Source organism: Hevea brasiliensis, chromosome 14 (genome assembly GCF_030052815.1).
Source record: "Hevea brasiliensis isolate MT/VB/25A 57/8 chromosome 14, ASM3005281v1, whole genome shotgun sequence".
Lineage (NCBI taxonomy): Eukaryota > Viridiplantae > Streptophyta > Magnoliopsida > Malpighiales > Euphorbiaceae > Hevea > Hevea brasiliensis.
Genome location: NC_079506.1, coordinates 14,375,016 through 14,435,963, shown reverse-complemented (window position 1 = coordinate 14,435,963; position 60,948 = coordinate 14,375,016). Strand labels below are relative to the sequence as shown.

The following is a 60,948-nucleotide window of genomic DNA, read 5'->3' as shown; positions in this document are numbered from 1 at the left end:
CTGCTACCATTCACATGCCATCTTTCTAATGTCAAGGGCATTGAAAGATGAATCTGATGTTGGTGTTTGGAACATTGCGATTGGAACACTAAGCACACTGGAAAAAACTAATGAATTCTGTAATTGAGCAAGAAAAGCTGCTTTTGTATTGATTATGTATATTGTTTATATACAGCTTGAAAGAATGATCTAGAAACAAATTAATTTCCTACACTACCCAACCATATTTACAGGTGTATTTACAGGATCTCTAACTGAATTACAACATGCATTTGGAGCTAAAAAATGAGCTGGAGTATCTAAAGTGCATGATTCCCTTCTCCTTCATTTTTTTGTGAACAAACATGGGCTTGGAGAGAAAAATTGTTGGGCCAATCTTTGATTACATCTCCCAGCCCATTTAATTAAGCTCTGAACCAGTTAGCAATTTTTCCTCACTTATCTCACAGCAATCTGTCTGGCCCCTCCTCAAGATGGAGGCACATGGGCATCATGAAGTCCCATCTTGAAAAGATGCTCGTTGAATAAAGAAGAGACCAAGGAGTTGGTAAAGAGATCCGCTAGCTGATGTCTTGATAGTACATGCACGATGGTGATGAAGCCTGCATTAAGTTGATCTCGAACCACGTGACAGTCGATTTCAAGATGCTTAGTACGTTCATGGAAGATCGGATTTGAAGCTATGTGCTCTGCTGCTTTTATTGTCACAGTGCAAAGCAATCAGAAGAGACAGTCTCAAACCAGAATCACCAATGAGGTAACTAATCCATTTGAGTTCACATACCGTCATCACCATGCTTCTCTACTCAGCTTTGGCTGATGACCTGCTTATTGTACTTTGTTTCTTTCCTTTCCAGGAGATTAGAGAAGGTCCCAAGAAGACACAAAAACCAGTTATTGATTTTTTGGTCATGGGGCAGGATGGCTAGTCTACGTCACAGAAAGCGCAAAGCTTCAAATCGTTTGTTGATGGGTAGAAGAGACTCTTGGAAGGACATCCTTTCAAGTATTTGAGAACGTGTATAGCAGCATCCCAGTGTGGCTGGCGAGGAACTTGCATGAATTGGCTTAGCTTCTGGGTTGCCTAGGAAATATCCGGCTTGGTAAGTCCCAAGTATAACAATTTCCCTATAAGTCTTCTATATCTTTCTAGTTCTTGTAGTAAATTCCCAATTTCGTTGTCTAATCTAAGACCTTTGGGCAGCAGATAGGCTGCTGATTTTGCATTTTACAGGCCTATATCGTGGAGAATATCCAGGATATATTTTCACTGATTTAGAAATATGCCCTTCTTTGACCTGGCAATTTCAATTCCTAGAAAGTATCTAGCGTAGCCCAGGTCTTTGATTGTAAATTGCTTGTCTAGGAACTTTTTCACTAATTTGATGTGGTTTTCATTTTCCCCTGTGATCAACAAGTCATCTACATGCACAATTAGTGAAATAAAATCATGTCTAGTCCCTTTAGTGAATAGGCAATGGTCAAATGCAGACTGGACAAATCCAAATTCTTGTAATTTTCTGGTCAATTCCTTGTTCCATTGCCTCCCTGCTTGTTTAAGGCCATAGAGGCTTCTTAGAAGCTTGCATACTTGTCCCTGTGTAGCCTTTGTATAGCCTTTTGGAGGCTGCATATAGACATCTTCATCTAGTTATCCATGTAAGTATGCATTATTGATGTCAAACTGGTGTATTGGCCAACTGAAAGTAGTAGCAATGGCAAGGAACAATCTTACTGTGACTAATTTAGCCACTGGTGAGAAATTGTCATGATAATCAATCCTTGCTAGTTGGTTATAACCTTTTGCAACCAATCTAGCTTTGTATTTGTCTACTCTGCCATCAGGTCTGTATTTAACCCTATACACACACTTTGAGGCTATGGCCTTCTTGCCCTGCTAAAGGGAAGTGAGTTCCCATGTATCGTTCTTCTCTAAGGCTTCTAATTCATTCTTCATAGCAAGAACCCAGTTACTATCCTCCCTAGCTTGATGGTAGGTTTGTGGTTCATGGATAGTTGACACATTTGCTAAAAAATTAATGTAATCATGATTGTACTATAAGGAATGGATAGAATAAGAAGGTGTAGGCAAAGAAATCATACCTTCAAGATCTTTTGAAGTAGTAGCAAGTTTAGCAGTAGTAAAATTTTCTTTCTAAACATAGGCTACAAAATCATTTAGCCAGAGTGGTCTTTTAGTAGTTCCGGTGCTTCTCCTAACTGGTATGGGAACATTAGACTCTGGTTGAGGGCTATTTGAAATGGATGAATGATAAGTGCATAATTTATTAATTTTACTCTCACTGTATTTAGTGTTTCTAGTGTATTTTTATGCATAATTCAGTTGATTAAAGCATAATTATCAATTAGGCATATTTTTAGAGAGTTGTTGGAATAATTGTATTAAATGGAGAAATTTTCAACATTTGCATTAATTTGACCTTTGCTGTATTTTTCAGGTGTTTCTAAAATTGTGGGTCTCCAAATCCAATGCTGTTTAAATTATTGAAAAGCTAAGTCAGAGCACTACAAATGATAAAGAGGGACCAAAACCCAAATCAGTCTCCAAGGTTGTTAAAATTAGCTATGGATCTATTATAAAAGCCCACACTTAATGTGTCATGTCCAGCTTTGGGATTTATTTTATATCTAGAGCTCTAGATGTCCAATTGAAGCAAAATTAGGCCCATTTGAACCTCAGAGGCCGCCTCTACAATTGTTGTGAAGGGCTGGAAGCGAGATAAGGCCATTTTAATTGTCAAAAATGGCAATGAAGTCGTTATAATGGGCTAAATACTCTGTCAGAACCAATTTCAGTTTTTAGCCCATAACTTGGGTTGTAGACCTCTGATTTGGGTAAATGAGTACCCGTTGGAAAGCTAAGAAGTAGGGCTACAACTTTCCTAAAGAAATCAGAGACAGAATCGCAAGGAAAGTGGCTGAAAATTGGCCATGATTACAAAGCAAATTTTCCAAGTTTCGTTCTAATCTTTGGGATTAGATTTTTTATTATAAAGCTCATCTTTGGCAGCAGCGAAGAGACATATTCATTAAGACATTCAACACGCCTTCAACACCTTCATTCTCCATTCACATCCATAGTTTTAGATTTCTCTATTTTATTTTTCCATGAGCGGCTAAGTTTCTAATTTTAGTTCAATGGATTCTAGTTCTTATGCATGATTTGTGAGACCGTTGGGTGAATCCGCAAGTATACGGGTCATCTCAAGTAATAGAGTGATGAGTCAAGTATCGTTCCCACGAGGATTTGCCGTTTGAGTACCAAACTACGAATGAAGCGATTATTTGGGCTAATGATTGATAAATAAATGGTAAATGTAAATGAGCAAAGTAAATTGATTAATCTAATCGGAATGGGTAAAAAGTAAACAAATAAATTCTAAATCTAGTTTGCAATTAAACTAAATTAATAACGGGTAATTTAAATCAAAGTCTAATTATGTTAAAAGTGATTCCAGAGTTGGGGGTTTATGCATAAATTAATTGAGATTTGTCTTGGGTATTCCAATTTTTAGGGAAAAATAGAGTTTGAAGGTGATTGATTCTAAATTCCCTTGATATCTTTTTCAAGCAAACCAAAGTGTGCTCTAAAATAACCAAACCTACTTTCATATGCTATTTGATAACTTTAAAACCCATTAAGTTTTGTAACCAATTATTAATTCCTCTTAAAATCCTAGTTTATTTCTAAATCTAGGTAATTTTAAGTTCCAATCCTTGATTATCTATCAATGACTTTCGCTTTTCAGTCCTCCAATCAAAGATTAACATAATACCCAATGAGTACCAATATTGGGCAAGTAAAATGAGCACACAAGGAAGGAATCAAAACTCATATTTATATAAAATATGAAAATACCCAGTCCAAATCCACAAATTAATCTAAAACATATTTCCCAACTCTGAAATCCAAAGAGTTTACTCACTCATATTGGTATTTACAAGAAAGATTGATGGAAAAGTAAAGAAAAACATGATAAGAGGACTAAAAATAGAAAAACCTAGGTAGAAGAACCCAAAACTCTGATTTCTGGAGCTCCCAAAGATGGTTGTAGCAGCTCCTCCCTCAGAACAATGGCGTCCTCCTCCTCTCTCTATTTATAATTTTTTTTCTTTGTTTCTTCTCGTTTCCTCTTGTGGCAAAAAAACTAGAAAATGATGAATTTATATGGTCTCAAAAAGTTACCCTAAAAGTGAATAAGAGCCAAGGAGTGGATAGGAAATGAGGTGTAGAAATATCCAAGTCAGCAGAATCATTCACATTTTGGGTAGTCTGCTTAGGGTACTGCTTACCCTAAGCAGCTTCTTCAGCAAGTTTCTGCCTGTGGTTGCACTGTCTGCTTAGGGTTAAGCAGACCTTCAGCAAATCTAGGCAGACTTGGAGTAAAATGAACTTTTCTGCTCATACTTGACTTTCAGCTTGACTTGTGCTGCACCTTAAGCACTGCCGCTTACCTTAAGCAGCTTCTTCAGCAATTCTCGGCAGGTTTTAGAGTGAAAGCTTGAATATGTAGGATTTAAACTGTGCTTGACTTTCAGCTTGAACAAGCTTAAGGTTAAGCTTATATGACATACCCTAAGTAACATCATAAGCAAAGTCTCAAGCAAATTTTGGCTAACTTGCTCTTTCAATGCTTGATTTCTTCAACTTTCCTTCATGCCTAAAGAACTCTAAATTTATTCAAATCACTTCCTAATGCACTCATTGATCCTCAATTTGCCACAAAAACGTATCAAAAACAACAAAATTACAAAAATCAAATATAAAATAACTAAAGTTAATAAATAAGCTAAAATAAAACTAAAAAAAATAAAATATACTAAAATATAAGGGCAAAATGGATGCAAAACTATCCTAAAATGCCTATATGAAATGAGTGTAACAGAAATCAGGTTCTTCATTTAAGTTATGCCTTTTTGAATATCTATTGTTTCTTGATTTCATTGTTTTTTATCTATTGAATGCTAAAAGGACCTATTAGTTAATTGTTTGATGAGATTAATTGCTAGTTCATTTTCATAATCCGTAATTGTTGTGTAAGATTGAATGTGAGTAGCAATTAGATTTTATTGATTATGATCTAAGTTTTCAATAATAACCTAAGGAAACAATAGGGTGAATTAAATGATTTATGCTTTATAAATTATTGTTCAGTTTAACTACTTCCTGTTCTTAAAGCAGTTATTAATTTGATGAGGATTGCTTAATACCAATTCAGTTAATAATTAGAGTCAACAAGAGTGCTGGGCTCGAATTAATGAGTATAGGGAAGTTAGGGGTTTTACCTCACTGTTTGGTAAATCTACGTTAAGTATTCAATAAGAGATAATTGTATTTCTTTTGTCTATGATCGAGTCATACATTGGAATGTGAATTACCTTGGACTGAAGTTTGTTTAAATTGAGAGTTTTATATCTAAATTTAGTTCTTTAATTTCTGAACTTGATTTCTTCTGATTTAGTGTTACAACCCCCCCCCCCCCCCCAAAACCTTTGTTCTTTTTCTGTTACACAAGTGCACGAAATTTAGTAATTCAGTCTCTAGGGTTCGACCTGGATTACCACTTATTACAGAAAATATTTCATTACTAGTAATTTCAGTTAATTTAATTTTTGGTGGAATCGATAACCATCAATGAAGGTGGAGAATTGATCTTTGTAGTGGGAATTTCTATTTGTTCAATTTGGGTTAGAGTCATTGTAGGTATAGGTTGAACAGGGGTGGATTCATTTTCTGGAATTGGCAAGGAATGATGTTGTTATCCACTTACTCAGTTGCCCTTTTGGAATATGGAAAATTATTTTCATAAAAAACTACATCTCTTAAAATTATTATTGTTTTATTTTGTAAATCATATAGCTTATAAGCTTTAAAACCATAAGCATATCCTATGAAAATGCACTTGACAACCCTTGGTTCAAACTTATGTTTTCTTGGCTTAATACTGGCTGCAAAGCATAGGCAACCAAAAACTCTAAGGTCACTGTAATCTGGTGTTTTATTGAACAAAATTTCATAAGGGGTTTTCCAATTTAAAACTATACTTGGCATCCTATTTATGAGATAGGTTGCTGTTAAAATACTTTTTCCCCAAAAGCATTCTAGTAAATTGGATGCAAACATCAAAGCTCTTGCTACTTGCAGCAAATGCTTTTGCTTCCTATCCACAATCCCATTTTGTTGTGGAGAGTAAGGGCAAGTTCTTTGACGTAGGATCCCCTTTGTTTTGAATAACATGATACACTGTTGGTTTATAAATTCAGTACCATTATATGATCTCACTGCCTTTATTTGCTTTTGAAACTATGTTTTTATCATATTGAAAAATTCAAGAAGAGTACCATAAACCTTTATTTTATCATGCAATAAGTATGTCCAAGTAACTTGAAAAATTATCAACAATAGTGAGAACATATTTTGACTGTGAAATAGAGTGTACCATGTATGGTCCCCATAAATCAATGTGAATTAAATCAAAAACTTCTTTTGTGGTGATTTTGCTCTTTTGAAAACTGAGCCTTTGTTGTTTAGCAAGTGGACATACCTCACAAACAACTTCATGATACTTTTTCTTTGGACTTGTGGCAGAAATATGTGATAATTTGGTATTTGACATATGCCCAAGTCTGTAATGCCATAACTCATAAGAATTGGAAGAGGATTGATAAACTTCATTCATTTGGAGCATAGGTTTAGTACATCTGATATGAGAAGCTTTAGAACTACATTTGTTTTCAAAAGATTTACTGCTTATTATGTATAGTCCTCCTTGCAATTCTCCACTTGTTACCACTTCCTTAATAACTGGGTCCTGCAAAAGACAGTGGTCAGCAAAGAATGAGACAACTATGTTGGTGACTTTGGTAAAGGCACTTACTGACATTAGGTTATACTTGAAATTAGGTGTATGAAGTGTATTGTGCAGGTGCAATTTTGGATTTATTTTGATGGTTCCTTTGTGCAACACTTGTTTTATGGTTCCATCAAGTAATGTAACAAAACTTGGGCTGTTTATTTTTGAAATATTTTGGAAAAGAGTAAAATCATGACACATATGTGTGGAAGCTCCTGAATCCACTATCCATATACCATTATCCCTATCATGTCTATTAGAAGACTAGTTACTTGAATTCTTACCTGCGAAGCCTGTAAAATTAACACATCTTGCCCAGTCAGGATTCTGGTTCTGTATGTACTTGGCCACTTCTTGCTTTATTAGACTTGCCCAGTCAGGCCCTTTATTCTTGTGATCTGCCCTGCTTTCTCCCTCAGATGGTTTCTCATATACATTTGCTGCTACATTGTTCTTAGTTTTCCCTTTCTTCTATTTGAGTTCTGTGAACCATTCAAGGTATCCATGTAGCTTGAAATAGGTGTCCCTGGTATGGCCATTTGCATTGCAATGGTCACAAAACTTGTTTTCTTTCTTTCCAAATTCTTTCTTCTTGCCATGAAACTTCTTCTTCTAAACTTGTCCCTTCACTGCCATTACTGAATTGAACTCATCAGCTGCATCATCATGAATTTCCCTTTGCTTTTCCACCCTTAACACCATAGAGTATGCCTTGTTAACACTGGGCAAAGGATCCATTAGTAGGATCTTATTTCTAACATTGTCATAAGCCTGATTCAGCCCCATTAAAAACTGTATAAGTTTGCCTTCACTATTTGTCTCATCTATTTGTTTTGCTGCACCATAATTACACACTGGTAATGGTTTTAAGCATGCCAATTCATCCCATAATTTTTTAAGTTTAGTGAAATACACCATAACTGATACATTTTCTTGGGTCAGATTACTTATCTCACATTTAAGCTAGTACAAAAGAGGTCCATTACTTTCTCCGAACCTCTCTTTGATCTCCTCCCACAAGTCTTTTGATGAAGGTGCATAAATGAAAGCATCCACCAACTCCTGTGATAGAGAACTCAAGATCCAAGAGGTGACCATGCTGTCCACCTTCCTCCACTTGTCAAAAGTAGCAGAACCAGCAGCAGGTGCCTCATAACTTCCATCCACAAAACCCAGCTCATCCTTAGCTCTCAAGGCCAATTCCATGGACCTACTCCAAGATAGGTAGTTCTTTCTAGTAAGTGGGGCACTCACAAGCATCATACCAGGGCAGTCAGAATTGTGCAAATGGAGAATATTATTTCCACTATCAGCAACCTGAGTCCCATCTCCACCACCAGGAGTTTGAGTTCCATCTCTGGGTGCATCTAACATTTTATGTAGCAACTAGAAAATAGCAGTTTGTGTAGTGGCTTTAGGATTATAGAGAAGAACAATATCAGCAGCACAGGTTGTGCCCTGATACCATGAAAAAAACTAATGAATTCTGTAATTGAGCAAGAAAAGCTACTTTTGTATTATGTATATTGTTTATATACAGCTTGAAAGAATGATCTAAAAACAAATTAATTTCCTATAGTACGCTACCGTATTTACAGGCGTATTTACAGGATTTCTAACTGAATGACAACATGCATTTGGAGCTAAAAAAATGAGCTAGAGTATGAGCTGGAGTATCTGAAGTGCATGATTCCCTTCTCCTTCATTTTTCTGAGAACAAACATGGGCTTGGAGAGAAAAATTGTTGGGCCAATCTTTGATTAGTCTCCCAGACCATTTAATTAAGCTCTGAACCAGTTGGCAATTTCTCCTCACTTATCTCACAGCAATCTGTCACACACAGCCTGCATCTCCTGAACAAGAATTAGAAAACATCATGGTTAATGTGTTGAAATTCAGCTATGGTCGTCTTCCTGATGATACAAGTAGAAGATGCTTGAAAAATTGTGCACTGTTTTTTTGAGAACCAGGAGATTTCGAGAGAGTCATTGATAGACAACAGGATATCTGATGACCTGACAGATATGTATCAGAAAGGCCAAAAAGTTCTTGAAACTCTTGTCACTGCTGGCCTGTTGGAGAGTTCCGAGGATGGACAATTTTTCAAGCTACATGAGATAGATCGCTGTATATGGCTAGAACATGCTTTTCCATCCATAGAAGGATTGTTTCTTATGAGAAACAATAGTACATTGACTGAGCTACGGAAGGATGTGGATTGTAAAAAGTTCCATTAGATTTATTTGATGGATAATAAGCTAACTGAGTTATTAGAGAATCTGAGCTGCCCCCAAGCCCAAGCATTGTTCCTGCAAAGAAACCTTAAATTGAGGAAAATATCTGATTCATTTTTCCATGGTATGCTTGCTTTACAAATCCTAAACTTATCTGGAATTCCCATTAAATCTTTGCCTGATTCTCTTTTCGGATTGGTCAATCTCAGAAGGTTCTTTTTGAATCACTGTGTTCTTCTGTTAACATTACCATCCAGAGTTGGAGAACTCAGTAGTGTTGAGGTACTTCATTTTGAAGGGACAGGCTTACAGCAATCTTGGCTGTACCAAGAGAAGTTGAACAACTAACGAATCTCACATCCCTGAAAGCATCATTTAGTGAACCCGTGAGTTTCGAGGAACCAGGGACGGTAATTCCTGATGGGGTTATACCAAAGCTATCTAAGTTAATTTATATATTGATGTGAGTCCAGAAGATGATCAGTGGAAAGCATCCGTGGAAGAAGTTGTTTTGGAGGTTTCCAGACTGACGACATTACATACACTTCAGTTCGACTTCCCCAAAGTGGAAATATTAAGCCATTTTAATTGGGATACATACCAACATCTCCACCATTATCACATTTCAAATTTACTGTTGGTGATCATACCAAGCGCATCATTTCTCCAATCCCTCATGATGCTGAGGTTGGGTTAGGACGATATGATAAATGCTCGAAGTATGTAAATGGTAAAGGTGCGCCTGAAGAAATCAATAAAGTGCTCAGACACGCATCTGCCTTTTTCTTGGACCGCAATATGACTATTGAGAAGTTATCAGAATTTGAGATCACAAATATGGCACAAGTAAAATGTTGTGTAGCAGGGGAATGTGACAAGCTTCAAGCAATCGTAAATGGAGATCAAATGGTAACAAATGCTTCTGGAGAAATAGAAGTTGGTCTTAAATCAATTGAATATCTGTATATATTATTCGACGAGTATAAGGAGTATATGGGAGGGGCGTCTGGATAACTGTAGCTTCAAAGTACTAAAATACTTGACCCTGCACGTGCGTCCAGAGCTTACCATCATTTTCACACCAGTATTGCTTGCAAATCTTTCCAGCCTTGAAGAGCTCACAGTTGATGATTGCTCTGAAGTCACCAGATTAGTGAGCTGCAATGATTCTGGGAATGAGATCAAGCATGTTCTCCCAGCCTTGAAGAAGGTATCTCTTCATTTCTTACCTGAATTGGATAGCATCTCTGATGTGTTATCCATTTCGCCAAGAATGGATTGGATGAGTTTTTACCATTGCCCAAATCTCAAAAGCCTCCCAATTAGCAAAGTTTTCTTCACCAAACTGAGGCAGATCAAGGGTGAGGAGAGCTGGTGGCAAGCATTGGAGTGGCAAAACACCAAGCAAGATTCTTGGGAAGGCATTTTTACTCCCGTGGATGAATGTGATTGAATCACATAGCATAGACCAGAGGTATTGTTTTTATCTAAGGTACGTAGTTAACTTCTATATGTTCTTTGGTTTTTATTCCATGCATGATATGATTGAATTTCAGGTCTTTTTGCCAACCGAAGTGCCTTGGATAGCTGCAAAATCAGATCAAGGCAAGGAAGTAATCTGGCATGCAATGGAATAATTGCCAATGATGGCAATAAAGATCCTAACTAGTTTGGGATTAAAATTTAGTTGTTTATGTTGTGATGGCAATAAAGACCCAACGTTCACCATTATAGCCTATATGGCTGTGGTTATTAATATGTTTAAAGCTATTTATGCTTCCAACTACTTGCTACTGTTTGTGGTTGTGCTCAGCTCAGAAATTTCTGAGCATATATCATTATGGACCAGTGACACTTGTTGTTTTAGTACTTGAACTCTTGAAGTGTGTTGTGTTCTAATAATGAATACTTGATGTAAAAGAAGTTTTATGATATGTTGGTGATTTTACTAGGACTACATCCATAAACTAGTACTTAATAAGATGTACACTATTCATTTTCTTTGATCTCATTTGTATTTTGTCCAATGTGACTACTTAAATATATTAAGTAGGATTAAGGCAACGCCCAGAAGTTGCTCCTTGAAGTCCAGAGACAAGCTATGACCTGAGACTATGGCTTGTAGATCCAAATTCCCATATCTTGATTTATTTTTATTTTATTCTCTTCATAACCATTTTTGATTAATTGGATCATGCAACTTGCTCTCAGTCTGCTCTAATTGAAAATGGCAACACATTTTCCCATTTTTTGTTTAGCTTATAGGGCTATCAACTTTAGTGGGTTATCCATGAAATTGTCCATGAAAGCCCTCATCCTTCATGTACTTCAATATCTAATCAACTTACTTATCAGTCCGGAGCCTTGTAGATTTTATGAGCAAAGGACTCCCTCTAACAGAATAGCCCAACGAAATCCACAACTCATGAGAAAAGAACAAAGAAACCAAGTCCAGTCCACCAACAACAAGCCTAAACATCTCACCAAACGTTTTTATGATTTCTCTAATCCAATTTGAAATCAAACTGTTGTATTTATTTTATTTATAAAGAAACTACATTATAAAATTAAAATAAAATCAAAATAAATTATTGCCCATAACTAGAAGAAAACTAAATCTTTCTTTTGCATTTTTCAGAAGGAAGGCAAAATTTTGACAATTGGCATTATGGAATATGAATGTGGGAACATTGCTGAACTACTTAAAATCTTATGTCTTGCTATACTTTGATTTTTGTTCGGCTACAATTATAAGTGAAGCCTTTGAATTAATTCATTACCTCAACTTTTTTAATAAAAGTCCCAATCTTATGAAGCCGCCTAATGTATATTTCTGCAAACATAAAAGCTATAAACTCCATATTGTCAAACCAAAAATCTCAAATTCATAACCATTATTCTCCTAAAAGAAAATAAAAGTGGTCAAGAAATGCAAGCCACTGTAATGGATGAATGAATCAATATGCATAGCCAAAAGCAAGAAAGACACTGTCACAACCAGAGCTAAAAGATCAAGAAGAAAGACATTTCAGGAAATTTATTGTGTGCGCCCAAGAAATGCATCTTTCACTCACACCAGGTCTATTTGTATTCTAGCTTGAATCAAATTTAAAATCTTTTAAAAACAAGAGCAAAGATGACTAAACATTACGGGGGAAAAAAAAAACTATTGTTTTAGCCAAGGGCGTTTGCAAAAACAAATTTTCAGGTCACAAATTATTTTGCTGGAAGATGTAGAATCTATCTCACAAAAGCAAAATGAAAATACAAACCTCTGTTTTGGAAAGTTCAAAAGAAGTACTTATAGTTTAAATACCATACATTACAAAACCAAATATTATCCAGAATGAAAATTAGAAATGCTAGCTCAAGATACAACCAGGGCAAAATCTCTGTTTGAAGGCAGCTTCTTCATTCTTGTCACAGTACTGTTCGCCAAGAAGGATGACTATCCAATAGTGGACACATGGAAATCGTTTTGTCTAGGGAGGCCCAATCCAGTGAATCATCAATCCAAATGTTTGTTAAACTTGGAAGACCAACAAGTACTATTGACTTTAGACTTGGAAGTACAGGAGCATTCATCCCATTGTTCTCTGCTTCCAGGGTAACCTCTTCAATTTGATGACAAGCTTCAATTTCCAAGTGCTGGAGATCAGAGAATTGCTGAACTAAGCTGCTAGAGAAAATCTTCTTCAGCTTTGAACATTTGAAGAAAACTAAAGTATTTAGTCGGGCAAGGCTTCCCTGAGGTACCAAACCCTCCCAAATGCTTTGCAAGTTGGGGATATTGCTTAGGTACATCTTCTCCAAGCACTCAAACACTGCATTTGTTATTCCATTGCTATCAACAACAGTCTCCATTTCATTACAACTTTCAATCAAACAGCTCTTAATCTTGGTCATATTGTCAATGCCAAAGTCCGATAACTTCAAAACTCCCTTGCATCCAATTAGTTCAAATGCATCAGCTTCAGCAAGTACCTCTGGCAATGGAAGATTGCCATCACCATTTGCATATTTTACACGCCAGCAAATCCTATGTCTGAAGCAATCAAGAATTTTGTACCTGGTTGAATGATATTCACCGATGGAGAATGAAAGGTAGGTCAATTTTTTCAAGACAGCCACATTTTGAGTTATATGTCTCACAACCTGCTTCCACCACTCATTTTCTGGATGAATGTCGATGACTAACTCTTCCAACAAAGAAAGCTCTAAAATTATATTGTGATTTGTTCTGATTTTCCTTGATTTTCCATCTATCTTTGACAATGACATCCTGAAGCGCTGCAATTGGCTTAAATATCTTATTTCAACCGGCAAAGAATTAATCCCAGTACCTCGAATATCAAGCACCTCAAGATGCTTAAGTGCCTTTATTTTGCCTGGAAGCTTCAACAATCTCCTGCAAGAATTTAAATAAAGAGCCCTGAGACATACCAAGCATGAAATCGAAGATGGTAATTCAGCAATATTAGTGCTATGTAAGTCCAAAACCCGGAGACTTTGCATAGATTCAAAGAATCGGCGAGGAATCACTGCCAAATCAATATTTCTCTGGAGTAAAAGTGTTGAGAGATTGTTGCAATCTGGCTTGTCCGGTAAACTGCTAAATTTGTTATCCATCAAAGAAATCCTTAGTTTTTGTTCCCATTCTTTACTTTCGGGGGCCTTTTGGAGCCCCTTGCCAGGTTTCACCAAACATTTTGAATCGTCACTTTCTAAGATTTTAAAGGCCATTTTCCGTAGCACTTTATTCATCCTTACATGTTTTACCTTTTCACCGTTTTCTAGCAAAGATGCATCCAAAAGATCATGCAATATCTCTTGACCTTTCTGAATTGCAGTGAACTCCTCCACATCTTGAGTGAAATCTTCAGCTCTCCAACATTCTAGCAAATAATTTATACATATTTCATATGCTTCAGCATATAAGGCACCATAAAGAAAGCAAACTTTTCCATCTTCATCTAATTCTTCATAACAGAATCTTAATAAATCAAACGCATCATCCATTCCATCACATTTGGTACCAGGCCATATTCGCAATTTATTCAGCCCAGACTCCCATAGAAGAATATCGTCTTTCCTTCTGAAGGCTCTTGCAACCTTGTCTATTAAAAGGGGCAAATTATCACACTCCTCAATGACTTGGCGGGCTAGTGATTTAAACTCAGAATACAACTTTCGACCTAATCTTTCCTGAAAAAGATTCAAAGCTTCATCATTTGAGAGCCGTGGCACCCTAATTAGATGATCAACACACATCTCACGACAATTGCCACAATGTCTAGATGCAATTACTATCTTGCTATCCTTTTCATTTTCATAGATGCCGCAATCATCGAGATCAAATGTGCCCCAGACATCGTCCAAAAGAAGTAAAAATCTCATGCTCTCCAACCTCTTGGATATTTTTGAAGCAGCGTCAGTACTGCCTTGTAGTAAATCCAATTGTAGCTCTTCTGCTATTTGATGCTGAACCCTTTCTTGCAACCTTTCTTCATTCCCTTCGTCAGCTAGAGTTACATAAAAGACTATATCAAACAATTCAGAAATTTCTTCACTTTCACGCAAATTTTGCATGATTGTTGTTTTCCCAGCACCCACCTGGCCCCAAAGTCCTATTCTTGTTACACGCTTATCTTTTAGGCATTCAAGTATCTCTTCGAAAACCATGGAAAGTGATGGCTTGTCCTCTATTTTTGGTGCCTTCGCTTTTATGATAGGTTTTGCTGATCTCTCAACCAGAAAGTCAGTTCCAAAATTGCTCCCCTCTGACCAACAACTTTGTACCTCAAAAAGTTTCTCTACCATGCGTTTGCTAAGATTTGAACGTGGGCAAAGACGAACCGATTTAAACTTGTGGCTTTTTTCTTCTTCATATTCAGCTTTCAAGGCTAGCACCTCTTTCTCAAGTTTCTTGACACTACCCATCCACACATTGCATTCTTCGGTAGCCTGCTTTGTCCTATCCCTATTTATTTTCACTAACAAATCACCTTTCCTGGCATAGAGCTTTTTAATCGCATCTTGCAACTTTTCATAATTTTTATCCAGACTTTTCTCATAATATCTCATTTCGTCAATAGAGTCAGCTGCATTCCTCGCATCTTTGTATGCCTCAACTACTACAGCAGAAGTCCCTGCAGAAGCTGCAACTATCTCAGCCATGCCTGTATTATTGATGAAATAATAGTTAAAACCATAAATACTCAAGTGAGAAAATTATTTAGAGGTACAAATATTTAATTATTCCAATCAATTCATTTTTTTTCTTTTTGATTTGAACCAAGCATTTTCATCAGTGCTTTGGTGACTCAAAAGCTCAACTCTGAAATTGAGACATCAACGTACAATCACACCATCATAATATAATCCAAATCATATAGATTGGAGAAAACTTTAAAAATAAATAAATAAATAAAAAGGAAGAAGAAGAAGAAAAGTGCCAATTGGCAACTCTTCGTTTGAGATTTTTACGATTCATTTTGCTTAGGTTTTTTTTGAAAGGAAAACCTATTTTGTATTTTGTATTTGTATTTGGTAAATCTCAATTAAAAATTATAAATATAAACATTAATAATAAATTCAATTACCCTGTCATTTCAAACCATTATTCAAACAAATAGACTCTTGAATAAATTTTGTTTAACTATATCCTTTCCCCTCAATTTTCAGTTAAAATAACTCAGCTTCTTTTTTTTTTTCTTTTTTTTTTTTAAAGGTTAAAGGAAAGGAGGTAAAATAATAAACTGATAAAGGTAACAACTCTTACTCACCTGCATATTAAAACTTAATAGAGTTCAATCCAAAAAATAAATGATACTAAAAGACCCTTTATAGCCCTTCTATTGTTGTCTTTCTCTTTCTTAAAATTCCTATCAATTATTCATGAGAAATTATGAATTACTTATATATATTTATTTTTCAATAACATGGAATTAGTGGGAGTGCTAGAAAACAAGAGAAGTGCCAATATCAGCACCTAAGGGGTAATTGGGTCACTAACTTAGTGATTTAGGGCATGTTGCAGAAAGTCAGAGATTAAAACCCTGACAGCCCATTTCCTTTAAAATTTTTTGAAATATATAATAAAAATAAACACTCATATGGAAAAAGAGAAATTTCCACTGCAACTTTTGAGCAGAAATGAAACACTAGATGGCTATTGACTGATGAATTGATGATCTTACCAAAGGGAGAGGATAGCCGTGTCAATTTTTTCACTTCAATTACCAGTCTATATGTTCCACAAATCGCGATCTTAACCCACTTGTGCAGTATATGATCTGAGTTAAGAAAGAACCAGAAAAAAAAAAATAAAAGGGAAAAGAATAAAGAGAAATCTGTAATGAAAATGAACAGTTAAATAATAAATCCAACGAATAAATACCTCCGGTGAAAGCAATATACCACTTCCAAGCAAGCTATACTCAGACTTACTGATCAGAGATTCAACTTCAGAAGAATGAACTTACACACCTTGGTCAAACATGAGTTTAATTACACTTGGAGTCCACATATTAAAAAACTGGAGAAGAACCTGAGCTGAGAAAGAACCAGAAAAAATTTTGTTAAAAGGAAAAAAGTAAGGAGAAATCTGTAATGAAAATGAACAGGTAAATAATAGATCCAACGAAGAAATACCTCCGGTGAAAGCAGTATTCCATTTCCAAGCAAGCTATACCCAGACTTACTGATCAGAGATTTAACTTCAGAACAATAGGCTCACACATTTTGGGCAAACCTGAGCTTAACTATGCTTGGATTCCATGTATTAAAAATTTTGAGAAGAAACTTCCCTGCAAGAGAAATTATATTGCATATTATATGGAATGGGAAATTAATAAAAATTAACCATAAAAGTTATTTAATTATTAAGCACTGTTTATTTATTTTGTGAAAAATAATTTATATATAACAATATATTTTTAAAAAATATTTTTTAAAAAAATTTAATTATTTAATTATAATATTAAATTAATAATATGTATTTATTTTATGTACATATAAGTGTGTTTATATTTTAATAAGACTGTTAAAATTTAGAAAATAAAAAATAATTTTCTTTTTTAAGAATAAAACTCATTTTTTTCAAAAAAATAACTTAATTTTTTCTTTGATCAGGAAAATATTTTCAAATAACTAATTTGTTTGAATGCTCCAAACATCAGAAAAATATTTTATGTGAAACAAATAGAATCTTAATTTTAAAATAAAAAAATTACTCAATAATTATTTAATAATTATAATTATATAAAACTCAATTGATTTAATGTTTAGCATTTATTTCATTTATACATTTGTCATTCTATGTATGATGTCACGATTAGAAATGATAATAGATCGAGTTTTTACGAATATTCGATCTGACCGAATTTTAATGAGACGAATTTAGATATTATATGATTAGATTTGAAATGTGTTTAAATTTAAAATTTAATACATATAATGAGTTTGAGTTTCACGTGTTAATTATCCGTCATTTAAATTTATTTATATAAATATTTAATTAAATATAAAATATATATTTTTTATAATAATATTTATAAATTTATTAAATTTTTAAAATATAAATTATTAATAAAAATTTTTTTATATAAAATTAAATAAATTTAAACATCTATTGAGTAATAATAATTAAATTTTAAATAAATTTAACTATTTATTAGATAATAATAATTAAATTTTAAATGAATTTAAATAATTTAAAATAAATTTTAATAAAATTTATAATGAATTTAATTTTTAAAAATATTAATTAGATTCATATTGGAATAGGATGCTTGAGGGATGCCATCGCTGGTCACGGTCACACCGTATGATTGCTTCCATTGCCCTCCGTACATGGGCAAAAAGCAAGGGATTCTAGCCCTCTGAAAATTTTTTATTTGCATTTTGTTAGGCTTTCTCATAAATATTTAGGCCATTTCACTTCTGCAAAAATGTGCAAAATTGAAGTAATTTGAAAAATTAAAAAAAGAAATAAAATTTTATATTTTCATGTATAAATTTTTTAAATAATATATTTTAATTTTTAAAAATTTAAGTAATTAAGATTTGGTAAATATTTTCTACTATTTTTATAATAAAGTTTTTTTTTTGTTGCTTTCCAAATGAAAATATTGATTTTTTATAACTACAGTTATATTATAATTAAAACTGAAAAGTTATTTAAGAAAATATTTACTTATTTTGATAAAACTAATCATATTATAATAAAATAACTATATAACACATACTAAAAAATTTAAAATAAAAATAAAATTTTAAATATATTTTATATTTTTTAATTATGAATTATATGAATAATTTTTAATTTTTAAATTAAAAATTATTTTTTATTATTGACGAATGAACACATCTTCCTTTTTTTTATAAAAAATGAAAAGAAAATTTTTCTTGCAAATGAAAAATTAAACAAAAAAAAAAACAGAAATTATTTTTCATAAGTAAAGAAACCCTTATTTACTCTATTTCCCTTTTGACAGAAGGTAATCAGATTTCTAAGTAATAAATATAATGTAAATTACATTCATCAATTTAAATTAATATTTTACTATTAAATTCTTAGTAATAATCATTATTTTTTTAAAAAAATAGTTTTATACTTATTATTATATTATAAAATAAATATAAAAAAAAGTGTATTTTTATTCTGAAATACCAATTGAAGTGTGGAAGTATTTGGGAGATATGGGAGTGGCATGGTTAACTAAATTATTTAATAAGATTATAAACTCAAAGAAAATGTCTGATGAATTGAGGAAGAGTATTTTAGTACCTATTTTTAAAAATAAGGGAGACATATAGAGTTGCTCAAACTATAGGGGAATTAAACTCATGAGCCATACTATGAAGTTGTGGGAGAGAGTTGTGGAGCATCGACTACGTCATGATACTTCTATCTCTCTCAATCAATTTGGTTTTATGCCCATTGCTCAACTATGGAAGCGATCTTTCTCATTAAAAGCTTGATGGAGAAATATAGAGATGTGAAGAAAGATCTACACATGGTTTTTATTGATTTGGAGAAGGCTTATGATAGTGTTCCAAGAGAGGTCTTATAAAATGTATTAGAACAAAAGAGGGAATCTATTAGGTACATACAAGTATTGAAAGATATGTATGAAGGAGCAACTACTATTGTGCGCACAGTGGGAAGGGACACAAGAGATTTTCCGATCTCAATTGGATTACACCAAGGATCAGCCACAAGCCCTTACCTTTTTACATTAGTTTTAGATGAACTGACGAAACATATACAAGAGAGTATTCCTTGGTGCATGATGTTTGCGGATGATATTGTTCTGATAGATGAGACACGAGAAAGAGTCAATAGAAAGCTAGAACTTTGGAGAAGTACTTTAGAGTCAAAGGGTTTTAAGTTAAGTAGAACAAAGACAGAATACATGCATTGCAAGTTCAGTGAAGGCCAAACTGGTGATAGGGAAGAAGTTAGTTTGAATGGAGTGATACTGTCCCAAAGTAATCACTTTAAATATCTAGGCTCAGTCCTTCAAGTAGATGGGGGATGTGAGGAGGATGTTAGTCATAGGATTAAAGCCGGATGGTTGAAGTGGAGACGTGCTATGGGAGTTTTATGTGATCGTAAGATTCCCAATAAATTGAAAGGAAAATTTTACCGTACAGTCATACGACCGGCTATGTTATATGGTAGTGAGTGTTGGGCACTGAAAGAGTCGTATGCATCTAAGATAAGAGTTGCAGAGATGAGAATGTTAAGGTGGATGAGTGGCCATACTAGACTAGATAAAGTCCGTAATGAGAGTATTAGAGAAAAGGTAGGAGTGGTGCCAATTGAAGATAAGTTGAGAGAAGGGAGATTGAGGTGGTTTGGTCATGTGAAGCGTAGACATACGGAGGCTCCAGTTAGACAAGTAGAGCACATTAGGTTAAAGGATAGAAAGAAGAAAAGGGGTAGACCTAAATTGACTTGGAGGAGAGTAGTACAACATGACCTAGAAGCATTACACATTTCTGAGGATTTAACCCAAAATCGTTCAGAGTGGAGAAAGCGAATCCATATAGCCGACCCAAATTTTTGGGATAAAGGCTTAGTTGAGTTGAGTTGAGTTGTATTTTTATTCTCATTACGTTTGATTTTTAAATTAATTATAAAACATATTAAAAAGTTAAAATATAAATTAAAACAAAAAGTTATGGTTAGGTTGAAAAATTTTTTGATGTGTCATAATAATTATATGAAAGTTTCTGAGGACTACAACCAGTAGGACAATATTAATTGAAATTCGATTAATAACCATGACAAATATATTTCCATGACCACGATTGGCAAAATAAGTTTGAGTTTATGAGTGTTATTAGTGGGAGTAATTTTTACTTATTCTCTATGCATATACCTAATCAATTAATAATTATTATTTTAATTTTTTTTAAATTTTTTTAAAAGAAAAGGAAAGAATAGAGAATAAATAGCAATTAAGAGGGAGATCTTAGCAAATGCCACACCATATGTTTTGAAAAGAAGACTAAAAATTTGAAAAAGGGGCTGCTCATAATTATTATTTTAGTTAAGATATATATATATATATATATATATTGGGTGTTTGTATACTAAGAGTGGGTGTAGAGGTGAGCAGATTTCGGTTCAAATCGAAAAACTGAATCGAACCGAGCTAATTCGGTTCAATTGGTTTGATTTTAAAATTTAATCGGTTCGGTTCGATTTTATATTATAAAAATTTTGATTCTTTAGATTCGGTTCGGTTTTGAAGAAAAAAAATCGGTTAAACCCAACCGAACTGAATAGTGATTTTATATATTCAAATCGAACCGAATTAATTTTTGAATTGATTTATTTTTATGGAGATTTTATGAATTATATTTAATTATATATATTAATTATTTAATTTCATTGATTAATGGTTATTATGTTCAAACCAAAGTTAAAATTAAACTAAATAACTTGAAAATCAAGTCTAAATTAAAAAATAATCAAAAATCAAAATCGATCGGTTTAAACTGAATCAAACCGAAATAGAGCAGTTATATAATGTGCAGTTTTGAATTTTGTGGGCTAATGCTGCTGAATTTTAGGAAAATGCGTAGAAGCAGGAGAGCTGCCACTGCACCAGAACCAGATGTGCCTAACGAGGTGTCGGCACAGGATAAGGCGCCTGCCCCGAGGAGGCGGGGTAGGAGGCCTAGAGCTGCTCAAGTAGAAGAGCAGCTTCCACCAGTACAGGATCAGTCTTTATGGCACAGGGTCCCATGGACCCCATGGCAGCTACTCTAGCTGGGTTGCAGAGAACCATCGATATGATGGCACAATATATGGTCCACCCTCCACAGCAGCAGCAGTCCACCGTACCAAGAGGGGAACCTTACAAACAGATCATCAATTTCAAGAAGTTGGTGCCTGGTACTTATGATGTGTCAGATGATGCATATCGGTTTTTGGATTCTCGCATGTGCAGAATGCAGTGCGATTGGTGATAGAAGACTAATAGAGTGTACACAGCATGTCATGGGGCCTATGCCTAGACAATGGATGAATGACTACGTGTTACCTCGGATGGAGGGTTTGTCGTGGGCTCAGTTTGTGGAACTGTTCATCAATCGGTTTGTGCCAGAAAGCTTCAGAGATCAGAAATAGTGGGCCTTTGAGGCCTTAAGACAGAATGGCAGGTCTGTAGATGAATATGCTACAGAATTTCTGGAATTGAGCAGATATGCCCCTACAGCGATAGCTACAGAAACTATGAAGGTGAAGAGGTTCCTAAAGGGGCTTGACAGGAGGTATGCAAACCTGGCCATGATGTCTGATCAGTCTTTTGATGTGGTAGTTGATCGAGCCAGACGGATAGAGATTAGCTATGCTGTGGATGACAGCGGAAGGGCAAAGAAAAACAGAGTAGAGGGTTCTTCAGGTGTTCCCCACAAGGCTACTACAGATAGTGGTGGCCAAACTAATTACAGAGGAAGAAGCAGGAATAAGAGAAGTGGTTTCAGACACAAATCCCGAGGGTTCAGACCAGGGTATGGATCCAGCAGTGGTCACGCCGGGTACAGCAGCCTGGTCCAGTTCAAGATCCTCCTTGGCACTTTGTGCACAAAGGTGGAAGAGGACATTCAGACCTTGTATGATGAGTTCAGAGTATGCTTGTGTGTGGCCAACTGTGTCACTTTGCTAGGGAATGCCCCATGTTCAGTAAGCCACAGATGGGGTCACAGGTTCTCACAAATGTTCCTCGTCATTGTATCCGGTGCTTCAAAGATGGCAGCGATTCGGGCCAACAGGCCGAGGACAAGGGGGACGTGGATTTGGAGGCGGTCGAGAGGTAGAAGTCGATCGTGGTTCTGCCACTCAGGGTAGGGGTCAAGCTCGGGTTTTCACCCTGACCCATCAGGATGCTCAGGCTTCGAATGCAGTTGTGGCAGGTATTCTTCTGGTCTGTTCCTATGAAGCTCGTGTTTTAATAGATCTGGGTGCTACGCACTCATTTGTCTCCCCTGTGTTTGCCATGAGATTGGGTAGAAACCCTACCACTTTAGAATACCCTTTGTCGGTAGCTACCCCACTTAGTGACAACATAGATGTAGATATGGTTTTTCCGGGTAGCCCAGTAGTAGTGGATGGAAAGATCGTCCCAGCAGACTTAGTTCCTCTACCAGTGATTGATTTTGATGTAATTTTGGGGATGGACTGGTTGGCAACTCATTATGCCACTTTAGACTGCAGGAACAAAAAGGTGCATTTTCACATACCTGGTGTGGAAGAGTTTAGCTTTGATGGTGACAGGAGCGTGGCTCCATATAATTTGGTGTCAGCAATTAGTGCTAGAAAAATGTTGAGGCGTGGATGCCAAGGGTATTTGGCATTGGTGAGAGATACATCTGTAGAAGATACCAACATGGAAAATGTTCCTGTTGTCAGAGAATTCATGGATGTCTTCCCTGAAGAGCTTCCAGGGTTACCACCAGAAAGGGGAATAGAGTTCTGCATTGATGTTGTTCCGGGTACCAAACCCAATATCAATGCCACCTTACAGGATGGCCCCAGCAGAATTGAAAGAGTTAAAAGAGCAACTACAGGAGCTGTTAGACAAAGGTTTCATATGTCCGAGCACTTCATCCTAGGGTGCTCCTGTTCTATTTGTGAGAAAGAAGGATGGGTTATTGAGGTTGTGCATTAATTATAGACAGCTGAACAAGGTGACTGTGAAGAACAAGTATGCACTTCCTCGGATCGACGATCTGTTTGATCAGCTTCAAGGGGCTAGATTCTTTTCCAAGATAGACCTGCGATCAGGCTACCATCAGTTGAGAATCAGGAATGAGGACGTGTCCAAAACGGCATTCAGGACAAGATATGGTCATTATGAGTTCTTGGTGATGTCTTTTGGACTCACTAATGCACCAGCAGCCTTCATGGACTTGATGAACAGGGTGTTCAAGCCATTTTTGGACCGTTTTGTCATCGTATTCATAGATGACATTTTGGTATACTCTCAGACCGAGGAAGAACACGTGTGGCACTTGAGAATGGTGTTGCAGACTTTGAGGGAGCACCAGCTATATGCCAAATTTTCAAAATGTGAATTTTGGCTAGAAAGCATCTCATTCTTGGGACACGTGGTTTCTAGTAACGGCATTCAAGTGGATCCCAAGAAAATTGAAGCTGTAACTGATTGGCTTAGGCCTATAACAGTCACTGAGGTGCGAAGTTTTCTGGGTCTAGTTGGCTACTATAGGCGTTTTGTGCAAGATTTTTCCAGGATAGCGGCTCCCCTAACTAAGTTAACTCGGAAGAATGTTCCATTCATTTGGACAGATGACTGTGAGAAGAGCTTCCAGAAGCTTAAGGAGTGTCTAACCACCGCCCCTGTGTTAACACTACCTATGAGTGGTGAAGGATACACCGTGTACTGTGACGCCTCCAGAGTTGGCTTAAGGTGTGTTTTGATGCAGAATAGAAAAGTAGTGGCTTATGCTTCAAGGCAGCTAAAGAGGCATGAGCAGAACTACCACACCCATGATTTGGAAATGGCGGCTGTAATCTTTGCACTAAAAATCTGGAGACACTACTTGTATGGTGAAGTGTGCGAGATATACACCGACCACAAGAGTCTGAAGTACATCTTCCAATAGAGGGATTTAAACTTGAGACAGAGGAGATGGATGGAGCTTCTGAAAGACTATGATTGCACCATCCAGTACCACCCTGGGAAGGCCAATGTAGTGGCAGATGCTTTGAGCAGGAAGTCTTCTGGCAGTTTGGCGCACATTTCAGTGGAGAAGAGACCGTTGATTCGGGAAGTACATGAGTTAATGGATCAAGGTTTAATCCTAGATCTTTCAGATGAGGGGGTATTGTTGGCTCATTTTTCAGTGAGGCCAGACTTGCGGGACAGAGTTAGAGTTTCCCAGCACAGAGACCAACAATTGATGAAGATCATAGAAAGAGTACAACAAGGTGAAGGTGGTGAGTTCAGGTTTGCCAATGATGGCGCCCTTATGCAAGGTTCTAGGATATGTGTGCCCGATGTGGACAATCTCAGAAATGAAATCATGCAAGAGGCACACTATACCCTATACAATGTCCACCCAGGCTCCACCAAGATGTACCATGATGTGAAGGATAGCTATTGGTGGAATGGCATGAAGAGAGACATAGCAGACTTTGTGTCCAAGTGCTTGACTTGTCAGAAGGTGAAGTTTGAACATTAGAGATCGTCAGGGAAGCTGCAAGAGCTCCCTATCCCAGAATGGAAGTGGGAAATGATTACTATGGATTTTGTGACTGGGTTGCCTCGTACCACTCGAGGATATGATTCGATATGGGTAATTGTAGACCGTCTAACCAAATCAGCTCACTTCTTGCCTGTGAAGACTACATATTCTGTGGCACAGTACGCCCGATTCTATATTCGAGAAATAGTCAGATTGCATGGAGTTCCGGCTTCCATAATATCTAACAGAGGGCCCCAGTTCACTTCTCGATTTTGGAGAAAGTTGCAGGAGGCACTTGGCACACAGTTGAACTTCAGTACGGCTTTCCACCCTCAGACAGATGGACAGTTCGAAAGGACAATCCAAACACTGGAAGACATGCTTCGCATGAGTGTTTTGGATTTTGGAGGTCAATGGGATGATCAACTAGCTTTGGTGGAGTTTGCCTACAACAACAGTTACCATTCCAGCATAGGGATGGCACCCTATGAGGCACTATATGGAAGAAAGTGTCGGTCTCCTCTGTGTTGGATAGAAATGGGGGAAGCGAAAGTGCATGATGTAGACCTAGTGCAGTATACTTCAGAGATGGTTCCCTTAATCAGGGAACGATTGAAAACAGCTTTCAGTAGGCAGAAGAGTTATGCAGACCCCAGACGGAGGGATGTGGAGTTTGCAGTAGGCGACTATGTATTCCTGAGGGTTTCTCCGATGAAGGGAGTGATGAGATTTGGAAAGAAGGGCAAGTTGGCACCTCGGTATATTGGACCTTTTGAGGTTACTGATAAAGTTGGAGCAGTTGCCCACCGATTGGAGCTACCACCCAACCTTTCTCATGTTCATCCCGTATTTCACATCTCCATGCTCAGGAAATACATTCCAGATCCTCTCATGTACTACAACCAGATGTAATAGAGCTAAAAGAGAACTTGACATTTGAGGAGCAACCTGTAGCCATAGTGGACTACCAAGTGAGACAGCTAAGATCCAAACAGATCCCTATTGTTAAGGTTTTGTGGAGGAGTCAGTCGGTGGAAGAGTGCACCTGGGAGTCAGAACGGGACATGCGTAGCAAGTACCCTTATTTGTTCAATGTATAATCATGTGCTTTATTCTGCCTTGTGTAAAAATTCGAGGACGAATTTTCTGTAAGGGGGAAAGAATGTAACACCCAAAAATTTTAAATTTTATTATTTTATGAGCATTATTGGTATTTTAATTTTATTTAAATTTTAGAAAATTTTTTTGAGATTTTTTTGATTTTAAAAATCGGGTTCGATTTTCCGAAAATATAAACTTTGATGATTTTTAAAAATTAATTTAAAGACCACCTGGCAAAACTAAAAATATATTTGGAGTCTACGAATTTTTTTGAGTTTTTTGAAATTTTTTCGGAATTTTTGGACCTCGTTTTCGGTCCCGAGGCAGAATAAAAAATTTAAAATTTTATATCCTGAATCGAACCGGCCGAATCTAACCAGACCGGATCGGACCGGTCGAATCGGACCGGCCTTTTCTTTTTCTTCTTCCCTTCCCCGCGCGCGTCCGACCTCCTCCCCTTCTCTCTCTCTTTTCTCTCTCCTCCCTCCTCCCCTTGCCGCGCCGCCACCTCCCCTGCCTCCCCACCTACCCGGAGCGCCGCCTTAGCCCTCCCCCACGGCCGGTCGCTGCCTGGAATGCCGGAAAACGGCTCCAGAAGCGACGCGCAGCGCGCGCGCGACCGTTCACCTTCCCGGCCAAAATCCGGCCGATCCGGCCACCAATCGGACCGGGTCTTATGTCTAAACTCATCTACTCGTCGAGAGCTTTCCATAGACACTAAGAACACCGAAATCCATCGAGCGGTTTATCCAATTTTTGTCCGGGAAGTTTTAGCCCATTTTGACTTTCGGGCTAGATTTCTCGCAAACCGTGAATCCCACGAGAAAACCGAGAGTACCAGAGCGCTCCACTCATAGAGAGCTTCGTGGCGACATAAATTTTGAATTTTTTTGACACCGTTTTTCGGTGGGTCCCACGGAACTTCGCAGTATCTTTTCGAGTATTAAATGAGCTTAGAAAATTCTGAAAAATTTATGTACTAACCCCCGTGTTGTGGGCTTCATGTAGGTATCTTCAATTCGCGGAAATTCGGCGATTAGAATCGGTTCGTGAATTTCGCCGCATTGCACTAAAAAAGTCTCCGAATTGGACCGAGGTTTTGGCTACCCCCATTGTCAGACATCCCGAGCGTTCTCAAGTCGGAATCGGCAAAGGTAAACCCAACCTTGCTTTTTCGTAATTTTCTAGTGCTTAAATAGGATTAAAAATCCATAAAATATTCGTGGTAGCTCGTAAAATTATGATTCTTTTGCAATAGCCTAGTAATATTGCTAAGGATCATGGGCAAAGTTTTAGAATTTTTAGAGCTTATTTGGGCGCTTTTTGAAAAATTGATCAATTATAAGGACTAAATTGAAATTTTACATATTGTGATGGATGACTGATTTGATGGGCCCAGGAGGGGCTGTGTGATGTGATTGAGTTGTGGATATATGGATTGTGAATATAGAAGTGTGTTTTGAGCCCTTTTGCAGGTTGGGTAGGTCCTAGGTATAGGGGAGACTCTGCCGGATTTTCGGCACGACTTAGGATGTATTTGGTCTTTTCATGATTTGTATTGAGTCAATTGTGTTAAATAATTGTAATGTAATTGTCAGTGAGCCGATGACCTTCTTCCTTCACCGCCACAAAGGACCGTTGTCAAGTCTGTGAGTAAAGTATTAATTTTAATTGTAATTTCACTATTATTATATGTTCAAGCATGCCCATGCATCACTTATATGCATATATCTATGTAGATAAACTTTAGGCACGATTTATGTTGCATTCTGTGAAATTGCCATGTATGTTGTTGTGATAATTTGGAGCAGTGTGCGTGCGTTGGCGTGCGTGTGATGTGGTGTGGACTATGGATAGGACGGGTAGACACGGCTTGAGATCTTCACTGGGACCCGGTCCTTCGGGGTAGACACGGCTTGAGTTCTTCGCTGGGACCCCGATTTGGTTATTAAGTGGAAGTCCGAGCTGAGTTCTTCGCTGGCACAGTTGGAATTAAGAGAGCTGTATAGGGGATCAGCTCCCATATATATATATGGTTGATATTGCTGGGTGCGTGAGTGCTCCAAATTACCTTTTTGCTATTATGATGTGAATTTATTGGTGATGTTGCATTTCACTTTACAGGATGCATTAGCTTTAGATAGTTATAGAGATTATGGTTAAAATTGATATTTTACTCTCTGAGTCGAACGCTCACTCCTGTTCAATATTTTTTCAGGCTACAGGAGGATTTTATTGTGATTAACCTGCTTTTCTCCTTCGCAGGTTGTTTATCAATAGTTTTGTAATTTTATTTACTCCTAGAATTTTCGCATGTGTTAGAAATGTTTATTTGATTTGGGTCTGTAAACTAAATTATTATTTTGGACCTGTAAACTTAATATTCTATGCATGTTTGATGGATTGGATGAGGGAGCTGAGCTCTCATTTATTTTTATGCTGATGAGTATGTGGAGGGTAAGCTGAGCTCCCCAATTGAGTATTTACTGTGTTTACAGGTCGGGTGAGTCAAAAACTCCCCGTTGGTAGGTCCATTTTATGGCCGGACTCTGTCCGGTTGATTTCTTGAAATTGGGCCCAAATGGGCCTTAGAGTTGGGTTGAGTGAATAGTTAGGCTTACTACGGGCCTCGGGGGCTTTAGGCTGGCCCAGGTCCTAGTGCCGGTCCGGCCCATAGGTTGGGTCGTGACAATTTTTTACCTTAATCTATCATAATTTGAGGTCATGTATACTTATTTGTAACTTATATGTTATTCATATATTGTATTGGTATATATACTATCATGACCCAACCTATGGGCCGGACCGGCACTAGGACCTGGGCCAGCCTAAAGCCCCTGAGGCCCGTAGTAAGCCTAACTATTCATTAACCCAACTCTAAGGCCCATTTGGGCGCAATTTCAAGAATTCAACCGGACAGAGTCCGACCATAAAATGGACCTTTCAACGGAGAGCTTTTGAGTCACCCGACCTGTAAACACAATATATAATCAATTTGGGAGCTCAGCTCACCCTCCACATACTCAAATGTCATAAAAATAAATGGGAGCTCAGCTCCCTCATCCAGTCCATCAAACATACATATAATAATAAGTTTACAGGTCCAACATGGTAATTATATTACAAATCCAAATCAAATGAATATTTCTGACACATGCGGAAATTCTAGAAGTTAACAGAATTATACAAACATTAATAAACGACCTGCGAGGGAGAAAAGCAGGTTAACCTCAAAAATATCCTCCTGTGGCCTGAAAAAATATTGAACAAGAGTGAGCGTTCGACTCAGAGAGTAAACTATCAATTTTAACCATAATATCTATAACTATCTAAAGCTAATGCACCCTGTAGAGTGAAATGCAACATCAGCAATATTTTCACATCATAACAGCAAAAAGGTAATTTGGAGCACTCACACACCCGATAATGTCAAACAATACATACATGGGAGCTGATCCACTATACAGCTCTCTTAATCCAACCTGTGCCAGCGAAGAACTCAGCTCGGACTTCCACTTAAATAACCAAATCGGGGTCCCAGCGAAGAACTCAAGCCATGTCTACCCCTAAGGACCGGGTCTCAGCGAAGATCTCAAGCCGTGTCTACCCGTCCTATCCATAGTCAACACCATATCACACGCAAGCCAACGCACGCACACTGCTCCAAATTACCACAACAACATCCATGGCACTTTAACAGTTATGAATGCAACATAAAACGTGCCTAGAGTTTAACTACATATATACATACATATAAGTGATGCATGGGCATGCTTAAACATATAATAATATCGAAATTACAATTAAAATTAATATTTTACTCACAGACTTGACAGTAGTCACTGTGGCAGCTGGGCGGAGGAAGAAGGTTGTCCCGGCTCACCTGACAATTTTATTACAATTATTTAATACAATTGACTCAAATACAAATTAAGAAAAGACCAAATACATCATAAGTCTTGCCGAAAATCTGGCAGAGTCTCCCCTATACCTAGGACCTACCCAACCTGCAAATGGGTTTAAAACACACTTCTATATTTACCAACCATACACCCACAACTCAATCATATCACACAGCCCCTCCTGGGCCCATCCAAACATTCATCAATCACAATATGTAAAATTACAGTTTAGTCCTTATAATTGACTCTTTTTGCAAAAACCACCCAAATAAACTCTAAAAATTCTAAAACTTTGCCCCGCGGGCCTTAGTAATATTACTAGGCTAATGCAAAAAGAATCATAATTTTCTGAGCTACCACGAATATTTTATGGAATTTTAATCCCATTTAAGCAATAGAAAATTACGAAAAAGTAAAGTTTAGGTTTACCTATGCCGATTCCAACTCCGGGGACGCGCTCGGGACATTTGACAATGGTGGGGTAGCCAAAATCTCGATCCAATTCGGAAACTTTTTCGGTAGCCGGTCTGTCTGGCCGAAAATTTACAGACCCAGACAACTGTCGAATTTTCGCGAATTGAAGATACCTACACAAAGCCCACAACACGGGGGTTAGTACATAAATTTTACGAAATTTTCTAAGCTCATTTAATGCTCAGAAAAATATTACGAAGTTTCATGGGACCCACCGAAAAACGGTGTAGGAAAATTTTGAAATTTATATTGCTGCGAAGCTCTCGACGAGTGGAGTGCTCTGGTACTCTCAGTTTTCTCGTGGGGTCCATGGTTTGCGAGAAATCTAGCCCGAAAGTCAAAATGGGCTAAAACTTCCTGGACAAAAATTGGACAAACTGCTTGATAGATTTTGGTGTTCTTGGTGTCTATGGAAAGCTCTTGAGGTGTAGATATTATTTGATGCAAGACCCGGCCCAATCGGTGGTCGGATCGGCTGGATTTCGACCGGGAAGACGAAGCGTCGCGCGCGCGCAGGGTAGGCATTTGCGTTCGTTTTCGGGCCGCCTGGAGCGTCAGCGAGCCGTGGGGAGGTGGTGGGGCGGCGCGCCGCGCCGGCGAGGTGGGGTGGCTAGAGAGGCGGTGGCGCGGCCTCGGGGTGAGGGAGGAGAGAGAAAATGACAAGGGAAGGAGGGGAGGTCGGGAGGCGCGCGGGAAGAAAGAAAAGGGAAGAAGAAGCCGGTCCGATCCGATCCGATTCAACCGGTCCGATCCGGTCCGATCCGATTCGGTCGGTTCGATTCAGGATATAAAATTTTAAATTTTTACTCTGCCTTGGGACCGAAAACAAGGCCCAAAAATTCTGAAAAAATTCTAGAAAACTCAGAAAAATTCATAGACTCCAAATATATTTTTAGTTTTGTCACGTGGTCTTTAAATTAATTTTTAAAAATCATCAAAGTTTTATATTTTAGGGAAATCAAACCTGATTTTGAAAATCTGAAAAATTTCAAATAATTTTCTAAAATTTAAATAAAATTAAAATATTAATATTTACCCAAAAATAATAAATTTAAAAATTAGGAGTGTTACATATACTTTGTGTAGAATAATCATATTCCAGAATTGATTTGTAGCTGTACGTATATGAGATGGTGTGACATTTATAAATGGAATTCAGCAGTGAACATTTTTATTATGTCTATATGTAAAATAGAATACAGTAAAAAATTTTATTGTGTACCATGAAAGTGTGTAAATTATAAAAAAATAAAATGGCTAATTTTTTTGTTTTCAATAGCGTGGTTTTGTTGTTTATATTCTTGGTTTTTTTTCCTTTATTTTTTCACTACTCATGGTTTTTAATTGCTGAGACAGATATGTATTTTGATAGAGTAGTTTTTGAAACTGCTACTAATAATGTCAGTACCTGGGGGAGGAGTGGTGAAGCCCTTGTGGTCGTGCATAATTAGGAAGTCCCTATAGCCGAAATTTCATATTCATCTCAGGATGCTATATTTCTAAAAATTAAAGAAATGGGGGCTATATTGGTTGTAACACCCCCGTTTGCATAGCCTGGTAGATTTCGCTGTTCCGGTGACCGGTGTCGGTCCGGACAATTAAGAGGATTAGAACCATACTTAAGACAACTAGATAAGCCACAAACACAAATAATTAGTAATGTTCAATTAGTTAAGTATAAATAAGAAAAACAGAACATAAAAAGTTAAACGAGCTGAGAGTCACAACGATGGGTGACCGTCTCCGGAACAACTGCGAAGTCATTTTAAACTCAAATTTCGAACCGTAAAAAGTGACGCTGCGGTCCTTAGGACCCTTATGAACACAGTGGAAAAGAGAAAATCACGAAAAAGAACTGTTAAGCCAGTCAAATAATTAGGTCAGGGAGCCGGAAGAAATATGGAATTATTTGCAAATCGGGATGAACCGGCGAGGGGCAATTTGGTCAATTAACCCCGAGAGCTGACTCCTGACCTAACTGTCAAATAAAATCGGAGAAAAGAAAATTTCGGAATCAAAAATTAAATTAAAGAACTAATAGAAAAAAAAAAGAAAAAAGAAGGAAAATGAAAAAGGTGTAGGGAAATGACATCATGCATGACATCATGCATGATGCCATAAATCCCATAATTAATAAATTAATTAAATGGATTAATTGTTGTCTTCCATAAGGATAAAAACATAAAAGAAAAGAAAAAAAAATCATTCTTCTTCTTTAAAAACGTGCATCTCTCCTCTCTCTCTCTTTTCTCCTTAGTTTCCTCCATAGTCATGAAATTCAAGCTTTCAAAGCTTGAATCAACCCCATAAACTCCCCAAAAATTCTACTAAATTATGATTAAGCTTTGGTTGGGCTACTAGAAGAGGAGATTGAAGAAGCAAGAAAGAAGAAAAAAGAGAAGAAAATTAGTGATTGGAAAATCAAACAAAGGTTAGTATATAAATTTGAATTCTTTTACTAAATTTCTATGTTCTTAGTTTAATTAACTTAAAAAGTAACTTAAAATGAAACAAAAATAATTGTGAGGGATCAAAGCTGAATTTAGGCTAGCTAGGGTTTGATGTGTGTGCATGAATTTGATGGACTTAAAGGTGTTAATAAACTTGCATGAGTATGGTAGTAAAATGGAAATGCATAATTGTAATTAATTGTAACAATTATGTGAGATTAGGGTTAGGAGGCTAGGGTTTGTGAACCAAATTTTGGAGAAATGCATAAATGATGACTTTGATCTATTGTGAGATGAAAAATGGTCAATAATGACCAAAAGAGATGTGTGGGAATTGTTGGAATGAAAACCAAATTCGTAGGTCAAATGGTCATGCTGCTGGCAGCATGACCAAACCTACTTTGAAGGACCAAAACGGGAATTTTACAAGCCCAATTGATATGCCACCAATTGGGGATGAAAATAGACATAAAAGGGCACAATTTTCATTAAGGAACCATGCCCAAAAACTGACCAAAACTTAGTGAAACAATCGACCAAAGTGAAATGAGAGCAGGCTGCCACTGCACCAAACTGACTAAATGAACAGTAACTGTTCATTTGGTCATAATTCGAGCTAGACAGGTCAAATCGACCTGAAATTTTACCAGCAATTAGATAGGAGATAGATCTAAAACTTTCATGAAGAACACCACCCCAAATTATGCCATTAACCCATTCAAATTATTAAGCAAAGTTGAGTTACTGTACCTGCTATTCTGCAGAATTCCATTTGAGCAGTAATGTTTGAAGGGCTATAACTCTCTCTAGGAAACTCGGATTTAGGTGATTCTTGAACCGATGGAAACCTAAGACATAGTAGAACATTTCATATGAAGAGAGTTAGACCAAATTATGAACTTAACTTGATCAAATTATTGAACAAAGTTGGACCAAAAATCTGCCAGAACCAAAATACCAGTATGAACAGTGCACGTGAACAGTAAATGTATTTTCGCTATAACTTGAGCTACAAAACTCCGATTGGGGTGATCCAAAAATGAGAATACACTTAAGACAATAAGGAACATTTTCTATGGAGGAAGTTTTGCCAAATTCCAACAGTAGATTGACCAATGGAACAGTGCAACTTCGGAGCACCAAAACCGAAATTTGGCAATTTTGCCAAAATGACCTAAGCTTTGAGAAAATGACCAAAACCAACAAGTTTAATGACCAAAATGTGGTATGTGGGTGAAGTTGGAGTTCCCATACCTATTAAGCCTTAGAAAGTCAACTATTTGACTTGAATAGTGTAGTGAATAGTAACCCGAAACACAAAATTTCAAGAACGTTGAATTTAACACGTTAGAGCTAAATAAAAGTGAAGCTAAATTTATTTTAGATTTATGTTAAGTTCTAGTACTGAAACATTGTAAAATTGTGTGTTTCAGTTAAAAAGAATATCGGGAAGGAACCCGAGGAACCGAGTCGAGGCTAAGGGACGACTCGTTTGAGGTTTGTGCACAACTAACTCTTTTGTTATTTTTCAATTCCAAATTGATTTGAAATAAATTTATTGTATGATTTATGATTTTTGTTGTGTTCAGAATTTTAACTTATGGAATGAAATTGTATAATTTGAATATAAATTTTCTTATGCATTTAAGGATTTATTGCATTATTTTGAGGATTGTAAATTTTAAGTTTGATGTGTTGCCAACCTTGAGCATGAATTTATGATGATTAAATATGTTGATTTGTAAATACTTTGCAAATAGAAATTGTTTTGAATATGATTTGAAACCACAGTTGACATGACAAAATATGTTGTGAATTCTCATTAGCTTGTCTAGTGAGATAACTCCTCCACTTGATGGGGCGAGTTTCTTCCTCTCTGGCTTGCCAGTTGGGGAATGATGTGAATGAGTACTCATATATACTAGCTAGTCTTTGTTTCTCCCTTTTAGCCTCGGTTATTGGGAGAATGTGAAATGTCGTGGTGTACAACACGGCATCTATTCGAATTTTGAGTCATGGGTTCGACTGTGTGTATTGTTGACAACGCCCTTTAAACTATGCATGATTTGATAAATTGTGATTGAAATAAATAATTTGTCAGTGATTCAAAAATTTTTGTATTGTTTCGAAATTTAAAAGAAATGTAAATAAATAGTTACTATTTGATCAAAATGTTATTCAAATGAATAATTTACATGAATGAAAATGTTGATTTCTGAAGGTCATGAATTTTGAAGAATTTAGAAATTTTAAAATTCTATTTGTTATGAATTGTCAAACATAAATTGTATTATGTTTTAAATTATTAGTTTGTGCACCACTGAGTTCACCACTCAGCGATAGCTTTGCATGCTGTCGCAGATATAGAGACTAGAGGAGCAGCAGATTGAGCTGCTGAGGACAGGGGAGTTACCTGCTAGAAGTTATCGGGTATAATTTATACCCTGACTGTAAATATTCATTTTGATGTATGTATTGCACGTCATTGTATGGACATGTAAAATCGGTCTTGAGTAGTTTGTACAAAGTTTGTATAAATTGTAATAAATTTAGTTTGGATTTTCTTAATGAAAATTTCTAGTATGATGAATATAAATTGTTTTGTCTCTAGTGAAATATGAGTGGAACTATTTTATTTAATCTGAATGAAATGTATTGCTAGTATTTTGAGGATTATTGAATTTTGAACTTGAGAAATTGATTGAAATGATTGTGGAGTTGTTGAAATGAATTGAGTTTGATTGAGAATGTGAAGTAGTGGTTGAGAAAATTTTTAGAAGTGCTTTTTACAGGTATTTGAAGAACTGTTTTCTTAAAATACAGAGGAAACTTTGTCAAAATTTTTATAAAATTTGCGGAAAAATAAAATGGGCTAAAATTTCCAACTAGCTTTCAACTTAATTACATGTTTAAAATACTTATTAGAAATGCTCACCACTTATCAAAAATAAGAAAATTGTTTTAAAATCCCTTGCAGGGTACTTAATGAGTTATCGGTAGGTGAAGTTCAGTAGTTCATTAGGTATTCTACGGGATCATGTTATGCCTTACAGAGGGGTAAGGTGTGACATTGGTAGTATTGAAAAGGAATATGACCTCGAAGTTGATGAAGACTTCATATAATGGGGTAAGATTGGTACAATTTGCATCAAATTTAAAATAAATAAAAAAATAAAAAATAAAAAGAAAGCGAAGAAGAAGGAAGCTTTTGTTAAAGTTAAGGGAAGAGTCAAAGAAATTGCATTCAGTTTATCTAGATGGAAGAGTGGAAAGTAAAGGGCAAAGCTTTTGTTAAAGTTTCTATGATTGAACCCGACATCCCACGTGCTAAGCGAAAGATCCCTACACGCTTTTGGTAAAGTTTCTATGATTGAACCCGGCATCCCACGTGCTAAGCGAAAGATCCTACACGCTTTTGTTAAAGTTTCTATGATTGAACCCGACGTTCCACGTGCTAAGCGAAAGTTCCCTACACGCTTTTGTTAAAGTTTCTATGATTGAACCCGACGTCCCACGTGCTAAGCGAAAGTTCCCTACACGCTTTTGTTAAAGTTTCTATGATTGAACCCGACGTCCCACATGCTATGCATAAGAGCCCCACACTCGCCTGTTAAGGTTTCTATGATTACATAAATGCTTAATTATTATAATACTTAATTAAATATTTAAATTTTATAATAAAGATAATTAAGGTCTATCTAACATCAATAATAAACTCTTCATCTATTAAAATTGTAAATACTTAGGGAAATTGACCGTATAAGGGTAACTTGAGAACAAAAATTACTAAAATGGGGTGCAATGTGAAAAATTTACCTGATCGGGGTGAGAAAAGTCATGAACGTAAAAAGGCTAGTACTAGTAGCGTTTTAATGTCCAAAACGCTATTAATAATAGCGTTCAAACAACGGACGCTATCCGAATTTTAAAAATTAAAAAAAAAAAGTTGGATGCTACTTATAGTAGCGTCCAGCTTTTGTTTTAATTTTTTTAATATTTTAAATAAAATATAAATATTATTTTAATAATTAATATTATATATTATAATATTTTTATTATAAAAAATTATTTTTTAATTTAAAATTAAATTAAATTTAATTTTAATTAAATAAAAAATTAAAATATAAAATATTATTATAATAAAAAATTTAAAAAAATTAAATGAAAACCTGGACGCTACTATAAGTAGCGTCCAACTTCTTATTTAATTTTTTAATTATTTTATTTTTATATTTTAAATAAAAATAAAAATATTATTTTAATAAATAATGGTATAATAATTAAAATTATATATTATAATTTTTTATTATAAAAAATTAATTTTCAATTTAAAATTAAATTAAAAAAATATAAACAATTTGTAATGTAATTTAATTTTAATTTTTAATTTAATTTAATTTTTAATTGAAAAATAATTTTAATTTTTTATTTTATTAAATTTTAATTTAATTTTAAATTAAAAAATAATATTTATAATAAAAATTTAAAATATATAATATTATAATTTTATTTATTAAAATAATATTTTTAATTTATTTAAAATATAAAATAAAATAATTAAAAAGTTTAAGAAAATAGTAGCATCCAATTTTTCTTAAATTTTTTTAATTATTTATTTTTTTAATTTTAATTTTTTATTTTATGAAATTTTAATTTAATTTTAAATTAAAAAATAATATTTATAATAAAAATTTAAAATATATAATATTAAGTATTATAATTTTATTTATTAAAATAATATTTTTAATTTATTTAAAATATAAAATAAAATAATTAAAAATTTAAAGAAAAATTGGATTTCTCAAACTTTTTAATTATTATTTTTTTTTAATTTTAATTTTTTATTTTAATAAATTTTAATTTAATTTTAAATTAAAAAATAATATTTATAATAAAAATTTAAAATATATAATATTAAGTATTATAATTTTATTTACTAAAATAATATTTTTAATTTATTTAAAATATAAAATAAAATAATTAAAAATTTTAAAAAAAATTGGACGTTACTTATAGCAGCGTCCAATTTTTCTTAAATTTTTTAATTATTTATTTTTTTTAATTTTAATTTTTAATTTTATTAAATTTTAATTTAATTTTAAATTAAAAAAATAATATTTATAATAAAAATTTAAAATATATAATATTAAGTATTATAATTTTATTTATTAAAATAATATTTTTAATTTATTTAAAATATAAAATAAAATAATTAAAAATTTAAAAAAAAATTGAACACTACTATCCAATTTTTCTTCTTGTCTCCATCTGGGGATGAGCTGCGGAGGGATTTCTAGAGTCACATATTGTTCAGCAGATGAACTCTGGAGAGAGCATTGGTCCATTCTGGAGGCCTGAACATATTCTTTTGACAAAGATCTTCGGGATGAAATGAGAGATCTGATAGATCTGGTTAAAGATCCAGATCGTCTATAGATGTTGTATGGACTGAGAACAGCAGCGCATATCAAAGAACTCTTGTCTTAACTGCTTGCTGTATAAGGATGCATCTCCCAGAAATTCAGCAAAGAGAGCGTTGATTGCTTGTAAGGGAGTCAGGTGAGAGAGCGTTGATTGCTTGTAAGGGAGTCAGGTGGCAAAATTGAGCTTTCTGATATTCTCCAATGGAGGAAAACCAGTCTTGTAATGTGCCAACAGTTCGAGAGATGAATTCTCTGAGTATAGCATGGGAGTCAGCACCTTCCCGGAGCATTTGGACATCAAGCCAAGCTTTAAATTCTGCAAGGCGGTCTCTCCATCTTGATGGGGGAACATCATCCAAGGTGAACCATGGGCCTGAACTGGGCCTGGCCTGTTGTGGAGCGCCTGGTAGCCCAAAGTCTAGAATTGGTTCATCATCAGGAATTTCAACATGGGGGTCTTGAGGAGGCCCTGTAGGGCCTGTAGTGCCACTGGTAGAATTTGTAGTTGGTGAAGGACCTGTTTGGGAGGTTGTTGGCTGAGGATCAGCCATGAGCAGTGTTGTGATATCCATTCGTCCGTCCTCACTATCATCAGACGAGTCTCCAGAAGAATCTTCTTCTGGTTCTGGCTCAGAGGGTATGGACACCATATGCTGTGGAGGAGGATCATGATACATTTTGTCCTTTCCTTTATCAATCTTCCTTTTTGAAGGATGGGATTCTTCTGAGGAAGATGGACTCTTTTGCTCATACCTGGCAGGTGTTGGAGTAGGTTTGAACAAAGGAGATGGGTGATATGTTGGAGGTGGTTCATATGAATAGTTAAAAGGTCCAAAAGGGGAATAGGCAGGTTCAGGTGTAGGAAGGAAAGGGTTAGGAGTTGTTTGGGCAGTGAAAGGGCTGAATGAAAGAGACCTGAGCTTCAGGCTTGTGCAAGTCTGCTTCAACTTGGGCTAATTGTTTCTTCAGCCTTCTTATTTCCTGTTCCTTTTGATTGAATTCTACACCAAATCTCCGTTGCTGGATCAAAGCCTTCAGATCTCTATCAAGCTGGGTAATTCTGCTTTGGAGATCCTTATACATGTTTTGGGCAAAAGCAGTGAAGGAGTCAATCTTTTGATCAACATGCTGAGTCCTGGTGAGGACCTGGTCAATCTTGGAATCAATACGCTGTAGCGTCTTATTCTGGACAGCAGCATTCTTGGTTTGCCAGTTTAAAACTTCTTCAGCTTGAGTGATCGGGGTTGTCTGACCTTCACTATCAACCTTAGTTGAGTGAATGAAAGGTCTGGTGGAGATCTTGGTCTGCTGGTCGGTCTGTTGTGCTAATGGAGGAAAATCTGCTTCATAGGAGGCAGGTGAGAACATCATACAAGGTTGTACTAGGGGAAGTGCAGGAGGAGGAGAAGAAACTGGTTTAAGAGGGGGTAGTTTCTTTCCTTCCTTTCTGATGATCTCAAGGGCAAGCTCATAGATAGGAAGAGGCTTCTTCTGTTTGGTTTCCTCATGGATACCAATCCATGGGCTACTATCTGGATAGTCTCTGCTGAGGACTTGTTGTGGCTTGCAAGAGGCTCTTCTTGTTTGTTTGGTGAGCTTCCTCCAATTTTTATCAGACAGAGGATGGTCATATTCATTTTCCCAGTAATTGTCTTGACAATCACAATCTTCATCGCATGCTCCAGAACCTGGGAGATCCCAGGGGCAGTGACCATCTATTTTCTGAGGATAGATGTAATGATTGTCTGGTGTTACTGCTCCAATGGGATAGTAGTCTTGCTCTTTTTCTAATGGCTGGACCATCATGGTCTGGAATACAGGCAAAGAGCCTGTAGAATGCCGAGGAGGTTGAAACGTGGTCTGTACCGTTCCATCAGGGTTTCTCCTGAAAGAAGACTCAGTGATCTGGATTGGCTGAGAGGTTGAATGAAGCCTTTCGTAATTGGTTAACCAATCCTTTGGAATGAGCTGTTCAAGCTCATTTCTAGGCAGTTGCCTAGGTATCTGAACAATTGTTGGGGTGGTTTCAGTATCAGCCAATACAAGGAGAGCATCATTGGAGACAGATGGCTGTGAAAGATCTACAGCATGATCTTGCAATCTGTAGATAATCTGATGGTGTAAGGTGGCCATCATCGAAGAGGTCACCTGGGCAGCGCCAGTGAGTTGAACCTGGACTTTAAGGGCAGTGCTAAGATGTGGATCTCTTAGCGAGAGATTATAGTTTGGGAAGAATGTCAACACCACGCTCCCAGCATGCAAAGTGGTGAGGCAGGTTCCTATAACCGCATGTTCATACTGCAAGAATCGTGTATCAAGGAGAGATACTCTAGCTGTGACTGGAAGACCTCGTCTCCCATGTAGACTGAGGATAAGTCGTACAGCTCCAAAGTGAAGATGAGAAAACCCTTCTTGTCTCCATCTGGGGATGAGCTGCGGAGGGATTTCTAGAGTCACATATTGTTCAGCAGATGAACTCTGGAGAGAGCATTGGTCCATTCTGGAGGCCTGAACATATTCTTTTGACAAAGATCTTCGGGATGAAATGAGAGATCTGATAGATCTGGTTAAAGATCCAGATCGTCTATAGATGTTGTATGGACTGAGAAGAGGAAGGAGGGATTCTCCAACCTGAGCATCTTCAGGTAAAGTGGATATTTCTATGAGATTATCAATTCTGGAGGATAGTGTTCGCCGAAGTGGTGAAGAGAAAGAAAGAGAAGAAGTAAGGTTAACAATCTCCGAGGGAGAAGGGGTTTGGAGATGAGTTTCAGAAACAGGGTTAGGTGTCTGACAAGCCATATTTGGTATGTGGCGTTGTGGCCAGAGATCGCTCTACCTTCTAAGAAGGAGTTAAGCAGTTACTGGTTTCCAGCCGATATACCAAGGTAAGAGAAGATGGCAGAAAACCGTGATACAGAAATTAAGAGAAATACAAGAGTTTGAAGATTTCTCCCCTACTTACCAGTGAAGTATGTATAATACAAACATAACCAGGCTCTGATACCAAGATAAGCCGGGAGCCCTTACCACACATATAATGAACTCATGCTATGCCTCTTCCCTCTCCATAGGTACTCTCTGGCTGTGCCCTTTTGTTCATTATACATGTGATAACGGGACCGTCGCACCTTAATATTAAAACAAAGATATTTCTGATACACAGGATCCTCTTAAAGAGGCAAGTGTAGAGCATACGTATCTCTGATTATAAGAGTATGATACACATTCAAAGGTTTTCGGAGAGAAAGAGAAGAGTTTAGAAAGCCATAGAAGAGAACTTCAGAGGATATTATTAAAAGGGAACTAAATCTGATTACAACTGAAGAGAGCAACTCCTTATATAGGCGAGGAGGCTCTTGACATTACAGGCAACCGGCTAGAAACTGGCTACCGACACTCTTAAAGCAACATAAATAAGGACAAACACACATTATTACATTATTGACAAACTTTTGCTTTTATCATGGAGTGGTGGACAGATTGAGGGTGTCAAAGTCAGAGTCATCAGAGTCGATTCCAAAAAAGTCCTTTGGCCACTGTTGGTGAACAGGAGATGGTGGGTCCGCACTCTGAATGGCATCTCGTGACTCTGTGTCCATTGGATCCTGGGAATCTTGCCACATGGGATGGGTCCAGTCAATAGGCTCATCATTGAGGGAACGGATGGGACCGAGTGATGTACAACTCACATGGGGAGGCACTAGACAAAAATAACTATTGATTTCACAAAGGTACTCAGCTAGTTGTCTTCTCAAGGGTCCCATGGCATCTTTGTCAATTATTGATCCTTCGTAGGTCCTCCATTCGTATTCAGTGTTCTGGGTCCAGAGGAGTCCATCGGGCCTTCTAGAGAAAGGCCTGTGAAAAATGAACAAGGTCCTAATGTTGGGCTGAGTAGCGATGGGCCTTTCTTCTATTCCATGGGTGTCTATGATGCGCTTCAGGCTGTAGCGCCATGCTGAAATGGGCTTGAACCATTCTAGAAAATCCTTATACAGCAAGCAGTTAAGACAAGAGTTCTTTGATATGCGCTGCTGTTCTTTGAAAAGATCAGACATTGAGAAACACTACCAGCGCATGACTCAACGTTATTATCTGCTTAATGGTTACAATGATGTCAACCTCCGGCATACCTATATTGCCTCCCTGCCAGAAGCATTGCAACCAGAACTCCATAGAAGTATTGCTGCTACCAGAAGAGCGATGAATGCCATCACCATAGGAGAAATCCATCAAATAACTCTGGCTTGTCTGGATAAAATGTGCGAACAACAGAAGCTGTTCAAAGATATCATTGACAACAGCAAAGCTTTGAAGAATGTATGCCAGAAGTCTCACCTTGCCATTAAATGCAAGGAAAAGAATTGTGAATGCAAGACAAAGAAGAAAGCACATTACAAGAAGCATCCCTCTGGGTTCAAACCCCCTTTCAAGCAAAAGAAAGGAAGAAGGTCAGTCAGATACTTTCGAAAGAAAAGAACGGGTACAAAGAAGTCTGAAAGGTGTTATATCTGTGGAAATCGAGGTCATTATGCCAAGAACTGCCCAAAAAACCCTAATAAGGCAGTTAAGCTGTTACAACACATACAGCAGGCTTCTCACATCTCCCTGGAACATGATGATGTTGAATCCCTGTTCTCTGAACAGGATGAGCCTGATGAAGATACAGTCTTTGCCCTTGGAGTAGACATCGGATCGTAAGAAGATTACTCATTCACTTGTAAGAATCCAGTTCAGAATCAAGCCCATTACCCGCCTTACCCGCCCAACATATCCAATCCTCCCAATCCACCTATGGCCCAGATACTATTCCAATTCCTTTAGTCCCGATCCATATTCTTCCCAGTAAGTATGAACGGCCCATTAGTGTCATTGGCTTCCTGGATACCGGGGCTCACAAAAGCATGATGAACCCAGCCATCTTACCTTCGTAATCGGGTCCCTCATGAAGAATACTTTAAGGCTGCAGATGGAAATGTTTTCAAAACTAGCCTTATCACTAAGCACCCGATTGGAATCCAGTTCTTCCCCACTTGTATCCTCTGGACTAGGGTCATCGGGTCGGATCTTCCTGACAAGGATCTATTGATAGGCTTTGACTTGTACCAACAGGCGAAGCATTTGAAGATCCTCCCCACAGGATTGAAATATAAGAGGAGCTTTCAGCCATTTACTTCTGTCCCAAGGTTATATTCTCTGGCTGATGCCTCAGCTGAGTTCCAAGAACACAAGGAGCTGCTCTTGCGGTCCTGCGCTGATTCCCATGCACATTTTCATCATCGCCACCCCCTGTGGCAGAATCCGGATTTCTTTGTCAATCTTCCGTTCAAGCTTAATGAAGATATCAATCCGACAAAGGCATCACACCCGGGGATGAACCCTACAGACTTGGCTCTAGCCCAAGAAGAGTGCAAACAGCTCCTCCAGCAAGGTCTCATAGAACCCACTTCTTCTCAGTGGGCCTGCCAGGCCTTTTATGTTGAAAAAAGATCTGAGCGATTAAGAGGAAAGAAGCGGCTTGTCATTGACTACAAGCCCCTCAACCACTTCCTTCAAGATGACAAATTCCCGTTACCAAAGCCTGAGGCCTTGTTCACTCAACTGCACGAAGCCCATATCTTCTCAAAGTTTGATCTCAAAGCTGGTTTTTGGCAATTGGGTATTAACCCCTCTGATAGGCCCAAGACTGCCTTCTGCATTCCTACGGCCCAATATCAATGGACAGTCCTTCCATTCGGCCTTAAGACGGCCCCATCAGTTTTCCAAAAGGCCATGACAAGGATATTTGAGCCCATACTACACAAAGGTTTTATCTACATAGACGATATCCTTCTCTTCTCCAAAGATGTTACGGCCCATAGGACACTCCTCTCCACATTCCAACAACTGGTGGATTCCTACGGAATTATGCTATCAGAAAAGAAGAGCTCACTGGCCCAAACTGACATCGACTTCCTTGGAATGAAATTCAAAGATGGAAAATACCAACCGGGACCTCACATTGCAGAAGAATTACTGAAGTTCCCTGATAAGGACTTGACAGTAAAACAAATACAACAGTTCCTTGGTATTATCAATTACATCAGGAAGTTTATCCCGCATGTGGCCGCCCACACTTGCCAGCTGTCAAAGATGCTTAGAAAGGATTCCCCACTTTGGAGGGAAGAACAGACATGTGCAGTCAAAAAATTAAAAGAAGTGGCCCTAAACCCGCCACCACTAAAGATTCCCAGCATTGGATGCCGCATCCTTCAGACTGATGCTAGTGACACCCATCAAAAGTGCAGTCCTCATCGAAGAAATTCAAGGAGAAAAGCATATCTGCGGACATGCTAGTGGAGAGTTCCCAGAACCTCAAAAACATTATCATTCAGTCTATAAAGAGATATTGGCTGTCAAAAATGGGATAAAGAGATTCGAATTTCATCTGATTGGCCACCACTTCACTGTGGTCATGGACAGCTCATCCTTCCCAAAGGTTCTAGACTTCAAAAACAAGTCTCTTCCTGAACCACAATTACTGAGGCTTAAGGACTGGTTCGCCAAGTATAAATTCACATCCAAAGATATCAAGGGAAGCACAACTTGGTTCCTGACCTCCTATCCAGGCCAAAAATCCTTCACCTAATCCAAGCTTCCTCTTCACTCCCCTTGATCCTCATGGCATCATCCTCATCCTCTCCACATACTCCAGCTCCAATGCACAATTTCCTGGTTCCTACTTCAGACAGTTTTCCCCCTGGATGTTCACCAAACCAGCCTATCCCAAAAATGGCTAAGTTCGCAAGGGATCATCTGTTTCACTACCTGAGTGCAAGAAACACCCTAAGGGGATTACTCCCCTCCTCGACTGTCTTTATCCCTGATAACCCTTTCCTCACCGTTTGATTCCAACCCGGCAGAGAACTCATTTTAGAAGAACTATGGCTCCTCCGTGCATGGTTACACTCTATTCCACAGACTGAATTCCCTCATAGCCTCAGACGATGTTATGAACAATACTAATGGACTCTCCTCTGCATTTCTAGAATGGTTCAAGCCCATTTCAAAGATGGCGCTACTGACCAAGCGCATCATAGACACCCATGGAATAGAAGAAAGGCCCATCGCTACTCAAATTCAACATTAGGACCTTGTTCATTTTTCACAGGCCTTTCTCTAGAAGGCCCGATGGACTCCTCTGGACCCAGAACACTGAATACGAATGGAGGACCTACGAAGGATCAATAATTGACAAAGATGCCATGGGACCCTTGAGAAGACAATTAGCTGAGTACCTTTGTGAAATCAATAGTTATTTTTGTCTAGTGCCTCCCCATGTGAGTTGTACATCACTCGGTCCCATCCGTTCCCTCAATGATGAGCCTATTGACTGGACCCATCCCATGTGGCAAGATTCCCAGGATCCAATGGACACAGAGTCACGAGATGCCATTCAGAGTGCGGACCCACCATCTCCTGTTCACCAACAGTGGCCAAAGGACTTTTTTGGAATCGACTCTGATGACTCTGACTTTGACACCCTCAACTGGCCCACCACTCCATGATAAAAGCAAAAGTTTGTCAATAATGTAATAATGTGTGTTTGTCTTTATTTATGTTGCTTTGAGAGTGTCGGTAGCCAGTTTCTAGCCGGTTGCCTGTAATGTCAAGAGCCTCCTCGCCTATATAAGGAGTTGCTCTCTTCAGTTGTAATCAGACTCAGTTCCCTTTTAATAATATCCTCTGAAGTTCTCTTCTATGGCTTTCTAAACTCTTCTCCTTCTCTCCGAAAACCTTTGAATGTGTATCATACTCTTATAATCAGAGATACGTATGCTCTACACTTGCCTCTTTAAGAGGATCCTGTATCGTAAATATCTTTGTTTTAATATTAAGGTGCGACGTTATCACATGTATAATGAACAAAAGGGCACAGAGAGTACCTATGGAGAGGGAAGAGGCATAGCATGAGTTCATTATATATGTGGTAAGGGCTCCCGGCTTATCTTGGTATCAGAGCCTGATTATGTTTGTATTATACATACTTCATTGGTAAGTAGGGGAGAAATCTTCAAACTCTTGTATTTCTCTTAATTTCTGTATCACTGTTTTCTGCCATCTTCTCTTACCTTGGTATATCGGCTGGAAACCAGTAACTGCTTAACTCCTTCTTAGAAGGTAGAGCGATCTCTGGCCACAACGCCACGTACCAAATATGGCTTGTCAGACACCTAACCTCGCTTCAAACTCATCTCCAAACCCCTTCTCCTGAGATTGTTAACCTTACTTCTTCTCTTTCTTTCTCTTCACCACTTCGCGAACACTATCCTCCGTAATTGATAATCTCATAGAAATATCCACTTTACGAAGATGCTCGGGTTGGAGAATCCTCCTTCCTCTTCTCACCATACAACATCTATAGACGATCCGGATCTTTAACTGCATCTATCGATCTCTCATTTCATCCCAAGATCTTTGTCAAAAGAATATGTTCAGTGCCTCCGTAATGGACCAATGCTCTCTCCAGAGTTCATCTGCTGAACAATATGTGACTCTAGAAATCCCTCCGCAGCTCATCCCCAGATGGAGACAAGAAGGGTTTTCTCATCTTCACTTTGGAGCTGTACGACTTATCCTCAGTCTACATGGGAGACGAGGTCTTCCAGTCACAGCTAGAGTATCTCTCCTTGATACACGATTCTTGCAGTATGAACATGCGGTTATAGGAACCTGCCTCACCACTTTGCATGCTGGGAGCGTGGTGTTGACATTCTTCCCAAACTATAATCTCTCGCTAAGAGATCCACATCTTAGCACTGCCCTTAAAGTCCAGGTTCAACTCACTGGCGCTGCCCAGGTGACCTCTTCGATGATGGCCACCTTACACCATCAAATTATCTACAGATTGCAAGATCATGCTGTAGATCTTTCACAGCCATCTGTCTCCAATGATGCTCTGCTTGTATTGGCTGATACTGAAACCACCCCAACAATTGTTCAGATACCTAGGCAACTGCCTAGAAATGAGCTTGAACAGCTCATTCCAAAGGATTGGTTAACCAATTACGAAAGGCTTCATTCAACCTCTCAGCCAATCCAGATTACTGAGTCTTCTTTCAGGAGAAACCCTGATGGAACGGTACAGACCACGTTTCAACCTCCTCGGCACTCTACAGGCTCTTTGCCTGTATTCCAGACCATGATGGTCCAGCCATTAGAAAAGGAGCAAGACTACTATCCCATTGGAGCAAGAACACTGCACAATCATTACATCTATCCTCGTAAAATAGATGGTCACCGCCCCCGGATCTCCTGTGTTCTGGAGCATGAGATGAAGATTGTGATTGTCAAGATAATTACTGGGAAAATGAATATGACCATCCTCTGTCTGATAAAAATTGGAGGAAGCTCACCAAACAAACAAGAAGAGCCTCTTGCAAGCCACAACAAGTTCTCAGCAGAGACTATCCAGATAGTAGCCCATGGATTGGTATCCATGAGGAAACCAAATGAAGAAGCCTCTTCCTATCTATGAGCTTGCCCTTGAGATCATCGAAAGGAAGGAAAGAAACTACCCCTCTTAAACCGCTTTCTTCTCCTCCTCCCGCACTTCCCTAGTACAACCTTGTATGATGTTCTCACCGCCTCCTATGAAGCGCATTTTCCTCCATTAGCACAATGCACCGACCAGCAGACCAAGATCTCCACTGCACTTTCATTCACTCAACTAAGGTTGATAGTGAAGGTCGACAACCCCGATCACTCAAGTCAAGAAGTTTTAAATCGCAAACCAAGAATGTCACTGTCTGTAATAAGACGCTACAGAGTATTGATTCCAAGATTGACCAGGTCCTCACCAGACTCAAAGATGTTGATCAAAAGATTGACTCCTTCACCGCTTTTGCCCAAAACATGTATAAGGATCTCCAAAGCGCACTACCTACCTTGATAGAGATCTCAAGGCTTTGATCCAAAGAACGGAGATTTGGTGTAGAATTCAATCAAAAGGAACAGAAATAAGAAGGTCAAGAAACAATTAGCCCAAGTTGAAGCAGCACTTGCACAAGCCCACGAAGCTCCACTTCTCTTTCACCATTCAGCCCTTTCACTGCCCAAACAACTCCTAACCCTTTCCTTCCTACACCTGAACCTGCCTATTCCCCTTTTGGACCTTTTAACTATTCATATGAACCACCTCCAACATATCACCCATCTCCTTTGTTCAAACCTACTCCAACACCGCTGTATGAGCAAAAGAGTCCATCTTCCTCGTAAGAATCCCATCCTTCAAAAAGGAAGATTGATAAAGGAAAGGACAAAATGTATCATGATCCTCCTCCACAAAGATATGGTGTCCATACCCTCTGAGCTGCAACTGTAAGAAGATTCTTCCGAGACTCGTCGATGATAGTGAGGACGGACGAATGGATATCACAACATCGCTCATGGTCGATCCTCACCAACAACCTCCCAAACAGCTCCTTCACCAACTACACATTCTACGGTGGCACTACAGCCCTACTGAGGCCTCCTCAAGACCCCATGTTGAAATTCGATGATGAACCAATTCTAGACTTTGGGCTACCAGCGCTCCACAAAGCCAGCCCAGCCAGCCCATGGTTCACCTTAGATGATGTTCCCCCATCAAGATGGAGAGACCGCCTTGCAGAATTTAAAGCTTGGCTTGATGTCCAAATGCTCCGGGAAGGTGCTGACTCCCATGCTATACTCAGAGAATTCATCTCTCGAACTGTTGGCACATTACAAGACTGGTTTTCCTCCATTGGAGAATATCGTAAAGCTCAATTTTGCCACCGACTTCTTACAAGCAATCAACGCTCTCTTTGCTGAATTTCTGGGAGATGCATCCTTATACAGCAAGCAGTTAAGACAAGAGTTCTTTGATATGCGCTGCTGTTCTTTGAAAAGATCAGACATTGAGAAACACTACCAGCGCATGACTCAACGTTATTATCTGCTTAATGGTTACAATGATGTCAACCTCCGGCATACCTATATTGCCTCCCCGCGGAAGCATTGCAAACTAACTCCATAGAAGTATTGTTGCTACCGTAAGAGCGATGAATGCCATCACCATAGGAGAAATCCATCAAATGACTCGCTTGTCCGATAAAATGTGCGAACAAATGTGTCGCTCAAAGATATCATTGACAACAGCAAAGCTTTGAAGAATGTATGCCAGAAGTCTCACCTTGCCATTAAATGCAAGGAAAAGAATTGTGAATGCAAGACAAAGAAGAAAGCACATTACAAGAAGCATCCTTCTGGATTCAAACCCCCTTTCAAGCAAAAGAAGGGAAGAAGGTCGATGATACTTTCAAAGAAAAGAACGGTACAAAGAAGTCTCAAAGGTGTTATATCTGTGGAAATCGAGGTCATTATGCCAAGAACCGCCAAAAACCCTAATAAGGCGCTTAAGCTTATAACACATACAAGCAGCTTCTCACATCTCCTCGAACATGATGATGTTGAATCGTTTCTCAACAGGATGAGCCCGATGAAGATACGCTTTTGCCCTTGGAGTAGACATCGGATCGTAAGAAGATTACTCATTCACCTCAGAAGAATCCGGTTCAGATACTGAAGCCCATTACCCGTCTTACCTGGCCCAACATATCCAATCCTCCCAATCCACCTATGGCCCAGATACTATTCCAATTCCTTTAGTCCCGATCCATATTCTTCCCAGTAAGTATGAACGGCCCATTAGTGTCATTGGCTTCCTGGATACCGGGGCTCACAAAAGCATGATGAACCCAGCCATCTTACCTTCGTAATCACGGGTCCCTCATGAAGAATACTTTAAGGTCGCAGATGGAAATGTTTTCAAAACTAGCCTTATCACTAAGCACCCGATTGGAATCCAGCTTCTTCCCACTTGTATCCTCCGGACTAGGGTCATCGCCTGATCTTCCCGACAAGGATCTATTGATAGGCTTTGACTTGTACCAAAGAAAGTAAGCATTTGAAGATCCTCCCCACAGGATTGAAATATAAGAGGAGCTTTCAGCCATTTACTTCTGTCCCAAGGTTATATTCTCTGGCTGATGCCTCAGCTGAGTTCCAAGAACACAAGGAGCTGCTCTTGCGATCCTGCGCTGATTCCCATGCACATTTTCATCATCGCCACCCCCTGTGGCAGAATCCAGATTTCTTTGTCAATCTTCCGTTCAAGCTTAATGAAGATATCAATCCGACAAAGGCATCACACCCGGGGATGAACCCTACAGACTTGGCTCTAGCCCAAGAAGAGTGCAAACAGCTCCTCCAGCAAGGTCTCATAGAACCCACTTCTTCTCAGTGGGCCTGCCAGGCCTTTTATGTTGAAAAAAGATTTGAGCGATTAAGAGGAAAGAAGCGGCTTGTCATTGACTACAAGCCCCTCAACCACTTCCTTCAAGATGACAAATTCCCGTTACCAAAGCCTGAGGCCTTGTTCACTCAACTGCACGAAGCCCATATCTTCTCAAAGTTTGATCTCAAAGCTGGTTTTTGGCAATTGGGTATTAACCCCTCTGATAGGCCCAAGACTGCCTTCTGCATTCCTACGGCCCAATATCAATGGACAGTCCTTCCATTCGGCCTTAAGACGGCCCCATCAGTTTTCCAAAAGGCCATGACAAGGATATTTGAGCCCATACTACACAGTGCTCTTATCTACATAGACGATATCCTTCTCTTCTCCAAAGATGTTACGGCCCATAGGACACTCCTCTCCACATTCCAACAACTGGTGGATTCCTACGGAATTATGCTATCAGAAAAGAAGAGCTCACTGGCCCAAACTGACATCGACTTCCTTGGAATGAAATTCAAAGATGGAAAATACCAACCGGGACCTCACATTGCAGAAGAATTATCAAGTTCCACGATAAGGACTTGATAAGAAACAAATACAACAGTTCCTTGGTATTATCAATTACATCAGGAAGTTTATCCCGCATGTGGCCGCCCACACTTGCCAGCTGTCAAAGATGCTTAGAAAGGATTCCCCACCATGGAGGGAAGAACAGACATGTGCAGTCAAAAAATTAAAAGAAGTGGCCCTAAACCCGCCACCACTAAAGATTCCCAGCATTGGATGCCGCATCCTTCAGACTGATGCTAGTGACACCCATCAAAAGTGCGTCCTCATCGAAGTAATTCAAGGAGAAAAGCATATCTTTGGACTGGCTAGTGGAGAGTTCCTAACCTCAAAAACATTATCATACAGTCTATAAAGAGATATTGGCTGTCAAAAATGGGATAAAGAGATTCGAATTTCATCTGATTGGCCACCACTTCACTGTGGTCATGGACAGCTCATCCTTCCCAAAGGTTCTAGACTTCAAAAACAAGTCTCTTCCTGAACCACAATTACTGAGGCTTAAGGACTGGTTCGCCAAGTATAAATTCACAGTCCAGCATATCAAAGGGAAGCACAACTTGGTTCCTGACCTCCTATCCAGGCCAAAAATCCTTCACCTAATCCAAGCTTCCTCTTCACTCCCCTTGATCCTCATGGCATCATCCTCATCCTCTCCACATACTCCAGCTCCAATGCACAATTTCCTGGTTCCTACTTGCATGCTTTCCCCCTGGATGTTCACCAAACCAGCCTATCCCAAAAATGGCTAAGTTCGCAAGGGATCATCTGTTTCACTACCTGAGTGCAAGAAACACCCTAAGGGGATTACTCCCCTCCTCGACTGTCTTTATCCCTGATAACCCTTTCCTCACCTGTTTCAGTATCCAACCTGGCAGAGAACTCATTTTAGAAGAACTATGGCTCCTCTGGTGCATGGTTACACTCTATTCCACAGGACTGGAATTCCCCCTCATAGCCCTGTATCAGTATGTTATGAACAATAAAAAAATAATATTTATAATAAAAATTTAAAATATATAATATTAAGTATTATAATTTTATTTATTAAAATAATATTTTTAATTTATTTAAAATATAAAATAAAATAATTAAAAATTTAAAGAAAAATTGGACGCTACTATAAGTAGCGTCCAATTTTTCTTAAACTTTTTAATTATTTATTTTTTTAATTTTTATTTTATTAAATTTTAATTTAATTTTAAATTAAAAAAATAATATTTATAATAAAAATTTAAAATATATAATATTAAGTATTATAATTTTATTTATTAAAATAATATTTTTAATTTATTTAAAATATAAAATAAAATAATTAAAAATTTAAAGAAAAATTGGACGCTACTACCAATTTTTCTTAAACTTTTTAATTATTTATTTTTATTTTATTAAATTTTAATTTAATTTTAAATTAAAAAAATAATATTTATAATAAAAATTTAAAATATATAATATTAAGTATTATAATTTTATTTATTAAAATAATATTTTTAATTAATTTAAATATAAAATAAAATAATTAAAAATTTAAAGAAAAATTGGACTTTAATTATTTATTTTTTTTAATTTTAATTTTTTATTTTATTAAATTTTAATTTAATTTTAAATTAAAAAATAATATTTATAATAAAAATATTATAATATATATTATTAAATATTATAATTTTATTTATTAAAATAATATTTATATTTTATTTAAAATATAAAATAAAATAATTAAAAATTAAAAAAAGGTTGGACACTACTTATAGTAGCGTCCAACCTTTAATTTTTTTTTAATTAATTTTTTATTATTTAAATGAAAGCTGGACGCTATTCAAAATAGCGTCCAGCTTTCCTTTCAAATTTTTCATCCTGACGCTATTTATCCGGACCTTAAAAACCCTATTATAGTTAGCGTCTCGTACTCAGTCCATCCAACTTAACACAATTCACCCCTTTTTGGTAATTAATTTTAAACTCACCTATTTTGATAAAATTTTATTTTTTATTACTCCTTTTTGGTAATTAACCCAAATACTTATGCAAGTTGTAAAAGTAGATTGTAATATAAATCCATAAAATTTTATTCAATTTATTCATATATAAAAAAATAATTATAAAATAATGATTGTATCCAATGGCCCTGGTTACATGTTTATATGGTAATCTTGAAATTTCCCAGAACTAATAAGAAACTCATAAGAATAAGTTATTTTCTGTCTAATACTTTCAACAATAATTTTGTTCTTTCCAGGCATTAGCTTCATAAAATACTGTTGACTAATGATTTTGTTCAAAGTCTTATTAGTTTTTGGTGTCACATTCTCTTCCCAAGCAAGCACAGCCTTTGCATAATTATAGTGGAATCTAATCATGCATTTCTGTCTAATGTTCTCAATATCAAAAAAACATCTTGTTAGGCTATGACTCAAGATTTTAATGTGATTTAATTTGGAATAAAATTTTTTCTAATTTGAATGTAAAAAATATTTCTTAATTGAATGAATAGTTATTTTTTATGTAGAATATACTTCATATTTTAGCGTTATTCATATTTAATTAAGATTCTTAACTTTTTTTATAAGCTAATTGAGATTCTTATATTTCTTTTACAAGCTAATTGAGATTCTTATTTTTTTTATAAACTATATTATTATCAATAATAATAAGAGAACTAAAGCTTTATATTTTCACTTTCTAATCTCCTATGATTTTTTTTTTTCAGACTGAATTTATATTTTCATTATATGAAGTATGAACTACATTAAAAATACGTAGAATTTAATTTTTTTTAATTTATTTAAAGAAAATTTGAGAAAATAAAATATCATATAATATTTTTAGTGTATATAAAAGTAATATATTTTTTTTTAAAAATAAATATTTTTTATAATAAAAAAATATATTTCATATAATTATAAAAAATAATACATGTATACGAAGGGCAACTAATAATCTCTCCAAGCAAATAAAGCAAAGAGGTAAAATAGTTGTCTAAACTTGTGCCACGTAATTTCCCGCCTCTTTCCTCTTCTCTCAATTCTACGCCCCTTTCCTCTTAGGATATATATATTAAATTCTTTCAGGTCGAGAACAATGTAAAACCTAAACCCTCCCCGCCGCCCGCCCCCCCCTCTCTAATAACTCTAACAGCTAGCATACTTCTCTCCGGTTGCAATATTGCTAGCGAAACCCTACAACTTCTGATGAATATCGCTGCGAGGACAAGATGAGCAGTACTGAGTCATTTAGCCCAGGTAATGTTTTGGCATATACATTTTATAATGATAAAACCTGTTCTTTCAATTACATTTCTATTTAATAATGCCTCCATAAAAAATTGTATGATAAAAACTTGCTCTTTCTCAAGCATGTGAACCCAGGAAATTCGAATTTGAAGAACTAGCAATTGCAACTAGATATTTCTCCAACGAACGACTCGTTCGCATTGGTGATTTTGGTGATGTCTTTGTGGGATCCCTTCCAGGAGTTGAGGTCAATGTTGTTGTTAAGAAACTCAAATACAAGCAGGATGAAAAGCAGGAAGAAGAATTCAAGAATCAGATTAAGGACTTTGGCATTGTGTCTCACCCAAATCTTGTTAAGCTGCTTGGTTACTGCTGTGAAGAAGCCGATAGATTGCTTGTTTTAGAGTTTGTTCCCAACCAATCTTTGAGATTTCATCTAAGTGGTGAGTATATACACATAATTTGGATTGTCAGTATATATTAGTGTCTGGGCAGCCGTAAGTATATGATTTTGATCTATGATTTTGATCGATCTTGCAAATGACAAATGGCATCATAGATGAAAATGGAAGATCAAATTTGAACTGGTCAAAAAGAATGAAAATCGCCGTAGGCTCTGCGAGAGGTTTAGCACATCTTCATGACGAATGTGAGTATTCTATATTTTATAAAATGAGAGATATATTTTCATTTTTCATCTTTTTTAACATAATTAAATTATTTTATATTTAAATTTTTTACTCTCTCCGTATAAATGTTCAGGTTATCCTAAAATCATTCATGGAGACATCAAATCAGACAATATTCTCTTAGACAATGATTTCACACCAAAGGTACAGTATTTTTTGAGTGAAAAAAAAAGTTACTGTATTTTTGTTTATTACATAAGAAGAAAGGTAAGGTAATTTAATAACAAATATAACTTTTCATTCATGTAAGTATTGATAATCTTACTATATTTTTTTAGGCATTTATTATATTTATATCCATCAAACATATGTTTAGCCATTCATTCTATGATATTACGTATATCCCTATGCATTCTTTAGCGACTTACTTTTTCTAATTTTTTTTGAACAACTTTTTATTTTCAGTATAAACTTCAAAATATTAGAGTTTAAAATTTAGGATTTTTAATTTTAGATTTTCAAATTGTAATTTTGGATTAAGATATTATTAGTGAATGAAAAATTTTTAATTTATTGATGTTTAATTGCTAAATATGGTTAAAATATTATTTAGAAAAATAATAATGGCAAAGACCAAGAATTAATGAATTTGGTGCATCTAATATAAGCTCGAGCTCATATGAGAATGGGTTTAATTACCATTAGATTAAATATTTGTACAGAGATATGTGTAGAATTAATTAAAGTGTATATATAGAGTGCACAAATCTATGTGCAAAAATTCAATCTAACGGTTGATAAACGTACCAAAATGAATTTACTTTAAAACATACAAAGATAGGAAAATATTTAATGTTTTTATGGGAAAGCTCATAATTTAATGCTAAAACAAGCACAATAATTGCTTAGGGCACTTTTAACGGCATATCCTTTAAAATATAATGGAGAAACTAGGGTGCATCTTGTGGTGTTTTGAATAATAAGGAAATTGTATTTAGATGTATATGATATCATACCAGTGTATGAAGATAATAAAAACAAATAGTATCATTATCCTAACACCCCCTCAAGCTGATGACGAAAGGGATTGAGAATTCAGCTTGTTGTAGTGCTTTTCAAACCTCTCAACCCAAAGGTTTGGTCATAATATCATCAATTTCATCTTCTGAATTGATGAATTGAACTTGCACATTGCCAATTTTGGACTTGCTCATGGATAAAATGATAGTCAAGTTCAATGTGCTTAGTGCGAGCATGAAAGATTGGGTTTGCACTTAAGTAAATGGATCCTATGTTATCACACCAAATGATTGCAGGTTTCAGTGCGGGAAAACCAAGTTCCAACAGTAAAGATTTAATCCAAATCAATTCTGCTATAGCATTAGCTATTTCCTTATACTCGCTTTCAATTGATGACCTTGCTATTGTTGGTTGTTTCTTGGTAGCCCATGAAATAAGATTTTTACCTGGGTACGCCACATACCCACTCGTTGATCACCGGTCATTTGGACATCTTCCCTAATCACTCTCTGAGTAGCATATTAAGTCACTTGGTGAATATTTGCAAAAAAAATTACCTGGCTACTTATATGTCAAAAATAGCGCAAGAGGCGCTTAATAGCTTGCCAACGCTCGGTGGTAGGTTGATGCAAAAATTGACATAGTTTGTTAATGGAGAATGCATTATTTAGTCAAGTATTAGATACTATAAGGCACCAACCATTTGTCTATACAATTCACCATTTTCAAAAGGTTTGCTACCTATCTTCGTTAAAGAAGGAGCTGTAGCTGTTGGTGTTAAACAGGACTTGCAGGATGCCATTTGAGTATGCTCCAAAAGGTCTGTAATATATTTATGTTGTGATAGCAATAACTCGGATGGCAATTGTTTTGCTTCAATTCCCAGAAAATATTTTAATGGCTCTAGATCGCAATTTGGGAATGCACCTTTTAGCTTGCATAGGAACCATTCAAGTTTGTTGCCATTTGAACATATAACTAAAATATCATCAACATAAATTAAAACCAATAATGTAATGTTAGCTTGCTAATAAATGAACAAATAGGTGTCTACTTTTGATGCAGTGAAGCTAAGTGAGGTAAGGAATGAAGTGAGGCTATGAAACTAGGCCCTCAGAGCTTGTTTAAGGCCATATAGAGACTTTTTTTAAGTGGCATACAAAATCTATATTAGAATAATCAATATAGCCTAAAGGCTATTCCATACAAATTTCATGGTCAGAAACCATGTGAAAAGGTAAATAAATAAATAAATATATACACCAACCATGTTTCCCAAGTTTTATATTTATGAAGACAGTCATAGACTGATAGTATGCATCCATCCTTTTCTTATTGATGAGAAATGGAGGTGGTCCAGTGTTCCTCTCATATGTGTTATTTCAAGGCAAATTTCAAACAAGTCCTTGTAATAGGACAATAAAGTGCCATATTGAAACCTGAGCTAAATACTGATTTTTTTTTTTAATATTCTATGCATGTTTGGTTGTCTTGCACCATATACACTGAATCTATTAATTTACATAGTGTCAATTAATTTTGTCTGAGATAATACAAAGGTTAAGTATATAGAATCCTATATAAATCCAAAAAAAATTAGCTCACACTACTATTTTTTTCAGATTGCAGGTTTTGAACTTGCCAAGTTTTTTCCAGAAACTAATAGTGTCACTCACATCAGCTCTGGTTGGAAGGGAATCAATGTGTAAGAGATTTAATGATTTTTGTTTTAGTTGATTGAGCTTTAGTTCAAATTTTGCTTTAGAAATAGTTTTAACCCGAGTTAAAGTTAATTAACTTTTTCCTTGCTAAGGATAATCATAATGTTGCTATTATTTAGTCTACCTCTAGAATAGTTTAAAAAAAAAAGAAGTGAAATTGAAAAAAAAAATGTAATTTTTGGATAGCAGTGATTTTGAATTTTTTTAACTATTATTTTATGTACAAAGTGCAGCTATGCGGATCCAGAAGATTATTATCCTCAAAAGGATGAAAATATTCTTCAAAAAATTTGTGAAAAGTCAGATGTTTATTCATTCGGTGTTGTGCTTCTAGAACTTATTACTGGAAGAACAATTTTCGATGAACATGGAGTTGATATTGTCAATTGGGTAAGATACTTCTCTATATGAAAATTATTGCCTAGACCCGGTTCACTATGGATCGAAAACATAAAATGTATAGTGGAATTCACTTATTAAATACATGGATTCCACATATTTGTGTTTTAGTTGTATGATGAATCAGGTCTAGGTATGAAAAATTCTTTCTCTATAATGGTGTAAATTATTTTACTTGAACAAATCTATCTTAGTATTGACTTTTTAAGAATATGAAACTTGTATAATACTTGTATCATTCAGGCAAAGCCTTTTATGTTCAAAGGAGATTCAGTTGAAATCAATTACAGTTGTCTTCTTGATTCCGCATTGAAGGGAGATTATATAAAAAGTGAAATGGAGCTAATGATTTATTGTGCTGCTGTTAGCGTATATAGACCTTCTAAACTTCGACCAAGAATGAAACAGGTAAAAATTTACATATCAAATTTTATTTGCTGCAAATTGTCTTTCAAAGCATTTAAAATTTGAGAATTTGAGAAATTACATTGTAAATGTATAACCTTTTAATTACCACTGCTATGCAATGCAGATAGTTGAAGCTCTTGAAGGAAAAATGCCTTCTAATGAATTATGGGTTGCGGAAGGTAACATTTCCCCACAAAAGTAATATTACGAAGTTAAATTCTTACAAATTTGTTTCCATTTTTTTTTTCCAATGAAAACATTTTTTGCTTATTTTTTTCAAATTTTTGGAGAAAGGTTTTCCATGGAGGCATTTTTTTTTTCTTATCAATGGAGAGTATTTAAAAAATTCAAATATATTGTGATCATTTGATTGATTTTTTGTTATTAATTTTGAATGTAAGTACCATTTAATTACATATGAATGAAGCTTAAGAGTTTTTCCTTTTTGTAAAAAAAAAAAATTAGGACTAATTAGTATTACATCAAAATAATAGGGCAAAATAGGCTTTCTTTCATCTAATTGCTTTCAATATATAACCAGTCTTTTAGGCTTTTATTGAAACACGAATTTGAGATTTTATAATTTTGTAAATAAGTAAGTATTAAAGAGTTAAAATTCATTGGTGGAACTCTGGTTTTCTTTTTGTTAAGACATATTAAAATAAGGAAGGTCCAAATAATTGTCGACTCTTGAAACTCTAAGCTCAAATATAGGCTTTGCATGAGAAGTTTGGTAGACATATTAAAAATATTTTTAAATTTTCACCTAAAAATTATTTTAGATTTTAAATTGAATGAATCGTGATATTATATTTGCGGTAATTATATTGAAATTATTTTTAAAATTTTAAAATTTTAAATTTAAACTCCAATAATAACCAAAAAATAAAAAAAAGATATTATATTGGAGCGGATTATTTTGCTAAGCACATTGAATATCAATGCATATTTAAATATAGAATTTCCCCCTATCTAAAAAAAAAATTAATTTAATTCATAGGGGAGAGAGGCTCTTATCCTATCAATTGGACTAACATAAATTAAAATATTTAAATTAAAATATTCTACATCGATTATAAATTTCACATCTCAATCTTGGACGATGTAGAAAACACAGGATTGAAATCGGAATGTGGCAATCACAGAGGTTTTATTATACCTATTTGACAAAGTTTTCATTTAGACAGCTCGCTTAATTTTGCATTTGCATAGTGTTTTTTTTTTTTTTAAGCTGTATTTGCATGAAAGATAATATGTGGCAAATTTTTCGAGGAAGTGCCATGGAACGCCTTCCTACTTTCACACACACACACATATATATATATATATATTTGAAATTTAGATCTGTCCGAATATTATATTTTGTTACATGGAGGGCTTAATTATAAGCAATTCTATAAATAGTTAATACGGGAAAGGCCTCAGAATCCAGATCATCAAAAGCGGGAGATATGTCAGAAACAACTTCTTCTCCTTTTCAAGGTATATTAATATTTTGCAATTTGAATTTCTTATACTTCTTTTTTGACATCTTTTTATATATATATGTATACACAAAAGTGATAACAACAGCATTTAGAGAGGAGATTAAGAGTTGGCCGTTATTATTTCTTTGTGAAAGTTTTAAATTCCATATGCTTTTAATTAAATACCAAATGCAAGCCACAGTACCGGACAAAAATCTGATGTCTTAAAATAATTTACAGAACTCAAGGAAATAACTGAAGCTAGTAACCTGCATTGGAGCAAAGCAACGTCATCACAAGGAATAGAACCAGAGATTATGCAGATTCAGGAGATGCATGCAAAAAGTCATTACTCTGCTCTGGAACAGGCTGCTACGCTATCTGAGACGTCACTTGAGGCTACAGCTCACAATGTAATGCCTTCTTCAAGGCTTATGAAGGTTTATCATATTCTGAACGAAATCATGACGAGAATTGGAAATCCAAATATAAGTACAATCGGGGTTTGTGGAGGAGAAGGAGTAGGGAAAACCACTCTATTGGAAGCCTTGAAGATTCAGCCTGTTATAAGGGATGTGTTTCAATTTGTCATTTGGGTAACAGTTCCCAAGGTTCCAGATCCGAGAGAGGTGCAGCTACAAATTGCTAGACAATTGCCTTTGACTGATAAAAAGCCAATAAACGCATGGACGCTATTGAGTTTTTTAGAGGGCGTCAAGTTTCTTCTGATTCTGGATGGTGTTCAGGAGTTTATTAGCTTGAACACAGTGGGAATCCCTGACCCAACTCCAGAAAATGGGTGCAAGATAGTTTTGACGACTAGATCAGAGCAAGTATGCGACAGAATATCAGTGGACTCGAAGATAAATCTAGAGAATTTATTGTGTAAATTGTTTTGGGAGAATGTTGGTGAAAGTATTTATTCTTCTAACCTTCAACCACTGGCTCGAAAAGTAGTTGACTTGTGCTGCTACCATTCGCATGCCATCTTCCTAATGTCAAAGGCATTGAAAGATGAATCT

General features: G+C 36.5%; 2 protein-coding genes across 4 annotated transcripts in view; one reads left to right on the top strand and one right to left on the bottom strand.

Moving 5' to 3' along the window:
- Nucleotides 1-12,368: 12,368 nt before the first annotated feature.
- LOC110661342 (disease resistance protein RPS2) lies at nt 12,369-16,942 on the bottom strand. 3 transcript variants are annotated; one of them, XM_058133976.1, is made up of 4 exons: nt 16,763-16,942; nt 16,509-16,663; nt 16,309-16,404; nt 12,369-15,288 (listed from the first exon to the last, which is right to left on the bottom strand). In XM_058133976.1, the coding sequence occupies exon 4, from the start codon at nt 15,284-15,286 to the stop codon at nt 12,530-12,532; it is 2,757 nt and encodes a 918-aa protein (XP_057989959.1). In that variant the 5' UTR covers nt 15,287-15,288; nt 16,309-16,404; nt 16,509-16,663; nt 16,763-16,942; the 3' UTR covers nt 12,369-12,529. The 3 variants fall into 3 exon arrangements, with proteins under 3 accessions (XP_057989959.1, XP_057989961.1, XP_057989960.1); XM_058133978.1 differs by having other exon boundaries at nt 12,369-15,258; nt 16,763-16,919; XM_058133977.1 differs by having other exon boundaries at nt 16,509-16,658; nt 16,763-16,910.
- Nucleotides 16,943-54,002: 37,060 nt separating this feature from the next.
- LOC110672520 (disease resistance protein RPS2) overlaps nt 54,003-60,948 on the top strand; it is a 9,083-nt gene continuing 2,137 nt past the window's right edge. The window contains exons 1-10 of the mRNA XM_058133975.1: nt 54,003-54,292; nt 54,406-54,726; nt 54,843-54,932; nt 55,046-55,116; nt 57,555-57,637; nt 57,887-58,043; nt 58,296-58,460; nt 58,585-58,639; nt 59,865-59,942; nt 60,167-60,948. The exon at nt 60,167-60,948 is cut by the window's right edge and continues 2,137 nt beyond it. Coding sequence (XP_057989958.1) covers nt 54,265-54,292; nt 54,406-54,726; nt 54,843-54,932; nt 55,046-55,116; nt 57,555-57,637; nt 57,887-58,043; nt 58,296-58,460; nt 58,585-58,639; nt 59,865-59,942; nt 60,167-60,948 — 1,830 coding nt within the window. The 5' untranslated portion in view covers nt 54,003-54,264. The remainder of the gene's footprint in view (nt 54,293-54,405; nt 54,727-54,842; nt 54,933-55,045; nt 55,117-57,554; nt 57,638-57,886; nt 58,044-58,295; nt 58,461-58,584; nt 58,640-59,864; nt 59,943-60,166) is intronic.

Coding starts and splice junctions, on each gene's coding strand:
- LOC110661342 (XM_058133976.1), bottom strand. CDS start 15,286: ATGGCTGAGATAGTTGCAGCTTCTGCAGGGACTTCTGCTGTAGTAGTT.